Here is a 65,843-nt window from a genome sequence, read left to right as displayed (position 1 = left end):
CAATCTCATGGTCTAAGGAAATGATACTTGACATTAGAAAAGCTTTAGCATACGAACTACACGATCTTTGTGCTAGGCTTAGGATTGGGTCTTGTCCATCACATCATTCTCCTAATGATGTGATCCCGTTATCAACGACATACAATGTCCATGGTTAGGAAACCGTAACCATCTATTGATCAACGAGCTAGTCAACTAGAGGCTCACTAGGGACATGGTGTTGTCTATGTATCCACACATGTATCTGAGTTTCCTATCAATACAATTATAGCATGGATAATAAACGATTATCATGAACAAGGAAATATAATAATAACCAATTTATTATTGCCTCTAGGGCATATTTCCAACAACGACCAACCCGGCAACTACGTTGTTATCTACGCAGTTATGTTCGCACCAAATCATAGTTTGGAAATAGCTTATTCTATGGGTTGCCAAGAAAGCCATAATAAAGGGGGTTTTAACTAAACTACAAACTAGAGCGTAAACTAAACTAAACTAGAATAGAGAATAAAACTATCTGCTGATGCGTAGAAGCCCCCCTCGAGGAGTTCGCATGGACAAGCGAGCTCCAGCTCTGGTGTGTGCAAGCCCCAACGGCTTTTCTTCCCTGCCGCGAGCTTCTCAGGGACGCGTGGTTCTACTCGATGGAGAAGAAAACGTGATAGAGGTGAGGGAGATGGGTCGCTACATGTGGGGCTAGATCGGTTGGAACCCACGACATCTTCATATCCTCCCCATATTTGGGCTGGATATATATGAGGATTTATGGACTGGCTGGACACGTCCGAACAAAGAGAGGATCGTGGTTGGGTGTTTTCTTTTCCTTCTCTCTCCTGTCCGGGCAAGAACCGGGCTGTCCGCATGGATGCTTAAGAAGGATTTGAGGAGTTTGACTGTAGATGCTCTGAGGACATGAATAAGTACAAGATGAATATGATACGGGGGATTTTAATTAAGCACTAAAATATAGTCTAAAAAGTATGGATAAAATCCACTCACGAGGAAACCAACCTTTTCAACCGCCCTCTCAGTTGTGATTTGGAGTTGAATTTAGTCGTTTGAAGCCATGGTCGTTTGCTTCCGGCTGGCTGCTTTTTGGTGGTATCATACCGTGCAGTGCAAGTGGTGTTGGTTCATGGTTGGTGGCAGAGTCGTCCCTACGTTGCTTGCGCTCAGCTGTAGTCCTTCTCTTGGTACTCTGGTTTGGGTCGTTTGTGCCGACTATAGTTCAGGCTCTCACAGTGGATGTTTTCTTGCTATGTTGCCCCGCGTGTCACTCTTTTCATGTTCTAGTTTCTAGGTTGTTTGTGTTGTCTAGGTGGGTCGTGCCTCTGTGGCGATGCATGGGTCATACCTTTGGCGCTCTACGCATTCTTCTTTCTTAATGGAATCACATGCAACCCTCTTAATGGATTTCCAACTCACTTTGATGTATTGTTTGTTTTTTCAAACTGATGTATTGGTTTCCATGGATGTGTCCAAACTGAGGAGATCAAGAGCTTCCTCAAGTGTAGCAAACTTATTTTCTCTTTGTATATTCACGGGTGAACAACAATGAAGCATTAATCATACCGGTATCAATATCACAAAGGAGCGTGTAGTACTTCTGTGAAGGTTTTCAACTTCAATTTCAGGAAAATTTCAGCGGCAACCAAAATTCAGTGAACTTCAGTAAATTCGGTTTGCATTGTGGTCAAAATATTCAATTTGATCTAACCAAAAATTGAAAAACATTTAAAAATATATTTGAATTCCTATGTACCACTGAAATGGCTGAAATATTTTGGCCGAAAGATAAATATTTCAGTGTCCACTGAAATTAATGAAATATAGAAAGTATAATCGAAATCTCACTGAAAGTGGAAACCCCGTGTCGTGCTTTTAAAAATGGAAATTATGAAGGAAATATTGAGAGCTGGACCTATCATTTGTCCAGCACATCTCTTAGAGCAACATTACCGCACATGGAGAGCAGCATCGCCGCTCGAGGAGCAACACTGCCAACCGTAAACATCACAGTGTGCTTCTGTTCATCTCTCCAGTGCCATCCTCCGCCAACTCCTCTCTCCTGTAATGTTTGGGTTGGGTTTTCTTTTGCATTTTTATTTGTGGAGTTGATTGGTTCTTGAGTGCATGAGCAATTGAAAATTGATGATGTGCTCTTCCTGTTTTAGTAATTCAGTATTATCACCGTTCGGAATTATTCCACTAGCTTATATCGCGTCGTAATTCACTATTATTCCACTGTATGTTAATTATGAGATATTCCAATGTGTTGCATGTCGTTCTTAATTAGACGGTTTGTACCAAACATACATGGGAATGTACATTACATAGCCGAAATGAATAGAAGCTGCAGTAAATATCCATTCCTTTGCCATGTCCTGTTTCATATTACATTAACAACCTTGCTATACGTACGATGAATTCCTGTCCAACACTCTGTACGATTAGAGACAACCATAGATGATTCAGTTTCATGTTTCACTATTGGACGGACGTATAGGGGGGATATGATCACATCTCGTTTCATATTTCTTACCATACAACCTCAAGGATTGGCTGCACTATTGGTGTAGGAGTACATGGACATCGCAAACCAGTGTAGTTTTCCGGTTTTTCCCGTCACCACAAAGCGGTAAGTGGCGAGTGAGAGCCAATCACCATCACAAGCAAATTAAAAGCGGGTAAAAGATTGCAGTTGATGAATATTGCCCCAACTTTATTATGCAAAAAATTGTAGTCGCAACGCATGCATGCATGCATGTACGCCCTGCATCTATATATATAAGACCACTTTTGTCTGAAGCCATACATGTTGAACTAAGACAACATGAACTAAGACAACTAAGGGAGTATATATATGTATGCACTCACATCACAATAGTGAGTACATGAATCAAGTAGCCGGGGAGGGGGGGCAGTTCTTGAAGCAGAGGCAGTGATTGATGTATAAGCAGGTGCCTTTTTCCCAGCCCTCGGCTCTGCAGGCCTTGCTGCAAGTGCCACGTATCACGCATATCCCTTTCCACTTCTTGCTCCAGTCATTGAACTCACAGCCTTTCAGTCCCACCTCTTCTGCATCTACAAAACCAAAAACAGCAAACATACCCACGAATTAACAATCAATAAGGAAATTAGTCAGTTTGTGGGTCGATGATGGTCTTAATCCCTACCAGATGACCGGAAAAATAGCGCCAGCAGCCACAGACATATCAATAGCTTGGTGGTTCCCGATACTCCTTTGCTGCCACTGTTCTCCGGGTAACATGCCATATCGATGAGGTAATGGTATATATGTGTGATTTTCTTTCTAAACGGAGACGATGAGTTTATGAGCATCTGGTTGATTCATATTTATAGGAAAAAGTATGTGAACATTGACATGATTATTCTGACATATAATTAATGTCTAGCAGCAACGCTTATCCTAACATATAATTAATTTCACTTCTAATTATATATGGCTTACGCCTCATCCTCAAGTCTAATTTTAGTTCCAATCTATACAATGATTGATGGCCTTCTTTAGCGAAAATAGCTAAAGATAGATTATACTGATATTCATGTTTAGGTATAGATAAATATTTTTTGTCGATATTTTATATATAACAATTGCTTCATGCGGATCCGGTTCAAAACTACTCGGACAATGCCCGGCCTTTCACACCCACCATTGCAAATTTAGGATCAGCGACACGCTCCAGTCACCTCTGTTTTTGAGTCGCCGACTAATCGCCGATTAGTCGCCGACTAATCACCAAGTCGTCGCGGCGTGGCTGGCTCGCGCAGGCGACTTGACTCAGGGAGCAAGTCGCGCGACTCGCGTGGCTCGCCGGTGACTTGGGGCGATTAGTCGCACGACTCGCTGGCTCGCGTGGCTTGCTGCTGCTGTATATGTGATCATGTGGGGACTGAGGAAGGAGGACCGAAGGAAAGAGAGCGTAGGGTGGGCTATATATGTGCTCTGCTTAGATATAGTATATGAAAGAGAGCGCAGGGTGGGCTCTATATGTGCTCTGCTTAGATGTAATATATTTTCTCTGTTGTATATGTGCTCTTCTGCTGCTGTATATCTATGTGCTCTGCTGCTCTATGTACTGTGTTAGAATAAATCCGAAGCGTTCCGTCAATCTACCGAGGATCAAGTAATCACACAAGCACGACACCGAGATTTGTTAACGAGGTTCACCGATATGGCTACATCCCCGGGGCTTGACTATGGGCGCTCCTCCCCATGACACCGCTACAATACCGCACCCGGTCGCTCTGGACACCGACACATGCCGCCGGCTTCCCCTGCGTTTCGGTGCTATTATGTTGGCATAGGTTACATCGTGTGTCTAGCCCCGCTATATATGAGAGGCCTAGGATACAAGTGTCCTACTAGGACACGACTCCATATCCTATCTAAACACAATACAACTACAAGTCCAACTGTAACCTACCTTGTACACAATATTCGACACAACTCTAACAAACTCCACCTTGGCGAATATTCTCCACCACCTTAAGTTCGTCAATGCATCAAACTTCCATGTACATTGGACTTGAGCTTATCTTGTGAGCACCGCTGCTACTCCAAAGACTCCATATGACTCCACCTGCAACTTGTAGTCCCTTCTTTTCTTGACCACAGTCAACACTCGAGCAAAATTAAGTTCCTTGTTACTCTAGTTTGTGCTCCCAACTTTCAGAGTATCAATTCAACGCCATCACACACCGATCACTGACCTGCGTGAAAGTGAATAACTCACATATTGGGTGTCACACATAAGAGTTACCTGAACTCAACATCACCGCTCCTTTCTTGACCGCATGTCTGAAACTTGAAAGAATTTCACCGTTGCTTGTAGTCACCCCGAGTCAAATTCGCAGTTGTCTCATCACATGTATGACCACCAGAGCCCTGGCCCGTCTCCATGTCCCGTGCTAACCGCACGCCTCGCCGCTATTACCGCGTCGAGCCTCCGCTGTCCCGGTCGAGTCTCAAGGGTCGCGAACCCACACCACTCAACCCCCACTGCAGAGTACCACCGATCATCACCGACCGGTGACGAGTTTCACGCTTCTATCAGACCACTGGGCCCCAGTCCAATCCGCGTGTCTCTCGCTATCCCGCTGAAATAGACTTCGACTCTCCGAATTCTTACGCCGTAGCCCTCCATCAGCACAGAGTGTAGTCATCCGTCAGACTCCAGCTCCACCTTCAACATGACTCTATGTAGCTGCGCTATGCTACCCCGCGCTCTGTCGACTTCAAGCTCTCTTATGTGTGCACCATCTTGAATCAACCCCGCGCCATAGTCTGTTAAAGCCGCACAAGCCCTCAGGCCTGCACCACGTGTTTCCACGCCCCAGAAGTCGGCCACCATCAGCATCACGCTCCTATGTCGTCGTCGCTGAAATCACCGCCGTCTTCTGCTTTGACCGACATCCCCGTCGATCCGTCAGACAGTCCAGTCCGACCCAGCCGAATTATCCGACTGCAACCATGCCCCACCCTGCGTCGTGTCCGCCCGCACACCTCCGTGCATTGCTTGACGCCCTGTGTATGCATGTTCCCTGCACGTCTTGACACAGAGCTCCCCAGCCTCGCGCATAGGCCTGGTGCGTCCAGCCCCGCCTGGGCCAGCGTGCCGCAGCCAGCCTGGGCCGCTGCTCTACAGCGCCAACCCACATGGGCGCCTAACCTGCGCCAGAGCCGCCGTCCGTACGCTATGTCACGAGCTTCCATGCGCACACGCCCTCGATCTGATCTCGCCCAAACTTCATACACGCCGCCGCGATCTGAGGCTGTATCTCGCCGAGACTCGAAACATCGAGGATTTCCGCTGTACGCCTTGCTCCACGTGCGCCCGAGGGTTTCTGCACGCCAACACGTGTCTGCCGTCAGCTTCCGAATCGATCTGCCGATCTCGATGCTTGCCTACGTGCCTGTCGTCGCTTGCACGCGCTCTGCTGCACGCACCGCTGCCTTCCGATTGCTTCCTAGCAGAACTCCCGCCGCCCATCGATCTTTTCCGGTCGCAGGTCTCGACCACTGACCAATTCGACGAATTCTACTCCGATCTCTAGATCAACAACCGCAACCTCAAATCAAATCTTGCTCATGATACCACTTGTTAAAATAAATCCGAGGCGCTCCGTCGATCTACCGAGGATCAAGCAATCACACAAGCACGACACCGAGATTTGTTAACGAGGTTCACCGATATGGCTACATCCCCGGGGCCTGACTATGGGCGCTCCTCCCCATGACACCGCTACAATACCGCACCCGGTCGCCCTGGACACCGGCACATGCCGCCGGCTTCCCCTGCGTTTCGGTGCTATTATGTTGGCATAGGTTACATCGTGTGTCTAGCCCCGCTATATATGAGAGGCCTAGGATACAAGTGTCCTACTAGGACACGACTCCATATCCTATCTAAACACAATACAACTACAAGTCCAACTGTAACCTACCTTGTACACAATATTCGACACAACTCTAACATACTGTTGTGCCATGGCGACTTGGGGCGACTAATCAAGCCAAGTCGCTGACTCAAGCCAGCAAGCCACTAGCCGCATCCTCGGCGACTTGGCTTGACTCGGCGACTCAAAAACCTTGCCAGTCACTACTAGACATCTCTCTCCTGTACCACAGGGGTGTCCACCAAAGCAAGAAAGTAAAGAAACCGTACCTAGAGCCGCTTGATGCGTGGAGTTAGTCTCGGCCTCACTTCCTCCTCCAAGTTCACGTCGAGCATGCTGCGGAGCCAAATGACCAACTGTTGATGGGAAAGCAGGACTGTGTGGGAAGATTCTCCACGACATTGTGGTTGAGGTGATGGAGAAATCGATCCTACGCCTTGCCTTATGGCCTAACAACCGACCTAACATAGGGGTATTCCATGTTGCTTACCGGCTTAGGAAACAGGGGCGGAGCTTAGGGGGGACGAGGCGAGGGGGGGCCATGCCCCCCTCCCCCCCTCCCACACACAATTTTTGTACGATCATGACTAATTAGAACTAACTAGCAAATAAGCCCATGTGTTGCCACGGGAGGAAAAAAATAGATTATGCAAATTATGCCAGGATGAGAGATATGGACTTTTAAAATGTCACTTCATAAAGTACGTCAAAATCATGTCATGATGAGATAAGAGACTTTTAAAAAGTCATTTCAAAAACTGAAAATGTGATGGTCTCATGACGACTTTATTTCCTAAGGCGTCATAACGAAATGTTTTTTGGCTGAGGAAACTGTATTGATAGACCCTGCCTAAGGTAGACTGATGAATGATGTGTCTCGCCTTGACCTAGCGTCGTGGTGTTTTTCATGACCAGTGAAACTATAGTACCACAATAAACATAGATATGTATTAAAGCAAATTAGACATTTAGTCATTTCATATAGCTTACAAAAACTAACCCATTGAAAAATGTGTCAATTTTTTTGGGCTCAACATTGTAAAGAACACATAAACCTTTTTTTTTGCCCGATGTGCAATGGACTAAATAAAATAATAAAACAACCTCTCCAGATCCCCTCAAAAAGTTTATGTAAGCGATGGTTTATTTTGTTCATTATTTATGTATATCTTTCAATGGATCTGTTTGAATTTTTGTGATTCTTTTCTAAAATTTCATGGTCATTTTTTTCAATTCCCGAAAGTGTGTTGAATACACAAGCATTTTCTAAGAATCATGAACATTATTTTATTTCGTGAACATATTTTTTGAAATCGAGAATTTTTTAATGATATACCAACATTTTTTTCAAAATTGCGAACATTTTGATTTCCCGACCATTTTCTGAATTCATGAAAATTTTATGATTTCTCAAAAAATTCAAAAATCACAACCTTTTAAATTTTGAAATCCCGAATTAATTTAAAGACGAGAAAAAACAGAAATGAGAAAAAAGGCAAAAATGGAAATAAAACAGGAGTTTTTAAAATCATGAATATTTTATGCTTTCCAGAACATTTTTTGAATTCACAAACGTTTTATTTTTCTTAAAAAAACTCCCAATCTTTTGAATTTTTGAAAATCCCTAATAATTAATTTATAGAAGGAAAAACATAAAACATAAATGAGAAATGAACAAGCAAAATGCAAACTGAAAAAAACAGATGCATGGGCCGGCCCATTAACGTGGGGGGGGGGGGGGGGGGGGGAGGGGGAGGGTTCGCAAAAAAGAGAGAAAATGGGGTGGAACCTAGGATCGAACAGGTCTCCTAGTTGAGAACATAAATGAGACAAAAGCATTAGCCACTGCACTATGCCTTCAGTTTTTTTATATGAGGATTGAGAAAAACCAAACCGTTTTGTTCACTTATGGGTGACCTGGTGGGTAATTTATTCTTCGGGGGTAATTCTAATCACCCCCCCCCCCCCCCCCCCCTCTCAAGCCCAGTAGCAATAAGTCCAGCCCACTAGCCCAACACGGAAGACAAAGAGCCATGTCTCGTACGGGAATAGGGATCGATCGATCCATCTATCTATCGTTTCGCCCCTCAAAAAAAAAAAGGTAAGCTATCAACAAAAAATTGCAATCAATGATCTATCCATCGTTTCGTAGTTTCAGCGCCGATGCACACACACGCATCTCTCCCTCCTGTGACTAGCCAACTAGGGCAGTTCGCAACACCGATCAGCGCCGGCTCCAGCAGCGCAAACGGCCGAACCTGCAGCCAGCGAGCAAGGAAATTCGCCATTCATGCTATGTAATTTATATGCTGCAAACTGATCCATACTACAATATAGGTTGCGGAAACTATTGACTTAGATTAAATGGAAGTAGGAGAATTAGGGGAAATAATATCTTGTTTATCCTCACAAGTCACCAACATGTACTGCAAATTAGGCATGACACACACAGGATTTTTTGTTTGGATTTAATTTGTCTGTTGCCACCGATCTGTATATTTGTGTTTATTTAGTTGTTATGACCGACATATTAGGGGCTTAGCCTAGTTAGTTGTGATCCAATTTATCTTATCATTACTAGAGGCTTAGCCCAATTATCTTATTAGGAGGACTATATAAACTCGTGTAAGGACCCATTTTTGGATTAAGCAAGAAGCAATTGTATTTGCTCGGCTTCCTTAGGAAGCCGGGAGACCTAACCTTAGCCGCCGCCCCTGCTCTCCCTCTCTCTCACGCGCGCACGCAACGACGGCGCCCTAGCGTCGGCGACCACGCCATCCCTCCTTCCACCTCTACAATATGAGACCACGCCCTGGTAGGGATTTGGTTCCTACCAATTTGGTATCAGATAGCTTCGGTGCAATCATGTCCTCGCCGCCGCCCACTCCGACCCTTCCGCGGTGACTGCCCCGATGGCCACCACGGCCAGTGCCCCGCTCTTGCCGGTGCCGGTCACCTCCGTCGCGCCCGTCCCTGTCGTCTTCACCCTGGAGGAGATGACGACTATCGTTCCTCTTCCCTGCCAATTCACTTGCCTTGTCATTCTTCAGACGGCTGACCTCTTGATTAGCCGCGTCGAGAGCGGTTTTCAGTCTGGAGTTCTCCTTTTAAAGAGTACCGATTGAAGCCAGTTTTTCTTCAGCAAGCTTCGTTTTGCTCAAGGCCTCCTTCTGCGCTTCGGCAAGGTCATGGTCCTTCTTCTTCAGAGTCTCCTCCATTTTATCTGTGGAACGACAAAGTGAGATCAACATCGAGAATGGCCAGAAAGAAAGGACAGTCGTCAAAAGCTCACCAGCCATACCTTTTGCTTAATCTCTCGCCTTCTGCAAGTTCTCCTGAGCAAGCTTCAAGTCAAGGTTGAGCTGGATCTGTTTGTTCTCCAACTCGGTGTAGCGAGCCACAAGTTCGCAGGATTTCTGCGAATAATCAGTCGACAGACGTCAAAGATAGGTTGCTTCCGAGTAACCAAGAGACAATGGTGGCGTTTCTAAGACTACAGCCGAATCAAAAACATTCGACAGTAGTCTCGGGGACTACACCCAGTGGGTGCACTCAGCGTGCCCCCACTGGTTCGACCAAAAAAAATCGACTGCCCGCAGTCGACCATGTACAGTGGGTGCTCTCAGCGTGCCCCCACTAGATCCAAGATTCCATTCGACATGGCCTGACCAGACCGAGTGAAGAAGTTCAAATAAAACAACACAATATAAAGACTATAGTCGACTGCCAGCAGTCCACCGTAGTCTCGGGGACTACACCCAGTGGGTGCACTCAGCGTGCCCCCACTAGTCCAAAAATTCAATCGACACACCCAGTGGGTGTACAGATACAAAGATCTTCGGAAAAGAGAGTCTTCAGATAGCATATCCTAACGGAACAAGCAGTGATCGACTGACCTGGACATTGCTCTGAAGAGCTGAACTTGCGTCATAAGCTGCTTGGCTGGCTTCCCGGACCAGCTTCACTTGCTCCATCATGATTCCCCCCTGGCGTATAGCCTCTTTAGCGGCACCCACTTGATCCTCAGGGACGTGGTGTGTGGCGAAAAGCGAAGGCGGATCTGCAGTCGACGTTGAAGGCCGGACACTCGTCAGAGGCACAGCGAAGGTCACAGAAGCCCGAGTGGTATCACCACCCTCCCGAACTACGGCTTCAGGCGCCGGGGTAGTTTGTGGGGTCTTGCCAGCCGGCGCCTTCCTGTTCCTTCTCGCCCTCAGCGGCACTTCGTCGTCATCATCAGGGAGGTCAATGACATGAGGAAGAGCTACAAGAAAAATCCAAAGTTAAAGATGAAAATTCCAATCGACCGGAGCTATAAGAAATCGTCAGTCGACTAAAAGCAGAGCATCAGAAATCATACCGGGGTTGAAGGTAACAATATCTTCCATCTCTTGATCATCGTCCTTGGCAGAGATCTCAGAGGTAGCAGCACTGCAAGTTTCGAAAATCAGTCAGCTTATTCAATGAGTCGACCAAGAGTCCGTCACGTTCAACAAAGGAAAACAAGTTCTACTATTACCCGGAAATGGTGGGGACAGTCATCTTCATCTTAGGCAGAGCTTTGGGCGGCTTGGACGGCGTCGCTCGTGGATGCTTGGGAGCTTTTTCTGTCGGCGCTGGAGAAGAGGTCCGAGGGCGCTTCGACGACTGCCCAACAGGGGCAGTCGCCTTACCACGTTCCTGCACAGGGTCGTGTGTAAGCTTGGATCGCCTTTCCGAGCGGGGAGGTTCGACTTCTTCCTCCTCCTCTTCACTGGAGTCGTCGTCATCCCCCTCTCCTTCGCCGTCAGATTCCCACTCTTCTCTCTCTTCTCCACTTTCGCCTCCGCTCGCCTCCCCCTCCTCGGCCTGCTCCTGTGCTTCATTGGGTGTCAAGTACATCTCAGTAATAGTCTGGAAGACAGCAAACAAGACAAAAGTTAATCGACTGATTCAAAGAGAACAAATAAAGAAAGCAAGATTACAGTCGAAAACGCAAGGTCAGACCTTGTCCACTTCGTATGATTGGTCGAGTGGAGGAATCCTCCTGGCTCCTCGGGGGTTGTCCTTGTTCCCTGTGATACTCGACAGCTACCCTTCCAGCATCTCGTCAGTGACCTCCTCCGGATGAATCCGAGTGGCGTCTTCGAGACCCGAGTACATCCACATCGGGTGGTCACGAGCCTGAAGCGGTTGGATGCGCCTCCGGAGGAAGACCTCCAACAAGTCCATGCCAGTCACGCCCTCGCGGACAAGCTGAACCACTCGACCGAACAGCACCTTGACTTGCGCCCTTTCTTCTAGCGTCACTTTCAGAGAGGCAGGTTTTTCTGCTCGGTTCAGGGAGAAAGAGGGAAGCCTAGTTGCCTGTCCTGGGGTCACCTGGTCTTTACAGTAAAACCAGGTCGACTGCCACCCGCGGACCGGCTCAGGAAAGGTAATGGACGGAAAGGAGCTTTTTCCCCTCATTTGGATCGCCAGGCCCCCGCACAACTGGATCACTTGCGTCCTTTCATCACTCGACTTGGCTTTCTTAACCGACTGAGAACGACAAGTGAAAATGTGCTTGAAGAGCCCCCAATGGGGGCGGCAACCCAAGAAGTTCTCGCACAAGGAAACAAAGGCAGCAAGGTAGACAATGGAATTGGGAGTAAAGTGATGGAGCTGCGCTCCGAAGAAGTTCAGGAAGCTCCGGAAAAAAGGATGAGGAGGAAGAGAAAATCCACGATCAATATGGGTGGTGAGGAGGACGCACTCACCCTCAAGAGGCTGGGGTTCGATTTCTTTCCCTGGGAGACGCGCAGATTCGTGGGGAATGAATCCCCCCTCAACCAGATCATCAAGATCATCTTGTCGAATCGCCGACGGCATCCAATCGCCCTGGATCCAGTCCCTGGGCAGAGCGGACCTCGAAGAAGATTCGCCCCGACCGGACTTCTTCGCCTTCCCCTGCGCCGCCGCCTTCTTCGCGCGCTCCAGAGCCGACGTCTTCTCCTTCACCATCGTAGCCGGCGGAGCTCGAACAGGCCTACTGCACCGAGGCGAGAGCGGAGGTGGCAGAGGATTTCATGAAGGAAGGGTAAAAAGCGAAGGCGCACTGTTCAGAAGCCCTGGGCCGGCAGCTTATAAGGGGTCGCTTCCGAGTGACTGACCGGTAGGCCCAGGCAATCCTGCCGGATCCCGCAACAGGCGCTCGCGCTATACGTGGCGAAAAAGGAACTTTTTTAAGTAAAGAAACTCACTCGACAAGAAACCAGGAATGGATCAAGGCGACTGAAAGAAGTTGATGATGTCATCCATGACAATTGATCCAGAACAAGGCGTTCATATAGTACGAAGAACCGGTCGGAAGGATCCCCAACTCCTTCCCCACTCAAACCTCGATCCATTTGGGGGCTAATGATGAAGCTATGTACCTAGGGTAGGGGCATGGACCTGTCCTAAGTACCCTACCCAAGGACATCCCTAGAAGAAATCACCTTTCAATCGACTTGGAGGTATCCCACTCGACGGATTCAAGACACTCGACCACGAAGCTATCACTCGACCACGAAGCCAACCACTCGACTGCTAGGAGATCTAAAGTCACTCCGCACGCAAACGGTCGGTCATTAAGTAGCTTTTATGGTCATCATAACACTTTATTAGGGGCGTTACCAGTAACGCCCAGCCTTAATGTACTTTAAACCCTGCATTACTGAGGGCTGGAGGGGCCTGACGAACTCTATATAAGCCACCCCCTCCTCGGTGTCAAGGGTTCGCACCCCTGTTACTCATACGCACATAATTCAATCGACCGCCTCCGGGCACCGAGACGTAGGGCTGTTACTTCCTCCGAGAAGGGCCTAAACTCGTAATCCTCGTGTGCTTACAACTCCTCCATAGCTAAGATCTAGCCTCTCCATTCGTACCCCCCTACATTACTGTCAGAGTTAGAACCACGACAGGCGGGAGACCTAACCCTAGCCGCCGCCCATGCTCTCTCTCTCTCTCGTGCGCGCGCACGCGCGCAATGATGGCGCCCCAGCACCGGCGACCACGCCTTCCTCCACACCATCCCTCCTTCCACCCGTTCAACCTGAGACCACGCCCTGATAGGGATCCGGTTCCTACCAGTTGTCATGAAGAGGAAGACAATGCTTTCTTCTTTTGCTCCTTGTGTCTTGCCCAGTCCCCTCCCCCCCCCCCCACACCACCACCACCTCAAATCCTGGCTCCGCCCCTGTTAGAGACGACAATGAGGAGGGGGGGGTGCATGGCTGAGTCGAGGAGGACCAGACAGTAGCCACTTGCTCAGATCTGAGTCGCCGCCCCCGGTGCTAAGAACAGAGGAAGTGCTTCTCCTAGAGCTAGTGGTGACCGAGTAAATGGGGCGATGAGGCTAGATTTCGCGTCTTCCCACCTCGGCTGATTTCCATCTTCCGTCATGTCCACTCGATTTCACCTTGCACCGTTGTGAACGCGCTGCCTCCCTTTTGCGCCACACTCAGCCCGACTCGCTGGAAACCGCTGATTCAAGGTTTCCAGCGAGGCAGGCTCTGGACAGCTTTAAGGTTCGTGCCCATACGAGCCAGGACTCCCCGTTTGCAACCAACCACGTTTTTCTTGACCCAAATGGACCAGATTGGAGGTAATGCCAGGAACCAAACACGCCCATGTGATTCTGATCGAGAATAATAATATATTACAACTTTAGAAAAGGATATATCGATCTTTTAACTCTCACACCGATTCCATAGAAGCTAACTAACACATGCCTTCGTGAATCGTCACAGGTAGGCTAGTGATTGTTTGCGTATTTCATTTGTATAAAGTTTTAGGCCAATAGAAAAGCGTAAGAATCATAGATGAGCACCACATATTTCGGTCTCATTCGGGATCCCTCAAGTTCCGAACCCGGTGGACGAAGCGTGTGGAGCTGCCCTGAACGGAATAACGCCGCAGAGTTGAATTCGTAGATCTGGCTGAGGATATGTGCAAAATTTTGGCATTGTATTGAATATATTGTACAAGGTAGGTTATAGTTGGACTCTAAGTTGTAGTTTGTCTAGATGAGATAAGAGTCATGTCTCATAAGAGACTTTTATCCCATGCATAATGTAAGGTAGATACACGATATAAACTATGCCAACATAATACTAGCACAGACACATTGAAAGAACCGGCGGTGTGTGTCGGTGCCCGGGGTGCGATATTGCAATGGTATAATGAGGAGGAGCGCCTATAGTCGGGCCTAGAAGATATAGCTGATGTTCGACGAACCTCGTTAATAAATCTAGATGTCATGCCTTGTGCGATTGCTTAATCTTCGATGGATCGACTACGTGTCTCGGATTATTCTAACAGATCTTTGCAAGACTTACCATTGACGAATCGGGCAGCTTTCTCTCCCTTTCTTGCTGCGCGCGCTCGAGGTACTTCTCAGTTTGCTTGCCCGCAATTCGTTTGAGTCGTTTCAGTTTGGCACCAAAACAAGTAGATGCAGGCACAAACCAAGAGCTCAACAAACTCACGATAAACCCTGAGACCAGGCCACATCTCCCACCGTTGCTGTGTATACACCAAGGTAAAGCTGATGTGCACACAAAACACATCATCGTGTGTACACATAGGTCGACCAAGTGTGATGAGCTGAAAGAGATGCCAGCCACCAAAATGCACACATAAGACACAAGACGACGTCGAATCGCCGATCACCATGGCGCGGCCGCCAGCTGCAGCATACCACGGCCCCTCCTCTTCCCCGCGATCTCCTCCATCTCCATTTCCATCTCCTCCAGAGCATCCTTCAGGTTCGCCATCTTCAACTCGAGGGCCCTCACCTTCTCCACGGCGCGACCACGCTCCAGCTTCATCTCCTCGTACCGCTCAGACGGGTGATCATCTGATGGCCCGGCGTCGAGGAGGAAAAGGAGCTCGTCGACGCGCTTGCACATGAAGCCCACGTCCATTCCCAGCAGCTCCAAGGACTCTAGGGTCTTCTTCCATGCCGCGAGGTCCTCGAAGGAAGAGGAGGAGGTGGTGGGGTAGGACCTGATGCCCTCGGCGATGCTGGCCGTCTCTGCTATCACCCCTGCGGCTAGCGTCGGGTTTATGTGCTGCGGCAGACGCCTGTGGAGGAACGCCTTCCGGGCGCCACATAGCTTGTAGTACGTCCAAAGCTGGTGATCAGGTACTAGTTTGCGGTCGATGACCATCTTGAAGGCTCTGAATGTTTTCACGGCGTCGAAATCAGGGTCTGGATCTGCTGCTTCTTCACTAAAAAGGTCATTGCTATCGTTGTCGGACGTTTTGTTGCTGAGTCTGGTGAGCTCTAGATCCTTTTTGGACTTTACATCTTCATCCGAAGTTTCTTCTTCTTTTTCTGCGTAACAGAAGACAACACATGTTTAGAAAGATTTTCATAACATTGCAAGATGAAGATGATAATACTTTTACTCACCGGGTATGTTGTTTTCCATGGACGTGTCTAAACTCAGGAGACCGAGCGCTCCAACGGTTGTGGTGAACTTATTCTCTCTCAGTATATACACCTGTCCACAACAATGAATCGTCAAATCATACCATTATCAATATCATGAAGGAGCAACTAGTACCCCTGGCGCGCACTCGGGAAAGGGATATTATAAAAGAATTACAGAGCAGTGGCATAACATTTGTGAGGCACTCACCTTAAATCTTTTCGGTCCGACGAGTTGAAAGATCACGGCATCGCCGACCTTAAGACCATGGCGTATCACAAACCCATGCCACCCACCGCTTAGTCCCTGCTTGCGAGCTAGGTATTTTGTATCATAGCTGTGTCCATCCTCATCTTCTAATGCAATTGTAACATCATCATTTGGAAGATGATTTCTACAAAAGCTGAGCGGGACACCCTAGGAGAGCAACACAAAATTCAAATGCGGTGGAAGAAAAAAGAAGAAGCTAAAAACCTGAATATCACAAATCTAGACACGCTCTAAATTTTACAGCTGCGTCTTCTTGAGATATCAACTGCCTCGTAAATTAATCTTCCAACTAAAAACACAAACTGAGTGTTGTTCATAACAAAAAAAAAATCACGGGATTATTCGGCATTCGGCAAACATCCAAACACCTAATAAACAGATACTACTTACCAGCCAAAAACCCCTTACAACATGTGATTTCTGCATAAGCTTGACGAAGCTTGGACCTTCTGCTGGCAATTTGTTTTCTACCTCTAAAGCTCTGTCCAAAGCACTGCCATAGAAGCCCAAAACACTATAATTCAGATAAACACACTTGACAGCTTTTGAACACTCTACTAACGAGAAAACAACAAAAGTTGAAATACCTTGCATATTTCGTCCGGCCATCATCATCAGGTATCTGTCAAGCCACAAATTGTTCATAGTTAGTCTATTGCCCAAATATGAAATTTTGACTATACCATCCACATTTGAGAATGTAACACACATATTGAGCTGCTTATACTCAGTTACAGCATGTGATATATCAAAAAGTAATTAGTGCGACCTTACCTCTGGCTCAACATCAGCATCTGTGTCTTTCTTGCTCTTATTACTAATGTTGTTGTTGTCAACCAACATTGGCTTCTTCCCTATCTTTCTCTTGCCATATCTCTTGGAGCCCTCTGGCCTCTCTGTCTTCTTCCTCTGAACCAACCAAAACAGAACAATGAATTCAGTATATGTTTATATATGCGAATGGATATAACAAATAATCTGAGTTGTGAAATGTTTGGATGAGCCGAAATAAAGCATTGCGGGTGTATTTTTTCTATCGAATACGGATCAAAATGTGTATATTTTGTATTAGAGGAAAGAACTATTGGTACAGAAAAATCTAGAGCCCAGTTAAAGAAAGCCAAAAGAAGCAAAGAAAAGCTACTCTAACACTGTCCAACCATAGAAAGCATCTTGATTTCATAATATATTTGTTCGCAATGTATTTATTTATTTGTTCATATCACACACACATACAAGGATGGAATAAGGGAGTGTATCTTACTTTGTGAGCTTTAGTGATAGTTCTCTGGGCTTTGTGTTTATATCGAGAGCCGGGATGCTTTCCAGTCTCACTCTTCACATTCTTGGTTCTCATCATCTGCCATAATGAGGTTACAAAATATAATTCATATGATCATATTTTATGAAAATTATGATCGAGATGGAAATGAAAACGAGGAACTATTGCGATAATGTCAGACATTATGCTTTCACTAAAATTGATGCTGTGAATGGGTCCATGTGTGGTGTAATTGGTGCATATGCAAGAGAACTAAAGCAATAAAACACTCACTATCAATGGAACAAAGTCGTCATTGCTGCCATCAACTGCCGTATTCTTCTGAAGAACATCAGCAGCAAACTGCTCATCCTACAATTGCCAAATTTTTATTATCGCGTCACGAGAAGTTCAAAATTAGTAAAGATAAAAAAATGCATACATAATATAGTCTAATAACATGGATGATGCTATGCGGTCACTGTATACTTGTACTAGTCGCTGCAGTACTAATGAGCGCTATACGAAAAAACATAAGCAGTTAATTTTCAGTTTGTCTGACGGTTCAACAAGGTAAGCGTGACCGAAGATTCAGAAAGAAAAGAGAAGGCTAATGAAATGATTGGCAAAAAAAAAAAGACTACTGAACTGGCCTCATAAAAATCTCAGTACTCGATCTTTTCCAATGCTTGATTCATTGACTGACCGACCAACTAACTAACTGGTAAAAGTGGTTTCCTACATTTATTTGAGTTGATATGTGAGAATAATATGCATCTGATACTCTGAATCCTGGAAGAACAGAGGTGCCTGAAATGCAGAAATGTGAAATCAGATGGTTCCATGAAGTTCTTACCATCTGCTCAGAACCACAACCATCATCATCAGCCGCCGCCGCCGCCGTCGCAGCAGCAGCAGCAGCAGCGATGTGTCCACTGATGCTACTGCCATCATCAAGAAAAGAGAGCCTTCGATGCGCCAATGCCATCTTCTGCCCCATCTTGGTCCTGGCAGAATGGGGGGAATCACCCGATGGCGTCTGGAAATTATTCAGGGAACAAAGGCAGAGTAATTGTTATGCAAGTACAGTAACATCAATCAACCAATCAATCATTTTGTTACTTAGTAAACCTCAACTAGTGATCTATCAATTAGTAGAAGACAAAAAAAACACATATATAGAGTCTAGCATCGTAGAAAACACATGCTTTCAGCGTGTATTTGTTTACTCTGAAGCCTGGCAGAACAGAGGTTATTGGAATGCAGCAATGTGTGATCAGATGGTTCTCACCATCGGCTCAAAATCATCGATAACTTTGTCACTAAATGCCATCTAGAGATGTAGCAACAATCGGAGATTCCGACACAACAGAGAAAGGCTGATCAAATGGTTGACCAAAAAAAAAACTACTGAGGTGGCCTCTGAACATGCATTTGATACTCTGAATCCTGGAAGAACAGAGGTGCCTGAAACTGAAATGCAGGAATGTGAGCTCATATGGTTCCAGAGAGGTTCTCACCATCGGCTCAAAATCGTCGTCGTCGTCATCGCCGCCGTCGCCGTGCCTGCTGCTGCGTTCATCAAGCAAAGCGCGCCTTCGATGGACCATCTTCTGGCCCATCTTGGACTTGGCAGAGTCCGCTGGCGTCCCTCTCTTCCTCTGGAAAATAGTCAGGCAGCCGATCAATAAATCTGTTGCCAAATTTCGTCCAGTGATCTAGCAATAATTTCTAGTCGGTTCACCCAAGGCGAAACATAATCTCCCGCGATGAAAAAGCGGATCGAAGGCTGGATATATGCAATCGGAGAAAACGATGGGGGCTTTTTTTTCTTCTTCTTCTCAAGAATCAATCACCTCCCTCTCTGTTTCTATTTGCAAGAACCACATGAATAGGGTCTACCAAATTAACAGAAGGGGATAATCACTGGAAAGACAAAAATAGCATGAAGAAATCCCAAGAAATTTTACCATAAATAAAATAAATAAATGAGTCCAGTGGGGTAAAAAGCCAGATGATGGTGGTAGCTGGAACAGAGGAGGAGGAGTGGGAGGGGGAGAGGCTTACTTTGTTGGGCTCGTCGATCGCCATGGCTGGGCGAATGCACTTGCTTCGGGAGCTCCGACGGGTGGAGTGACTGTGAGTGAGTGTGACCCAGAGGAGGAGGAAGAAGACACTGGTAAATACTAGAGATACACAACGAGCTTACACGTGTACAGCTCCCAATTATCACCACCGTCTTACTGCTCCCTGGTGTACTACTTGTCCAACATGCATTTTTCGATGTATCTTTTTTTTAACTTAAGTCCTGCCATTTTTTTCTCTGTGAAAAAGAAACACCACAAGACATATCCAGATAAGGCATGTTGTTGGTTCATAGGATAGGATTAATTATTATAAGAATAGCAAACTTATACAAATTGAAATAACATGTATCTCAAAATCCTATAAGTATGCATAGAAAAGAGATGTCATTTGGTTCACATCATAGAAATGTTTTCATTGAGTCTAGACTCATGTTTATTTTACTTTGAAATATGAAGGATAGGAATCAATCCTATGTAGGAATAGAAATCCATTCCTATAAACCAAAGTGCTCTAAAGGAAAAATTCCTATAAGAATCAATTCCTATAGAATTCCTATAAAATGTCTCCAAACTAGAGGCCTAAAAGATACGGGCCATCGCGCCATCGTCCCACGACGAATGGCATTCCCATGTCGGCGCCCCTTTCCTCCATCTCCCTGCCCGTCACCAGAGGAGGACGTCGGGAAATCCCGCGCTAACACCTGTGAAGGTGGCAGCAAGGCTCACGTTGCTCCGTTTGTCATGAGGAGAGCATTGGAAGCCGGGACGGCAGCCCGGGATGTTCAGGCAGCAGACATGGCCCATGGGTACTAGGGGCTAGATCCCTCTGTTGCTTGGGTGGTGAGGTCTTGGCGGGCGATGGTCAAGGTGAAGGTCCTTCTTCGGCTCATGTGTCCATATCTAAAGATACACCCCCCTCCATCCTCTCTGGATCACTCATCCTCGTCAACACTAGTGCATAACATACTCGGTCGCATGTCCTCTTGCTGGCTAGGTGATAGTGGGGCAATTCTGGGTTCGGGGAAAATCCCTGGCTGGCTGGTCCGGCCATGGCAGCTGCGATGCCCAAGGGTGGCACTTTCCTCCCTGGAGGAGTTGTCGAAAATCCTTTCTCCCACACCTGGTTACTTTTCCAAGCGAAAGCTCAAAATCAGTTGTGGATTGGTTGATGACGACATTATGAGCGCCATGTTCCCCTTGGAGATGCCGTGTAGGGAAGGTAGGTCTTGGATGAGTTGCGCCGTGGTGTGCAGGTGTCCGGGGCAGTGGCGAGCAATGCTTTTTCTTGCAGGCTAGGCGCTTTCTCTTAGGTGGTGCTCTCTGATACGACATGCTTTGTTATGTCCCATTAGGTCGACATCCTCGTCCATGGGCGGAAGGGGATAGGGTTCTCCTTCCCGATGGTAGTGGCACGACCACAACGCTGAGTGCCTGGTCCCTTTATGTGAAGGCCAACCATATTTTCAGTATGTTCGTTGCCTAGGCTCGGCCTTGGTGTTGTTTTTTCACTTCAGTCTCCGAGGGCGGCATAACTGTACTCCGCGTGGTTTCCTTCATGCTTCAGCAAGTCATTTGTTGGGTTCTCTCTGTGTGGCCGCAAGTTTGGCTCGTTGCCTAGCTCTCGGGGGAGCGCCTCTTCAAGCCAAAAGTGTGGTGTTCTTCGAGCCAAGACGGCAAGCTAGGACCCCTCTTCGACATTTGAGTACACTAGTGCAGAACCTGCTAAGAAGGCACATGTATCACACATCCTTTGACCGAACTATGTGCAATGCAAGCATCGCAAAATGGTAGAAGAATAAAATCATCAGAAAGAAAAGGATACATGTACGATTGCTGATCCATCAGACATGATTCAGAAAACAAGATGTGTGTGCAATATACGACATATAGTTCAATCGACAGACTGTTTGCAATGAGCGAAAATTACATGGATGATTCCTAAGAACAAGCCATGTGCAACAAATGACATACAGTTCAGTCGGTGAAACTATTTGCGATAAACGAAAACAACACATACAATTCCTCAGCACATGCCGTCTGCAATATACGGCCTATAGTTTGGTTAGCAAAACTATTTGAGGTGAATGAAAACAACACAGACGAATCTGCAGCACAAACCATGTGCGTTATGTTCAAAAAGTTGCTAGGAAGAAATTGTCTGCAATTGATGTAATCATCACACATGTGTTTCTTAGCTTGCTCTATCTAAACAATAATATACTCTGTCTACAGAACAAAAACATATACTTATAAAAGATGATCGCATAACCAAATTAAACATCCATTACATAAATAACTAAATAGCATATTTGCACATCTTAATGAATAATTACATAAAAAGGAAATTATCATCAACCATCTACTTCTTGGGAGGCTTGCCACCACTGCTGCTCTTGTTGCTCGATCCCTCACCGGGAAGGGGAAGGAGGCATGTCTCATGTCAACGGTCCATCTGCACATGTTGTAACTTGTGTAGGCGTCCTTGGCCGTGTAGTGGACGCAGTATGTGTAAAGTTTGTCTTCCCAGACCAAGTGCCATATATACAATTTCTCCTACATATGCATGTTGCCTTCGGAGCCAGTGGCATTAGACTAATTGGTGCCTTCGGAGCACGATGACAATTGAAAGTGGTTCATGACCTGGTCGATGGGGCGGTAGCGGGTAATAGTATTCTTCCTTCGGATTTATGACCTGGTCGAGCAAAAATCTCGCTATTTCCTCTTGAAGTGCTTCTACACGCTCCGTTTCTAGGAGCTTGTCCCGCACTTTTGTGAACTGTTAAGGAGATCAATATGCATGTGTATTAGTTGTGTGACTAGATATCGATAATGGTATAAAAATTGTGAATAGTGTTCTGACAAGCGTACCCATTCTTGTCTTTGAGATCTGCTCCTTTCGGACGCCATCATGCGAATGTTCTCGCAAACGCAGAATGCACACAGATCAGTCCCCTGCGCCTGCTTCATGGCCTTTACGAGAATGGAATTTAATTTGATCAGATAATAATTAATCAAGCATGATAATTAAAGAGATGGCAGCTAGCTAAGCTAGCTAGTACTACTTAATTACTTACCTTGGGTCGAAACCATCTCAGCTGTCGTTTTCATTCGCCTTCTGTGACGCTGATGAACCTTGCCCAAGCCCCGCCCGCCGACAAAGAAAATGAATAAAGGGGTTATTAAATAGTTCATATCATGAAATGACGAACTAAATAGGCCGAGATATATAGTTAATAATGATTGAAATTACCTGTTGACTATCCCAAACAAGATGTTATAGTCACTATTTGCTTTGAGTAGTGAGTCCAGTATTTCAATTGTTCCGGCGTCAACTTTAATGATACACAAGATCCAGTGAAATCTGCATGCACACACGTTTGTATGTCTTAATTAAGCGGGCGTATGTAAGCAAAAACATGTAGCTAGCTAGTAGGCAAAAACAGAGAATTTGTAGTACAAGAAAGTGTGACTCACTGAAAGTTGTAAGGAAGTAGTATATCTTCATTGTATTTGAGGCGCTTCAAAAAATCTAGCATGCTGTCCTCTACCTGCTTTTCATGATGCTTGTTTATTTTCCATGTGTATTCATTAACGGTGTTTGGGTCAATGAACCAATGCCATAGCGTCCATCTTTTATCATTTCATACATCTTCATCCTGCATAATACAACAGAAAAGAATATAGTGAGGATAATTACAGGTAATGATTGATCAAAAGGATCACTACAGCTAGCTTGAGACTTAAATTACAGAAAGAAATCACTTACAGACAATAGCAACTGACGATAGATTTGTCGAGTGCGTTTTGATTGTATAACTGAAACAGTTCAGAATACTCAACGGTCACAGGTTTCTGATGGTAGTAATGATCCTTCTTGACTTGCACCATGAGGGACTTTTGATCGGATCTCTTGGTAATGTCCATGTACCATTGATGCAATTCATACATTCTCGTTGGGAGCTTCTTGACATCTTCTGGCTTGACCAAAGGTTGGCCCCGGGCATATTTCCGTTTTATTTCCTTCTCTGTAAGCACAGGCATGTCCTCGATCTCGAGGAGTTGTCCAACAGTGATGTTGAGAGTTTCAGCCTGCATTATATGCTCCTGGGTTATTACCACATCGCCCACCTCGGGAACGTAAACTGTTTGGCCACAATAATATTGGGCGCGCGTACTGTCACATGTTGTTGACGGCACAACAAGCGGGGGGATCGATTGCGCCGCCTGTTCTCCCAGCTGGGCAACGGTTTTCCCGCATTTTTTGACAGCTGCTTGTTGTTTGCTCGAGCTTGAGCTCGCCTCCTTCTGTAGACGTTGTCGATGTAACTTCCTGATGTGGCGCTCATAGTCTGTGTCAACAGGCTTAGGAGCTGGTGGTTGAGCCATACGAATGAAGTGGTCAACTACTTCCACAGGCACTTTCTCCCTTGGCGGCGGTGTCGGTTTCGGTCCAAAATGGGCGTCGACTTCTGCCCGCACTATGGCATTGGTTTGCTCCTCGGTCCTGTCGTAAGCCCTCTTAGGAAGAGGAGTAGTGAGGTTTGGACCATATTTATATCGCTTGCCTCCGCCTGTACTTCCTATACTATGACCTCGACTGGTACCGCTACGCACCATAGCTGCGGGGTGTCTCTTCTGCGATTGCTGAGGCGCGGAGACGGCTGACGGGGCTGAGTTGGACGAGAAGGAGTGGCCTGAAGCTGTGCCAGACTTGGAGGAGTGGCCTGAGGTTGTGCCGGACTTGGAGGAGGAGTGGACGTCTGACGCTGTGTCGGACTTGGAGGAGGAGGAGTGGCCTCATGCGTTGGTGGACTTGGAGGAGCGGGAGTCTGCTGACTCGGTGGCGGACTTCGACGAGGAGTCGGGTGACGCGGTGTCGGTGGCCTTCGAAAGATGATGCAATCCTTTCTCCATAGGATGATATGATGTTTGGCATCTCCGAGTGTGTGCTCCTCGTCACCTCCAGGAATGTCAAGCTCTAGCCCCGAATATTGGTCCACCACCTCATCAACCACGACACGAGCATAGCCTGCTGGAATCGGGTTGCAATGGAAGGTTGCATCGGGAGAATTTGTATAAGCAACGCCGTCCGCCACCTTTAAGGATATGTTCTTAATTTTGAAGTGTAGCTCGCAGTTAGTGTTCTCCACGATGTCATCCACGAGGTATCTATCCAGCATTGCGTCAAACGGGGCGGAACCCACGCTGCTTCTCGGCATGGATGGGGCGGTGGTATCCAATGCTGGATCATCCGCTAGCTGCTGCAGCTGCTGAGACCCCCTTTGTTGGCTAAGTGAGTCGATCTGCTCCTACTGCCGCTGGAATTTGACTGCCAAGTCCGCGTGCGCTGATTCTAGATCATTGGTGATTTGACTGCCAAGTCCGTTCGGTGCTTGATCATTGGTGATTTGAATCACGTCGTGTTCGACTACATCATCCCCGTTCTTTGAACGCTTCCTCTCGCGATCTACAAGGTACGTAGATGCATCTAATCACTCGTTGCTAGATGAACTCCTAGATGGATCTTGGTGAAACCGTAGGAAATTTTTTGTTTTCTGCAACGTTCTCCAACAGTGGCATCATGAGCTAGGTCTATGCGTAGTTCTCTTGCACGAGTAGAACACAAACTAGTTGTGGGCGTTGATTTTGTTCAATATGCTTGCCGTTACTAGTCTTATCTTGATTCGGCGGCATCGTGGGATGAAGCGGCCCGGACCGACCTTACACGTACTCTTACGTGAGACAGGTTCCACCGACTGACATGCACTAGTTGCATAAGGTGGCTAGCGGGTGTCTGTCTCTCCTACTTTAGTCGGATTGGATTCGATGAAAAGGGTCCTTATGAAGGGTAAATAGCAATTGGCATATCAGGTTGTGGTCTTTGCGTAGGTAAGAAACGTTCTTGCTAGAAACCCATAGCAGCCACGTAAAACATGCAAACAACAATTAGAGGACGTCTAACTTGTTTTTGCAGGGTATGCTATGTGATGTGATATGGCCAAAAGGATGTGATGAATGATATATGTGATGTATGAGATTGATCATGTTCTTGTAATAGAAATCACGACTTACATGTCGATGAGTATGACGGTGACAGGATGATCATGGAGCCCCAAGATGGAGATCAAAGGAGCTATGTGATATTGGCCATATCATGTCACTATTATTATTTGATTGCATATGATGTTTATCATGTTTTGCATCTTGTTTACTTAAAACGACGGTAGTAAATAAGATGATCCCTTACAACAATTTCAAGAAGTGTTCTCCCCTAACTGTGCACCGTTGCTACAGTTCGTCGCTTCGAAGCACCACGTGTTAATCGGGTGTGATAGATCCTTTCGTTCACATACAACGGGTGTAAGAAGTTTTACACATGCAAAAACACTTAGGGTTAACTTGACGAGCCTAGCATGTGAAGACATGGCCTCGGAACACAGAGACCGAAAGGTCGAACACGAGTCATATGGAAGATACGATCAACATGAAGATGTTCACCGACGATGACTAGTCCGTCTCACGTGTTAATCGGACACGGCTTAGTTGACTTGGATCGTGTAACACTTAGATGACTAGAGGGATGTCTAATCTGAGTGGGAGTTCATTAATAATTTGATTAGATGAACTTAATTATCATGAACTTAGTCTAAAATCTTTACAATATGTCCTGTAGATCAAATGGCCAACGTTGTATTCAATTTCAACGCGTTCCTAGAGAAAACCAAGCTGAAAGACGATGGCAGCAACTATACGGACTGGGCCCGGAACCTGAGGATCATCCTCATAGCTGCCAAGAAAGATTATGTCCTACAAGCACCGCTAGGTGATCCACCCGTCCCACAAAACCAAGACGCTATGAACGCTTGGCAGACACGTACTGATGACTACTCCCTCGTTCAGTGCGGCATGCTTTACAGCTTAGAACCGGGGCTCCAAAAGCGTTTTGAGAGACATGGAGCATATGAGATGTTCGAAGAGCTAAAAATGGTTTTTCAAGCTCATGCCCGGATCGAGAGATATGAAGTCTCCGATAAGTTCTTCAGCTGTAAGATGGAGGAAAATAGTTCTGTCAGTGAGCACATACTCACTATGTCTGGATTACATAACCGCTTGACTCAGCTGGGAGTTAATCTCCCGGTTGACGCGGTCATTGACAGAATACTCCAGTCGCTTCCACCAAGCTACAAGAGCTTTGTGATGAACTTCAATATGCAGGGGATGGTAAAGACCATTCCTGAAGTATTTGCTATGCTGAAATCAGCAGAGGTAGAAGTCAAGAAGGAACATCAAGTGTTGATGATGAATAAAACCACTAAGTTCAAGAAGGGCAAGGGTAAAAAGAACTTCAAGAAGGACGGCAAGGAAGTTGCTGCGCCCGGCAAGCAAGCTGTCGGGAAGAAGTCAAAGAATGGACCCAAGCCTGAGACATAGTGCTTTTATTGCAAAGGGAAGGGTCACTGGAAGCGGAACTGCCCCAAATACTTAGCGGACAAGAAGGCCGGCAACACCAAAGGTATATTTGATATACATGTAATTGATGTGTACCTTACCAGTACTCGTAGTAACTCCTGGGTATTTGATACCGGTGCCGTTGCTCATATTTGTAACTCACCACAGGAGCTGCAGAATAAACGGAAACTGGAAAAGGACGAGGTGACGATGCGCGTCGGGAATGGTTCCAAGGTCGATGTGATCGCCGTCGGCACGCTACCTCTACATTTACCTACGGGATTAGTTATAAACCTCAATAATTGTTATTTAGTGCCATGTTTGAGCATGAACATTGTATCAGGATCTCGTTTAATACGAGATGGCTACTCATTTAAATCCGAGAATAATGGTTGTTCTATTTATATGAGAGATCTGTTTTATGGTCATGCTCCGATAGTCAATGGTTTATTCTTAATGAATCTCGAGCGTATTACTACACATGTTCATAGTGTGAGTACCAAAAGATGTAAGGTTGATAATGATAGTCCCACATACTTGTGGCACTGCCGCCTTGGTCACATAGGTGTCAAACGCATGAAGAAGCTCCATGCAGATGGACTTTTAGAGTCTCTTGATTTTGAATCATTTGACACGTGCGAACCATGCCTCATGGGAAAAATGACCAAGACTCCGTTCTCAGGAACAATGGAGCGAGCAACCAACTTATTGGAAATCATACATACTGATGTGTGCGGTCCAATGAGTGTTGAGGCTCGCGGTGGCTATCGTTATGTTCTCACCCTCACTGATGACTTAAGTAGATATGGGTATGTCTACTTGATGAAACACAAGTCTGAAACCTTTGAAAAGTTCAAGGAATTTCAGAGTGAAGTTGAGAATCAACGTGACAGGAAAATCAAGTGTCTACGATCAGATCGTGGAGGAGAATACTTGAGTCACGAATTTGGCACACACTTAAGAAAATGTGGAATAGTTTCACAACTCACGCCGCCTGGAACACCTCAGCGTAACGGTGTGTCCGAACGTCGTAATCGCACTCTATTAGATATGGTGCGATCTATGATGTCTCTTGCCGATTTACCGCTATCCTTTTGGGGGTATGCTTTAGAGACTGCCGCATTCACTTTAAATAGGGCTCCGTCGAAATCCGTTGAGACGACACCGTATGAATTATGGTTTGGGAAGAAACCTAAGCTGTCGTTTCTAAAAGTTTGGGGATGCGATGCTTATGTCAAGAAACTTCAACCTGAAAAGCTCGAACCCAAGTCGGAAAAATGCGTCTTCATAGGATACCCTAAAGAAACTTATGGGTATACCTTCTACCTCAGATCCGAAGGCAAGATCTTTGTTGCCAAGAATGGATCCTTTCTAGAGAAAGAGTTTCTCTCGAAAGAAGTAAGTGGGAGGAAAGTAGAACTTGATGAAGTATTGCCTCTTGAACCGGTAAATGGCGCAACTCAAGAAAATGTTCCTGAGGTGCCTGCACCGACTAGAGAGGAAATTATTCATGATGATCAAGATACTTCTGATCAAGCTCCTACTGAAATTCGAAGGTCCACAAGGACACGTTCCGCACCAGAGTGATACGGCAACCCTGTCTTGGAAATCATGTTGTTAGACAACGGTGAACCTTCGAACTATGAAGAAGCGATGGCGGGACCGGATTCCAACAAATGGCTAGAAGCCATGAAATCCGAGATAGGATCCATGTATGAAAACGAAGTATGGACTTTGACTGACTTTCCCGTTGAACGGCGAGCCATAGAAAATAAATGGATCTTTAAGAAGAAGACAGACGCGGATGGTAATGTGACCATCTATAAAGCTCGGCTTGTCGCTAAGGGTTATCGACAAGTTCAAGGGGTTGACTACGATGAGACTTTCTCACCGGTAGCGAAGCTAAAGTCCGTCCGAATCATGTTAGCAATTGCCGCATTCTATGATTATGAAATATGGCAAATGGACGTCAAAACGGCATTCCTTAATGGTTTCCTTAAGGAAGAATTGTATATGATGCAGCCGGAAGGTTTTGTCGATCCTAAGAATGCTAACAAGGTGTGCAAGCTCTAACGCTCGATTTATGGGCTGGTGCAAGCATCTCGGAGTTGGAACATTCGCTTTGATGAGATGATCAAAGCGTTTGGGTTTACGCAGACTTATGGAGAAGCCTGCGTTTACAAGAAAGTGAGTGGGAGCTCTGTAGCATTTCTCGTATTATATGTAGATGACATACTTTTGATGGGAAATGATATAGAACTCTTGGACAGCATCAAGGCCTACTTGAATAAGAGTTTTTCAATGAAGGACCTTGGAGAAGCTGCTTATATATTAGGCATCAAGATCTATAGAGATAGATCGAGACGCCTCATAGGTCTTTCACAAAGCACATACCTTGATAAGATATTGAAGAAGTTCAATATGGATCATTCTAAGAAGGGGTTCTTACCTGTGTTACAAGGTGTGAAATTGAGCTCAGCTCAATATCCGACCACGGCAGAAGATATAGAAGAGATGAGTGTCATCCCCTATGCCTCAGCCATAGGTTCTATTATGTATGCCATGCTGTGTACCAGACCTGATGTAAACCTTGCCGTAAGTTTGGTAGGAAGGTACCAAAGTAATCCCGGCAAGGAACACTGGACAGCGGTCAAAAATATCCTGAAGTACCTGAAAAGGACTAAGGAAATGTTTCTCGTTTATGGAGGTGACGAAGAGCTCGTCGTAAAGGGTTACGTCGACGCTAGCTTCGACACAGATCTGGATGACTCTAAGTCACAGACCGGATACGTGTATATGTTGAATGGTGGAGCAGTGAGCTGGTGCAGCTGCAAACAGAGCGTCGTGGCGGGATCTACATGTGAAGCGGAGTACATGGCAGCCTCGGAGGCAACACATGAAGCTATATGGGTGAAGGAGTTCATCACCGACCTAGGAGTCATACCCAATACGTCGGGGCCAATCAAACTCTTTTGTGACAACACTGGAGCTATTGCACTTGCCAAGGAGCCCAGGTTTCACAAGAAGACAAGGCACATCAAGCGTCGCTTCAACTCCATTCGTGAAAATGTTCAAGATGGAGACATAGAGATTTGTAAAGTACATACGGACCTGAATATAGCAGATCCGTTGACTAAACCTCTCCCTAGGGCAAAACATGATCAACACCAGAATTCCATGGGTGTTCGATTCATCACAATGTAACTAGATTATTGACTCTAGTGCAAGTGGGAGACTGTTGGAAATATGCCCTAGAGGCAATAATAAAAGCATTATTATTATATTTCTTTGTTCATGATAATTGTCTTTATTCATGCTATAACTGTATTATCCGGAAATCGTAAATACACGTGTGAATACATAGACCATAATATGTCCCTAGTAAGCCTCTAGTTGACTAGCTCGTTGATCAACAGATAGTCATGGTTTCCTGGCTATGGACATTGGATGTCATTGATAACGGGATCACATCATTAGGAGAATGATGTGATGGACAAGACCTAATCCTAAGCATAGCACAAGATCGTGTAGTTCGTTTGCTAGAGCTTTTCCAATGTCAAGTATCTTTTCCTTTGACCATGAGATCGTGTAATTTCCGGATACCGTAAGAGTGCTTTGGGTGTATCAAACGTCACAACGTAACTGGGTGACTATAAAGGTACACTACGGGTATCTCCGAAAGTGTCTGTTGGGTTGACATGGATCGAGACTGGGATTTGTCACTCCATATAACGGAGAGGTATCACTGGGCCCACTCGGTAATGCATCATCATTATGAGCTCAAGGTGACCAAGTGGTTGATCACGGGATCATGCATTACGGTACGAGTAAAGTGACTTGCCGGTAACGAGATTGAACAAGGTATTGGGATACCGACGATCGAGTCTCGGGCAAGTAACATACCGATTGACAAAGGGAATTGTATACGGGGTTGATTAATCCTCGACATCGTGGTTCATCCGATGAGATCATCGTGGAGCATGTGGGAGCCATCATGGGTATCCAGATCCCGCTGTTGGTTATTGACCGGAGAGTCGTCTCGGTCATGTCTGCTTGTCTCCCGAACCCGTAGGGTCTACACACTTAAGGTTCGGTGACGCTAGGGTTATGAAGATATGTGTATGCAGTAACCCGAATGTTGTTCGGAGTCCCGGATGAGATCCCGGACGTCACGAGGAGTTCCGGAATGGTCCGGAGGTAAAGAATTATATATAGGAAGTGCTGTTTCGGGCATCGGGACAAGTTTCGGGGTTATCGGTATTGTACCGGGACCACCGGAGGGGTCCCGTGGGCCCGCCGGGTGGGGCCACCTGTCCCGGGGGGCCACATGGGCTGTAGGGGGTGCGCCTTGGCCTACATGGGCCAAGGGCACCAGCCCTACTAGGCCCATGCGCCTAGGGTTTCCACCAAGGAGGAGTCCAAGTGGTGGAAGGCACCCCGAGGTGCCTTGGGGGGGAGGGAAACCTCCCCTTGGCAGCCGCACCTAGGAGATTGGATCTCCTAGGCTGCGCACCACCCCCCCTTGGCCCTCCTATGTATAGTTGAGGAGAGGGAGGACTTCATACCTCAGCCTTTGGTGCTTCCTCTCTCCCCGTTACGTCTCTCTCTCGTAGTATAGGCGAAGCCCTGCTACTGTGACGCCCTGCATCCACCACCACGCCGTCGTGCTGCTGGATCTTCATCAACCTCTCTTCCCCCCTTGCTGGATCAAGAAAGGAGGAGACGTCATCCGTTCCGTACGTGTGTTGAACGCGGAGGCATCGTCCGTTCGGTGCTTGATCATTGGTGATTTGAATCACGTCGTGTTCGACTACATCATCCCCGTTCTTTGAACGCTTCCGCTCGCGATCTACAAGGTACGTAGATGCATCTAATCACTCGTTGCTAGATGAACTCCTAGATGGATCTTGGTGAAACCGTAGGAAATTTTTTGTTTTCTGCAACATTCTCCAACAAAGAAAAAGACACATTTATGACATTTTGGTCCGAATGAAAATATTTTCTATCATATAGGCTTGATCAATAGGTAATTGCATCACTGGAGCAATTGATTAGAGGCTTGATCAATAGGTAATTGCTCGTGCACAGTAGTTTGTAAGCCCCCGATTGATTGATATGCTCCTGTGCCCGGTAGTTGCAGGCCCGGCGCCATTTTGTATGCGCCCGGCTTTCGCATTAGAGAGAATCCGGTCAATCTATGCGAGTGTCTCGCTAGCTAGCCTGCAGTTGTGCATGGTGCAAGAAGCCTACATATGCGCAAGTCGTTGCGGTCGTGCGCGGTAGTGTAAGAGGCGCCGATCGATCGATACGAGTTAGGTACTCGATCTCTCATCGAAATATTGTGTGTGGTGACCCCCATTCTTTGTATCTGATGCCTCTCCCACGCGATACATAGAGAGACAACCGGTTACCCCCCCCCCCCCCTCCCCCACCCCCACGCCCGTTGCGACCAGCCGGCTGTTGCACGCGATACATAGGGTTGACCTAGCCGGTTGTGCAAGAAGGCCTCTCGATGCGTATAGTCCCCCATACCCAACCGGTTCCTCTCGATGTACAGTTCTTATTATTGAAGGAGTGTGCCATTGCTACCATTAGTATGCCCATGTATCTGCCGGCCAAGAATCTATCATTTATAGACAAGACCGGGCAACAATGCTCAGATGCTGCCACACATTGCACATAACTCCAGGAGGCACAGTGGTACACTCCATCGTTATCATCAACCACATGATACATGCACGGGTTCCTATGTTTAATCGCTCCCAACTACCTCGGGAGGCGACTGTATGCTTCTTCGTAATTACCTTACAACATCCTAATAATGTTTGTCTTAGCCTTTCATGTCTTCCCATACTTGACTTCATAAACTTTTTTTTTCACCATTCGCATGAGAAACCTCACTTTGACAGTGGGATCAACAGCTATTTCTTAGACAAATTTGTACCCGAGATACTCAGACATGAGCTGACGATGTGTCTTACGCTCTTGTCTCGATGGCGGTTTGCATCTGTAAGCTAGTGGTTACACAACCTTTTAACACTCATTCTTTGGTTTCTTCAAGCTTTCTTTTATGGACCGTCCATGGGCATCCTTCTTTCTCACACTTCACGGTGTAACATTACGTTTCGTTGGAGTGCCCAACATAATATGGCCTATGGTTTCGAATGGCATAGCCAAACAACCAACCCCCCGCGCGCGAAAAAAACGTAAAACTTCCTTCCTTTCTTCAAATAAGAATTCTTGTCCTCGTTCTTCTCCCTTGGTTCCCCTGGATTAAGGCATGGTGTCGGTTCAATTACCGCCAGTCGCATGCCACCATCAACTATGGATTTATCGGGAATGCTGAGATCTCGAAACAAGTGAGCTCATTTTTCTTGGCCCGAACTCAAAATGGATTTGATTTTCACCTTATTGATGTGGGAGGTTTGAGGGTCGGCCTTGGAGATGCCATACTAGTGGAAAAACATGGAGAACCGTAAGGCACTGAGTAGCTAGCCAGGCCCTCCATTAAGATGAGCTTTCTATACTAGGGCAAGTGTCAAAAAGGTCATGTTCTTAAACACATTTTGTTGGTTTGCTGAGGCAGGCAGCCGGCCATTTTATTAACCGCTGAGATGACTAAATAAGGGCTGTTGATTATGGGAATAGTATAAACTAAGTTTCAGTGTTCAAAATATTTCGGCCATTTAATTCTAAACGTTTTAGGATTGATCTCGGCCGATGGTAGATGGAACACCACTCCGTTCAGATGCATGTCAAGACCAGATTGTTCTCGATCAGCGCTGGATCGTGCGATGGAGCTGCACCGACCCGCGCGTGTCTACCGTGTCCTAGCTTGTTGCTTTCGGCTTTGTACAGTGCAAAAGCCTCTACGGTGTCAGCATTGCAAAGACCGAAGAATGCCATAGCAGCTAAGATCGTGTACCAAAAACACAAACAAGCGTATGAAGGGATCGACAGGCACACGTTTTTGCAGCCATATGGTCACTGACACCGTGTTTCCAAAGGGCGGCAAGAAGGCACAGGAGTTTAGTTTGCACACTCTTTCGTGTCTATCACTATCACTTGTCATGCTCCCGCCCGGAGAAAAGGCTAACTAAATTTTGAGTGCCTGGCTGATATGGTAGGAGTGAGAGAGACCTGGCAGATATAATGGAGCAGTAAAGAGTCTGCACACGCTTCTATCACTATCACGTTTGCACCATGTGGCTGCGGTTGCTGTAGATTAGCGGTTCACTGTCACGTTTGTGCTGGACATTTCTGGACTATCCGGTCAAACATATGGGGGAAAAACGAGCCATTATCTTGGAGATGCTCTGGGTCGGTGTCTTCAGCCTCATGTGCACCTTTGAAAAATTTGATTTTTTTCTTAAACAAACTTCTTAAAATATCATAACTTTACAAATTTTGAAACTTCAGATTTTTTTAAACTTCCAAAAATAGAAATTTGTACTTGAGAGTGTTTAAGAGAGACAAGTCAGAGCGTGTCAATGTCAAATGCATCTTGAGATATTTACTTGAGAGAGAGAGAGAGTGCGTGTGTGTCCGACTGTCAGTGTCACACGCATGAGCCCACCGAGAATGATTCAAAGTCAGGTCACCATGATGAACACATCACAATATTTCTTTTTCAAAAAAAAAAACACATCACAATATGATGAATAGACTTGGTTGAATAGACTTGCATTTGTTCCTAAAAGTTTTTCGACCTTAAATGTTCACCCCAGCAAACTTCAATTTCTGGATTCGCCCGCTGTTTGTAATCTTTTATATGTATAATTTTCCTAATATAACACATGTGTTTTTCCATAATAATTAGTGGTTTGACCGGAACTACTCCCTCATTTTTATTTACTCCGCATATTAGCTTTGACTTAAATCAAACTTCATAAAGTTTGAACAAGTTTATCAAAAACAATCTAAAATTTCACAATAGAGAATATATATGGTATGAAAATATATTGAAAGATGATTGTAGCGGTATTGATTTTGCATAGTGGATGTTAATATATTTTTGTATAAATTTGGTCAAAGTTTAGAAAGTTTGACTCGAAATAAATATAATATCCAAAGTAAAAAGGCAGAGGGAGTACAGTTACACACTCATTCCATCTCACACCTCGTGCAGGCGTCCTACAATCGCGAGCACACAGTCCGCACTGTGAGATGTAGCAAAGCAGGAATATCAATCAGTGTGTGCATTTTAAAACCGAACCGAAAAGCCGTACAGAAAATAAAATGAATCGAACCAATTTTATAGTTTCCGATTTCAGCATGGTATGAACTTTCCATACCGTTTTGAATTTTGGTTTTTATGGTATATACCGAAAAAACGAATGGTTTACCGAATAAACCGAAGTAAAATTATATTTATATTTCTTGCGGAAAAAAACCATACAAGTAGTCATTTTTCTTGTACAAGAGCGAGATTCATTGCTAAGGAGGCCCACTTTTCGTGTGATGTAGTCATGTTTCTCTTAGGAAAAAATGTAAAACACGTCCATAAGCATCAAAGGCATGAATCCATGCATGCATATATGATATATACGTATATATTATTATATATTGTTTTCTACACAAGAAGTATGAGTTTTGACATAAATTTGTAAATCCTTATTATGTCATTTTTCAAATTTCTGTCAACTTGAGTTATTATGGTATATTCGAAACCATACCAGAGTAATTTGATATATACCGAAACCGAACCATACTTTAATTCCATACCATATTTATCGAAATATTAATACTGTACAAACCAAATCATGTAAACCGAATGCACCGAGTAACATATCAGCTAGGTCCAATACAGGTAAACGTGCATGACTTTCACTGGGGAGCAAGTTCATTTATTTATATTTAGCTATAGGTAGACAATAATTAAGCCATAGGAAACAAGGCGCTCCTACGCACATGCCGCGGCTCCGGCCATCATTCTCTCAGCTTAATTATTGTTGCAGACACCAACGCTTTGTTCTTCTCCTCAGCTTGACGAACGGAAGTCCCTGCTGTTTGACAAAAAATAATTAACATTTTATGAGAGCTTGTTTGGGGTCCAACCACAACCGTAATTTCCCTAACATATATGATATCACTGTAACACAAGAAAACATAACATGGCCCGTGTACTTATTCATGCATCCCCCAACATGAACACGGGCCTTTTCCCAAACCATCTCTGTTTTGAAGCCGCACGCCAGCTAATTAATTGTTACCAAAGAAAATATCATGCGAGAGGGATCCCAGTGCTAGACTTTGTGAAATTGTTCCGACTATACTATTTTGATATTTTCGGAAGAATCTCAGTGAACAAACCTTGTTGGATTAGCCCTGGATGAAAGCGAACCCACCGATGCCGATGATGGCGACAAGTGGCAGGATGGCGAGGCACAGAGCAACCGTCCCGAACTTTTCAGCGGCGTTGCGGGAGCGTGATAGGAAGATGGCGGTGAAGAGTTCAACAATCCCGGCGACGAAGATGGCGCCGAGGGTGATGTAGTAGGCGGCCTTGTTGCGGCCGAAGACCACTCCGCTCGCCGGCTTGTAGAGCGCGGTCGCTATGACCAGGCTCGGAGTGAGCAAGGCCATGATCCACAGTGCTAGAATCTTATTGTTGACGTCATCGCCCTGTGCAATTCAATTAAGCACATGAACTAGTGTTTTACTTGGTAGTCTTTATTTCGTGAAACCAGTCAGATTTCGAGCTAACGCGCATATATAGCCGTAGAGAAAATATGCACGCAGCAAGAATGATGTACAAGAATCAGTAATCATGCCTCAACTACAGTAGTACAACTTGAGGGTTTGGTAAATGTAGCGGTAGCCACCTCCTAGACTCTCGAATGTGCACAGCAAAATCAGTTGATAAAATAGATAGATAAAAAGGGCAAGGCACTGACTAGTTGAATTGGATGGTATGCTTGGACCAGTGGAGCCTACAGAGAGACAATCGAGGGGTCAAGTTGTGTACTTGTGTGACGGATCTGATCACCTGCATGCAATTGCATGCGGATCTAGCACGTACGTAGCAGTAATCCTAATATGCAAGCTCAAGCAGGAGACAAGGATAGCCTCGTACTACAGTAGTAGGTTTGATTGATTACTCCAATCAAATGGTGCAAGTCGGTGAGAAAAGTGAATCTAATGCTATTTACCATTCATTGAACTAGCTATAAGTAGTAGCTAGCTAGAGTCATGGGCCAACCATCTACGTACCATATACTGTACTGATTTGTTTTTGCATGCATGGATGGGGACAGTGGACGCCCGGGGCAGCTGGGGCTGGCCGGCCGGTCATGCACAGCATATTCTCCTCCACTCCCCACACGATTATATGATACCGCGGACTGAATATACACCTAGCTTCCAAGGTCAAATAAAGTGCAGTGGTCGTGTTTGTTTATTTGATGTAAGAAGATGTTCCCAGCCACGCCCTAGATCCGCCACCCGCCTTTTTTCGTTTATTATATTATATCTTAATCCAAGCATGGAATAAGGAAAGACCGAAACATAAACCAAATTATGGGAAGGAAAGCACCCAGTTACTATCTTCCACACAACAGTATATACTGCCTTACACTAGACTCAAGACGAGATGGAAACCAAATTAAGGACAAGCAAAGCAAGCACACCAGTTATCGGTTACTAGTTCATCACAAATTTACGTTTTTTTAGAAAAATCAATCTGATACAGGAGCGGTGGCTTAGCTAGGAGAGGAAAACTAGGGAAGCGAAATAGTACTACTACAATAGACGAGGCAGCCAAACTCAAAAAAATGATCGATTCCAACATGGGATGATGGAAGAACAAATATAAAGCCTGGATCCCATCCTTATACGTATAGGACTGGACACACATGAAAATGGTATGGATCGGAACCAGATGAACGATTGGGTGCGAAACAACAGCTGTGCTGGGCTTATTATACTAACTGTTCATGAAATAGTTACGGAGGGAGTAATAAACGTGCCAACCACAACTAGGGCATCATGACTGACAATATAATGTTAGTAAGTCTGGATTCATCAATCCCACCTGAGGCCCAGCATCAAGGCTCTGATTGTTGTTGTTGGGGGGCTGGAAGGCGTTCCCCACCAGATAGGCCACCGTCGAAATAGGCTGCATTCCACACACCACATGACATGATCAAGGACGGATGGAATGCATGCATGTTAGCTTTGGCGTCTGTCTAATCGGGCCATACGTACCTCGCAGATGCCCAAGTCGAAGGGGATGGGGATGCATGCCAAGTTCCTATGGCTACGGGTGGTGTCGTCGGGGGCGGTCGTGCTGATGGAGAAGTCGCCGTTGACCGGCCTGGACGAGCTCCCGCTGGTGGTGGAGATGTAGTCGTTGTCGAGGGCGGTCACACGGATGAAGAAGTCGTCGTTAGCCGGCAAGGCCGAGCTCCCGCTGGTGGTGGAGGTGGTGTCGTCGAGGGCGGTCACGCGGATGAAGAAGTCGCCGTTAGCCGGCGGGGCCGAGCTCCAGCTGCTGGTGGGGAAAGTGGTGTCGCCGGGGGCGATCACGCGGATGAGGAAGTGGCCGTTGGCCGGCGAGGCCGAGCTCCCGCTGGTGGCGGAGGTGGTGTCGTGGGCGGCGTTGACGAGAGTGGAGACGTGGCCGTTGGCCGGCGACGCCGAGCTCCCGCTTGTGGTGAAGGCGGCGTCGTCGGGGGCGGTCATACGGATGGAGACGTGGCTGTTGGCCGGCGAGGCTGAGCTCTCGCTGGTGGCGGAGGTGGCGTGCTCGGGGGCGGTCAAGCGGATGGAGACGCTGCTCTGCCCGTTGCCCATGGGTTGGTGGATGGCTAGCTTGGGAGGGAGGGAGGTTTTCGTTCAGATGGTTGGATCTGATGGCTGTGTGCGTGCCGGCTGAGCGGAGTGGATGGGTATTTATATGGTTGCGTCGGCGTGAGGCAGGCTGGCGTGTGGGAGGGAGGTTTTCGTTCAGATGGTTGGATCTGATGGCTGTGCGCGTGCCGGCTGAGCGGAGTGGATGGGTATTTATATGGTTGTGTCGGCATCGGCGTCGGCGTCGGAGGAGGAGGAACTTACACTATCTCTCTGCACCCGTGGTATGTAACTTACACTACCTCTCTGCACCCGTGGTATGTAACTTACATCTACCTCTCCTACTTCTTCCCTACATCCTGAAGGTATGGAACTTACACTACCTCTCTGCACCCGTGGATGGCCCTGGACCAGCTGTCCCATTGGCCTTGTCGCCTCCCTCCCTCTCGTTTCCTTCCAAGATATAGCCATTTTTGTTGAGAGATAAATGTGCGGCAATGTAAATAGGCTATGCTAGGAGTTCAGTTTCCCAGAGAACGAGAATTTGTCCATGTTACTCTGAATGAACCTATTTCCAGCATCATCACTAATGTTTTCAGATGTCACCTTTATTGATGACGAGTTAATGTTTGATGCAACCCTGCAATCTACAATTTGCCCGTCAGAAGGTTACCTGAAGCTTAAAATAGAGAAAATGGCTATTAACCTCATGATTTTGTGTACTAAGTCACAAGGTATTTTGTCTCAACCAAATAAGAGTTTCATTATTATTTTTGAGCAATTTAGAATTGCTTTTTCATATTTGTTGGAGAATCAGATCGATGTATATTGAGTTTATATCAATTAAGGTATCTTTTACAAACTAATACTATCTAATCTGACACCCTGTTAACCTCATGATTTCGTGTACTACTTATTTCCTCATGATTTTTAAGTTGCACGATTTGGCTTTTGGAGACAATTTCAGATCCGGCTTAGTGACAGGATCATCTTTTTCTTGAGTTATTTTGCTAAAAACATCACAAGATATGGTCCTAATTGTTTGCAGATTTATCTCTGTTCAATCTGCCTTCACTGAACTTCTGAACACTAACACTGAGCTTCCTGGTGTTAATTCTACCCTGCAGAACTAACACTAATTGATTTCCATGAGGCATGCCCTCAATGTGCAACAATATCATTCTTCCTGGGTTGCATTAAATATACCTCCTATTTAGAAAAACATATCCTTTGGATTTGGGAGCAGTATATTAGGTAGACATCGTTTGGTGAACATCTGCAGGGTAGAATTCTTGGTTGACTCTAGAATTTTGTTGTAGATTAGTTGGCAGATTGGAACGTCTTTGGCGAGTTCTTTGTTGGTTAGGTCCAGCTCCCTTGGCACTGGACCTAGCACATGCGTGTGCATGTGCAGATCTCTCATCCATCCACTGCACCACCTGTTGTTGGATGGCAGTGGGGTGTCCAAGCGTGTGGAAGGCCTATCCGCCGTGGCGGCGCAGCTCAGCTCCGAGGAGAACAGTTCCAAGGCCCAACTAACAGTCTACCACAACTCTTAGCCCATTCCTAGACTGTAATTAAATTGCATTATCAATCAATCATAGGCTACAATTAACCAGTGCAATTTGGATGTGCAACACCAGAGACCATTTGATTGAATTGGTGGTATAGTAATGCTATCCTGATACAATTATTAGATCCTTTTGTTCTGACAAGCAGATGGTCTTTGTGCTGTCATGCAGATGGTCTTTCATCCTGTCAAGCAGATGGTTAATTACTGGACAGGTAGAGCATGGCATTTTCCGTGTGCAATCCACACTGATAAGCTTGCAGAGGCTACTTCAAGTCAAGTGTCTTTAGAATTTCTTACTATGTCTACTCATGTAGTATTTAGATTAGAATAGTATCAGATTTGATTGATGCCCTCAGTTCATCACACACACTGACATATTACTTCTTTCTGGCTTTAACTTTGAAGCCCAAATAAGCATCTTTTGCTACTTAATTGCACTTGTAGACATTTTTTATTCTCAGTTCATGAATAATATATGTTCACAAGACATAAATTTAGAACTTTTGGCACATATGTACTTTAATATTCTTGCACACTTTTATTCCTTGATTTTTTTCATTGAACATGTGTGTCAAGTTAGTGTATAATTATTTTCATCTGAGCTTGTAACATGGCATGGTTTGAAGGATACTAATAGCTTCATTCGTTGTGATCCTGGGACCTAGACATATCCTTCATACCAATCTGTTTTTTAGTGATGACACCTGAACGTGTAACTCATACTATTTTTCTAGATGTTTTTTTTTTTTGCTTATACTCATGGTTCTGGGTGTGGTGTATTAACATTGACATGTTGTATGGATTTTTCAGAAGTTGAGCACACATACTCATGAACGTTGTGCTGCTTATTCGTTATCCACCCATACTGCTCAGAAGCCTGCCGCTTTTTTCAATGGTCTTCGCGGATGGTTGTTGAGCCCATCTTAGATGAATAGCTAGATACCAGGATGTAGGGCTATCATTTATCACTAACAAAATTGAAGTTTTTTTCTTTGGTACGACACGATAGTTCTCTAGATTATAATCATTATAACTACTTGCAAGTTCTCAAGAAATATTTGTTGTGCAACAATACAAAATACGATCAGACTGAATTAAGGGTATAGCTTGTAATATGGCGCCAGTTCTTGAATTAGTTGTTTCATGCCATTTGAAATGTTTTACATAACACATTGGAAAGTATACTTAAATGATTGGTCTCATTCGTTACATGTCGTAAAATTTACACCATTTTTCATATGTAGCTTGCTCGGTTCACCTAAGCAAGAAGTTTGTTATTTTTCTCATAGATTAAACATCTTGATTTATTATCAACATGTTGTTTGATGTGTATGAGGATCTTATGTTTGACATGATTAATGTTTAACAACTAGAATATTTATACTTTGTTTCGACGCATGAACAATTATACTACTATACATGGTGACAATAGCATTACTTTCACAATGTCACTAGAGATGAGGGTAACCTTATGGGAATTACACAGGAGCACCTATGCGCTCATGAGTGCTCCACACCCATTATGTTCAAAAAAGTACCGAGATTTTTTTTAAATCTGGGTTTTTGGGATATAAAACCTGGGTATACAATCTACGTTCGCGTGAAATTTTGTGAAAAAAATATCAGAAAACATGTCAGTGGCAAAAAAGACAAAAAAATCCTATGTATAGAAAAAACTATTTGGATGAATTTAGTTCAGACTGTATTTTCTCTGCCACGGATACATTTCTTGGTATTTTTCTATGAAACTTCATATGGTAGTAGGTTAGACACCCAAATTTGAGATCCCAAGATTTTAGATTCTTTCGAAAATTGCTGGTATTTTCTGAATTTAATTTTCATATAGGGGGTGGGGTTATAGGTTTTGCGATTTTTCCCGTTGCAACGCACGGGCATATGTATGATTTAGGCCTTGTTCGGTTAGGCATGGATTGGAGGGGTTTGAAAGGGATTAAATCCCTTGCAAGTCAAAATCTCCCTCAAACCTCCCCAATCCCCTTCAATCCCTGTGGTGAGGGGATTAACCGAACATGGCCTTAGGTGGGCCACGTCAGCAGTTGGGCCGGCAGGCAGCTAGCTGGGCTGGATGGGAAACTGGGGAGAGAGAGGAGGAGAGTTGGGCCGGACTCGCGCTGCTAATTTTTTTTTCTCCTTTTAGAAAAAGAGAAACAGATGGAGAGGAGAGAAAAGAAAATATTTAAGCCATAGGTGCGACGATACGAGAGGACTGTGACAGGTAGGGGAGGAGGAAAAGGAGGCAACAGAGTTAGACGGATGGAAGGAGATCCGCGCGGAGGTCCAATGAGGCTGAGGGATGCCGAAAGCCCTCTTCGCACATGTCCGGAAGAGAGCTAACCACCAAATGTAGTTATGTATTATGAGCTAGATGTATATAAAGATTTATCACCCATAGCAAAGCACGGGCATTTTTGCTAGTACTACACACACGGGCTCTATCGACGGATTTTACAGACTGACGCGTGCCCTTCTCTAATTTGGCCCCCCTGATTTTCAAGGGTGGGCCCGCCTCACTTTATCAAATTTCAACCAATCACTCTTAACCATCCCGTAAACCCCTTATAGTCATCCCGTGTGTCTAGCATCTCTCTTATAGGATAGGATGAAAAAGAAGGAGCCTGTGTCATGGAAAATACACAGGAGCTCCTCGGTGGTCCACACCTCTATACGAAAAATAATAATAAAAAATACCTAAAAAATCAAAAAAAAACTGAAATATGGGGATATCAAACATGGGTTTCCAATCTACTCCCGTGTGAAATTTCGTGAAAAAATTCCCAAAAACGTATCCGTGGCGAAGAAAATACTGTCCGAACAAAAATCTACCCAAACAGTTTTTTTATATACATAGGAATTATTTTTATTTTTTGCCATGAATACGTTTTCTAGTATTTTTTCACGAAACTTCACACGGGAGTAGATCGGAAACCCACGTTTGATATCCCAAAATCCCAGATTTTTTTTTCAAATTTCTCGGTATTTTTTTAAATGAATTGTTTGTATAGGGGTGCGGAGCACCCAAGTGCTCCAAATCCTCGTCCCCTGTGTCATATCATATGTGACGTCGTTGGCCGGCGGCCACTTGCGTAGGTTGGACGCGGCTGGTGTACATTTCTCACGTCTCTCCCACAAATCGGTTTTAAAGAGGGAGATAAATCGGCTGAGAAATGCATTTCTAGTGGCACCGGTTTGTCATCCAACGCTAGCTCAAGGTCACTAAGATTTGTGTTTATCTCGGACGTGGACGTTTGGTTTCTGTTGACGACTGGACGTGGACGTGGATGTGGACGTGCACCAATTGGGTGCTGCCACATGCACCAATGGAGTGGGGCCGCTAGTGAAGTCATTTCACTCACCATCTCACATGCACGACTTGCATGAACAAAAACCGTGCCACGAATTGACCTACTCAACATACGGACAAGCTAGCGATAGGACGGAGAACGTTACCGACTGGTTGGACCCTCCGAATCACGGGAAGAAATAATCGACGCGTTCGGTTCATCCTCAGGTAATGTCTTCGGTTAAGGTATCGGGAAGCTCCGGTTCCCTTTTCTTCTTTACGAATACATGATGTGTTTGGTTTGACCGCCCCACTCCCGCTTTCCTAATTAGCCTCGATCTGGGTGTTTTCGAGTTTGTGAACCTCCGTATCGGAAGACATTGCTACGGAATACGTTATTGGCATACCAAACGCTGGGTGCCGTTTCAGAAAGCGCAGTAATCGGAAACCGTAACCATTCTTTCGAAACAAACGCGTCAACATGTTCATACTACACGGCTGAGACGGCCATTAACCACGGACTATCTATACACAAAACTTGATCATAGCTCCACCCGTCATGGTTGCTCTCGTGCATACAATCCAAAACAATAAGGTGTGTATCAAGGGCTAGCGCTTCCCCGCAAAAAAAAAAGGGCTAGCGCTGGTTGCAGCCACGTGGACACAAATACTGTTTGCGGTAGCCTTTTTTTCTCTGATTCGCGTGGCGTACTGGGGAAGGGAGAGAGGAACAACCAGAAGTGGATCGCCCACCCTAGCCCACGTTCCCCCAATCCCCATCCCCCGATTCCTCTCCCTCTCTCCCTCGTCCGCCGCCGCCACCACTCAACGGCCCGCGCCCTCCCTCATAGCCGCCGCCGCCAGCGCCCTCCCCCACATCCTGCGCCCCACCCCTTCTCTCCTCCCCTCCCCTTATCGTCATCACCGACGACCTCATCGCCTTCCCCTCGCTCCAGATCGAGCAGCAGGTCCGGATCCACGACGAAGGCGGCGCGAGCGCCCCGGTGTGCAGGTTCAAGCCGCGTGAAGAGGGTGCTCGTTGCGGCTCTAACCCTGGTGCCAACGCCATGAAGAAGGTGCCCTCTCCATCACTTCTCTATCTTAGTTTTCGATGTGGAGTTGATGTTGTTCATAAAGCTCCCTCTTTTCTGTGCTGCAGGAGAACATCTCTCCTGTTCGTGAAGCATCCCCAACCCTAGCCCTTCTTTGCCCATGACGACCGAGCAGACAGGAGGTACTAATCCCTCCACTTATCTGATTTTCTTCACCCTTATGTGATGCGTGCCGTCTACTTTTGTGCATGTTTCATGGAGAGGAGAAGCTGCTTCAATCCCATCTGCTCAAGGAGGATGCCCACCATCCAAGGTGCTCAACATCATCACCATTTGTTGCCTGCCAAGGTAACTTCTCTGATCTGTTCTACTATGACCATTATCATATATGATGGAATCGAGAAAGAAATGAGCACCTGATATTGTTGACAATATTAATACATTCATAATCTATCTTTCTAATTTCATCATTGTCGTTTTGTGTATTTAATTTAACCTATACGTGGAGAAAAGCCAGGGTAAGCACAAGTATTTCTGTATCAAAGGTTATCCATCATCCTATCCACTCCAGCTCATTATTCTGCAATCGTTGGATAGTTGTCAGTACTGCTTAGGAGTAACGCACCATGTAGGATCACCCAACTGTTCGGTTTCTTATTTCATGACGTATATGCCACCAGTATAAGAATAAGCTTGACAGCGAAATCTTGGATAGTATGTAATACCCTTTCTGCATATTCAGAATCTGTATGCAAACACACTCAATTTGATCTAACTTTTGTTGATAGGCATAAACCACGTGCAGCCAACTCAATGCGGCCTGAAATAAGACAAATATTTGTGTATTATCAATTGAACACGTGATTAAATAAGATGGCAAACAAAAGTTTAGAGAAAACCTGAAGCTGCAAGTATATCGTTTTTCCTATTTTCTTTCCATGCCTGTAAGCTGCATAGGACATGCAGAAATCAGTAATATTGACACTGGATTATGGGGATTATCATATGCTTTTTCATCATGACTGAGCAGTTGAGATGACTGCAGCATCCGTTGAAGAATCATTCATGACAAGTTTCCTGACGTGCATCCCGTCGTTCCTAGCATATAATGTTGTGTAGTAGTTAGTTCCCTAGGGAATGTTCAGTCTGATGAAACATGTTAAAAAGAAGTATGGAAATCTGCCTGTGTTCATTACTAAGAATGGTAAGTCGCTGAAGATTGTACAGTTGCCTGCCGATAAGATTTTTGCTCTTAAATAAATTGTCAGTGATAATTAACTACTTATATATGGCAGGCTTGATAGGTTGGAAAATGTCTTCAAGATTTGTCAGTCAGTGAGTTTCTTGACTAAATATGCAGTAGAAACAAGACCTGATAGAGCTGAGTTCACTGAATATGAGGTAGATGATAACATGGTCGGCCACCAGGGAGCTAGCTTAGTTGAGCTGCGACGCGCGGAAATAAAAAATGGAAAGAAGCCCCAGGGGCAGTACGGGGGAAGCATCCGTAAGATCACTGAATGCAATGGGACACATGTGAACCAAACTGAATTAAGATCATCAGTGCCAACACATACAGAGAGAAGCAAGTGGCAACCGCCAGCTGAAGGCATTTGGAAATTAAACACTGACACATCCTTCCTGTCCAATACGAGAGATTCTGCGGCAGGTTTTATTGCTAGAACAAATGAGGGTGTGGTTGTTTTGGCAGGTGGCCAACGCTTGCAAGCTTGTGAGGACCCGGAGGAAGCTGAATTTGCTGCTGTTGCACACGGACTTGCAGTGTTAAGCAAGTACTACAGAGGTCCAGTGTTTGTGGAGTCGGACTGTGCATCAATTGTCACATTGCTGAATAACAGAGCGTGCAACCGATCGGCCCGGTTCGCCCGAGTAGCGGACATCTGGCACTTCGAGAATGTGTTCAAAGAAGTGTCCTTCAGAGATGTGAGAAGATCCAGCTACAAAATGGCGCATGAGCTTGTGGCTCAAGCAAGGAGACAGGGAGACTATCTTATAATCGGAGACGTTCCACTTTCTTTAAGAAGGATCCTCATGGAGGATTGTAATAGCTCTCCCAATGTTATCTAAGTGTAGCTGGGTTGGTCCTAAAAAAAAGACGATAAGAGGATACAGTACCACAACGAATACATGTTAGATGCTATAAGGTGATTTAATTTCTCTGTGCATATACTAGAACTGAATCACCAACACTGAGCATCATCAATGTGTGCCACTGTAATCGCTGACCAGATTGGTACTTAAGTGCTCGATATGCAGCCTGAACTACTGCAGGAAATAGGGCTGCAACATCTGCGGGTACTTTGTGTGGTACTGACTATCCATGTTTATATGTAAGTGTCAACACGATCAGTATGGATGTGGAGCCATGGTTCTGCTCACAAGCGACAATGTGTATTCTTGCAGTTAGAATGGAGTTGTTTTAAATACTAGACTACCTACAGGACTGAGCGCTCCAGGTGTGGAGGATGGTTCTTCCGATTAATCGTCGTGTTGAGGCAAGTGCACGACAGACCTTTCTCCGTATACTTCACTGTGTTGTTGACGTAGGTACACACCCTCCCCTACTTTTAGACCATCTCATCTATGTAGTCATGAAATTTCATTTTTCTAAAATTTAATTCAGGTATATGAAAATGAGTTGAGTAGTCTGATTAGAGGATGACGGAGGACGTCGGGATTTTGATCCAGCAGCCTTGCCCCCTTCTCGTTCGGCGTGCCACCTGCAGGAGGTTACGTTCGAGATCTTCAGAATTTTTAGGTACTCACTCTCCCTTGATGCTCTTTGATCGAACCTACTTTGCATGAAAGCGTGCCAGTAGTAAGAAGTTTTAGCAAGTCTGTTACTGAAAGTGTTGTAGGCACTTATGTGATCCGAGGTGACCAACCTGAGCAGCAGTTTAGTGAAGGTATACTCGGACCCGAGGATCCTAGAAAATTATAAATTATAGATGTTTGCATAGCCAGATCATTGATGGGTGCATATTATTGTGCACACAAGCAAACTTAGTTGAGTAGTTCATTGATTAATTTGGACTAACTGAATGTGATCTTCCCAATCTAATATGTGTACTTCTAGCTCTAAGGACTAGCAAGAGTTAAATATTGCAGGTTGTAAATGATGGAACTCATATAACTGAATGTGAATGAAGTACTGATAGTTGCTAATTTCGTATTTTTGTACAACTCAGGTGTTTGATACAGTTCTCCTAAAAAGGGAGAAGTCTCTGAGGTGATTTCTTCTTTTGCATGATATTACAGTGTCCTCCTGTATTTTCTGTTTTTTGTAGGCATGTTAAAATGTTGTTGTTCCTTTTGACCACACTAATGTGTCTGTCCGCTCACCAGTCACCACACCTAACTATTTTTTATTTATTTTGTTATAGGAAATCTACTTGTTCTTTCAAGCTATGAAAATTTTAGATCAGTATATTTTAAGGTTGTAAAGACTGATGTGTCGGCTAAAGACTAAAGATCATAAATTCATTGTTTACCCTACCAAGTTTATTTCTCTTTGAAGATTATTCTAGAAACTATATTATAAGTCCATTGCTACTTTTTATTTGTAACTTATGGTATACTCCCTCCATCCTTCAAAGAGTATACTTCCAACATTGTTGGAGGGTCAAACTATCTCAAAGTTTGACCGATTTTGTGCAAAAATATATCAATGTTTTTGAAACCAAATAAGTATATGATAAAAATATATTTTATTATGAATGTAATTCTACTAATTTGATGGCATAAATGTTGGTGTATTATTGTATAAATACGGTCAAACATATTTTTTTTTGACTTTCCAACAATATTGGAAGTACACTCTTTAAAGGACAGAGGGAGTATCCTCATATATGTCAAGACTATAAAACAAGTATCTTTGTCCTGCTCATACATCTTTTCATTATGATCTGCGTGAACCTCTCCCATTGCCTTGAGGTGCAAAGTGAATATGTTGATATTGATGTCATTTTATTCTTGACTTGATAAGGTCTAACCTTACTCTTGAATTTTCTTGGGGAAGTGTTCCAACCAAATGATGTGTCCACCCAATCATACAATAATGACCAATTGGTTGTAAACTTGTAGCAACCTGGTAAGCTTTGTCCCATCGATTAGCATGATCGGTTTCTCTTAGACATGTAAAGAAAGGTTACATGAGTTGAGATTATGGATCAAACAAGACAGCAAAATGTGTTGAGTCAAGATAGGGCCGCATAGGAACGCCTCCACTGACATTTTTCGTGAAGGCGGAGTTTTAGCCTTTGCAATGATTTTTTTTTGAGAAAACGCAAAGTGATTTTTGCGTTTCATTGCATTGAAAAGGTGGAAGAGATTACATGCCTCCTAGGAGGTTATATTTACAGAGTCCTAGCGCCTGCGATCAGTGGACATCCCAATCTAGCCAATCATGATTTATCTATGTGGGATGGGGTGGGTTCTTTTACTTTTACTTTTTAATGTCCATGCCTAGGAATAAACTGCACACCTTTTGTTTTGCACTTCAAGTTTCTGAATCATCTTCATCAGTGGTCACATTTAGATGTCCATGGATAGGCATCATTTCAACCTTTGTAACAGACTACATGCCATTATTTCTTTATTTACTCCGAAGCTCTTCATCATTGTTTTGAAACATTTTTGCAGATGATTCCTTATTCTAAAGACCTTAGCTTTGTGGACTATACATACAAGAACTTGGAAGCTGTGAAAGGATTGCGTCAGTCTGTAGGTTTGTTTCCTTGTAATCATTAGTCATTTCAGATGATTTGCTAAGTTTACTATAACTGGCTGATACACCTCCCCCCTCCCTAAAGTACACAGTTTATTTTAACCTTTATTTTGCTATTTGTTCCCAGATGTTATGGTGAGGTCCCTGTTTCATTTTTCTTTTTCTTAAAATAATTTACGATCACATATTGGGGGATTTTTTTTCATATACTGGCTAATTCATTGAAAAACAAAAACTCTGCTTTTAGATAGCTGTACTTGGTGTTTATACTTGCCAATCCCCCTTTATATCAATGCTGAAAATGGGTTATCTTTACCAGATTAGCTCAATGGTAGAAATAGAAACTGCTCATTGCTTAGTTTTGCTCTTTTCAGCTCGGTAGTAATTGCTGTTTTTCAGTCCACTTGACCATTTCTTTTGATTTTAATTACCTGTTAGATTATTCTTTTTAGCATAGCTACAATTTCATATTCATCATGTGTTGCCACTGTATATGTTACTAAATGAACTGTCAATCAATTTTAGTTAGATGAATATTGTCCTCCTTGTCTACCTATTTTGGATTATAAGCAATTAACATAGGGTCTTCTCTATAAACTAATATAGGGCCTTCTAGATCACTAAAATAGTGATCTAAAAGCTCTTATATTAGTTTGCAGGGGGAGTACTTGTTTACCAAAAAGTAACTCTTTTGTTTCAAAAGAAAGAAGCATATGCATTATGTGGTATGGCAAGGTGGGGTTGATCTGGAAGGCGAGAGACAGAGGCTTGGATGTCACCAGTGCAGAACCGGGCAATAGCACTGGTTCGTAAGGCCCTTTAGTGCCGGTTCCATAACCGACACTAAAGTGTGGGCACTAAAGGCCCCCCCCCCCTTAGTACCGGTTCAGCACGAACCGGTGCTAAAGGGCAACCACGTGGCACGAGCCAGCTCCGGGGGCCGGGAGCCCTTTAGTACCGGTTGGTAACACCAACCGATACTAAAATGTTTGGGGGGTTTTTGGTTTTATGATTTCTTTTTCATTTAATTTTGTATTTTCCATTTTAATTCTTTTTCATTTGCTGGTATTTTACGATACTACACATTGTACACGTTATGCATATATATATAAATAGAATTTCTAGTAGAACCAATTATATATATATCATCAATGTCTCACAAACCACCATATTAATTCACACATACACACATGTACTATATACAATTTCTCCTACATATGCATGTTGCCTTCGGAGCCAGTGGCATTAGACTAATTGGTGCCTTCGGAGCACGATGACAATTGAAAGTGGTTCATGACCTGGTCGATGGGGCGGTAGCGGGTAATAGTATTCTTCCTTCGGATTTATGACCTGGTCGAGCAAAAATCTCGCTATTTTCTCTTGAAGTGCTTCTACACGCTCCGTTTCTAGGAGCTTGTCCCGCACTTTTGTGAACTGTTAAGGAGATCAATATGCATGTGTATTAGTTGTGTGACTAGATATCGATAATGGTATAAAAATTGTGAATAGTGTTCTGACAAGCGTACCCATTCTTGTCTTTGAGATCTGCTCCTTTCGGACGCCATCATGCGAATGTTCTCGCAAACGCAGAATGCACACAGATCAGTCCCCTGCGCCTGCTTCATGGCCTTTACGAGAATGGAATTTAATTTGATCAGATAATAATTAATCAAGCATGATAATTAAAGAGATGGCAGCTAGCTAAGCTAGCTAGTACTACTTAATTACTTACCTTGGGTCGAAACCATCTCAGCTGTCGTTTTCATTCGCCTTCTGTGACGCTGATGAACCTTGCCCAAGCCCCGCCCGCCGACAAAGAAAATGAATAAAGGGGTTATTAAATAGTTCATATCATGAAATGACGAACTAAATAGGCCGAGATATATAGTTAATAATGATTGAAATTACTTGTTGACTATCCCAAACAAGATGTTATAGTCACTATTTGCTTTGAGTAGTGAGTCCAGTATTTCAATTGTTCCGGCGTCAACTTTAATGATACACAAGATCCAGTGAAATCTGCATGCACACACGTTTGTATGTCTTAATTAAGCGGGCGTATGTAAGCAAAAACATGTAGCTAGCTAGTAGGCAAAAACAGAGAATTTGTAGTACAAGAAAGTGTGACTCACTGAAAGTTGTAAGGAAGTAGTATATCTTCATTGTATTTGAGGCGCTTCAAAAAATCTAGCATGCTGTCCTCTACCTGCTTTTCATGATGCTTGTTTATTTTCCATGTGTATTCATTAACGGTGTTTGGGTCAATGAACCAATGCCATAGCGTCCATCTTTTATCATTTCATACATCTTCATCCTGCATAATACAACAGAAAAGAATATAGTGAGGATAATTACAGGTAATGATTGATCAAAAGGATCACTACAGCTAGCTTGAGACTTAAATTACAGAAAGAAATCACTTACAGACAATAGCAACTGACGATAGATTTGTCGAGTGCGTTTTGATTGTATAACTGAAACAGTTCAGAATACTCAACGGTCACAGGTTTCTGATGGTAGTAATGATCCTTCTTGACTTGCACCATGAGGGACTTTTGATCGGATCTCTTGGTAATGTCCATGTACCATTGATGCAATTCATACATTCTCGTTGGGAGCTTCTTGACATCTTCTGGCTTGACCAAAGGTTGGCCCCGGGCATATTTCCGTTTTATTTCCTTCTCTGTAAGCACAGGCATGTCCTCGATCTCGAGGAGTTGTCCAACAGTGATGTTGAGAGTTTCAGCCTGCATTATATGCTCCTGGGTTATTACCACATCGCCCACCTCGGGAACGTAAACTGTTTGGCCACAATAATATTGGGCGCGCGTACTGTCACATGTTGTTGACGGCACAACAAGCGGGGGGATCGATTGCGCCGCCTGTTCTCCCAGCTGGGCAACGGTTTTCCCGCATTTTTTGACAACTGCTTGTTGTTTGCTCGAGCTTGAGCTCGCCTCCTTTTGTAGACGTTGTCGATGTAACTTCCTGATGTGGCGCTCATAGTCTGTGTCAACAGGCTTAGGAGCTGGTGGTTGAGCCATACAAATGAAGTGGTCAACTACTTCCACAGGCACTTTCTCCCTTGGCGGCGGTGTCGGTTTCGGTCCAAAATGGGCGTCGACTTCTGCCCGCACTATGGCATTGGTTTGCTCCTCGGTCCTGTCGTAAGCCCTCTTAGAAAGAGGAGTAGTGAGGTTTGGACCATATTTATATCGCTTGCCTCCGCCTGTACTTCCTGTACTATGACCTCGACTGGTACCGCTACGCACCATAGCTGCGGGGTGTCTCTTCTGCGATTGCTGAGGCGCGGAGACGGCTGACGGGGCTGAGTTGGACGAGAAGGAGTGGCCTGAAGCTGTGCCGGACTTGGAGGAGTGGCCTGAGGTTGTGCCGGACTTGGAGGAGGAGTGGACGTCTGACGCTGTGTCGGACTTGGAGGAGGAGTGGCCTGAAACTTTGCCGGACTTGGAGGAGGAGGAGTGGCCTCATGCGTTGGTGGACTTGGAGGAGCGGGAGTCTGCTGACTCGGTGGCGGACTTCGACGAGGAGTCGGGTGACGCGGTGTCGGTGGCCTTCGAAAGATGATGCAATCCTTTCTCCATAGGATGATATGATGTTTGGCATCTCCGAGTGTGTGCTCCTCGTCACCTCCAGGAATGTCAAGCTCTAGCCCCGAATATTGGTCCACCACCTCATCAACCACGACACGAGCATAGCCTGCTGGAATCGGGTTGCAATGGAAGGTTGCATCGGGAGAATTTGTATAAGCAACGCCGTCCGCCACCTTTAAGGATATGTTCTTAATTTTGAAGTGTAGCTCGCAGTTAGTGTTCTCCACGATGTCATCCACGGGGTATCTATCCAGCATTGCGTCAAACGGGGCGGAACCCACGCTGCTTCTCGGCATGGATGGGGCAGTGGTATCCAATGCTGGATCATCCGCTAGCTGCTGCAGCTGCTGAGACCCCCTTTGTTGGCTAAGTGAGTCGATCTGCTCCTACTGCCGCTGGAATTTGACTGCCAAGTCCGCGTGCGCTGATTCTAGGCCTTGAAGGCGTTCATAGTCCAGCTTCCTCTTCTCCTCCTCCATCTTCCTCTGCTTCTCCTCCGCAATCTTCCTTCTCGCACGGGTTCTGTAGTCGGCGTTCCAGTCCGAAAACCCCTCATACCACGGAATAGCGCCCTTGCCTCGTGTTCTTCCCGGGTGTTCAGGATTTCCCAGGGCACGCGTAAGCTCGTCGTTCTCTCTGTTGGGCTGGAACACCCCCGTTCGAGCCTCTTCTATTGCAACAAGTATATTATCGTCGGCTCCGTTCAGACATGCCTTTGTCGAAACTTTGCCTGTCTTCGGGTCCAACTCCCCCCCATGCGCATAGAACCAAGTCCTGCACCTGGGGGCCAGCTCTTAGTAACCGGAGTGACACCTGCATCCTCCATCTCTTTCTCAGACTTATCCCACTTAGGCATTGCCACCGCGTAGCCACCTGGCCCCAGCTTATGGAACTTATCTTTTTTTTCGGCATTCTTCTTATTTATTCTCGATCGTTCCTTAGCTAATTCTGAATCCTTGAATTTCACGAAATCGTCCCAATGAGCACTTTGATTCTCTAGTGTTCCCTCGAATACTGGAGTCTTCCTTCCATCCTTGATGTACTTGTCCCATACACGATTCTTGTGGTTATTGAATGCAACCGCCATCTTCCTAAGAGCGGCGTCCTTGACTTTCTCCACATCTGCATCTGTGAAATGATCTGGCAGGGTGAAATATTCCATGAGAGTATCCCAAAGCAGTTTTTTTTGTCTGTCGTCGACAAAAGTAACATTTGGACGTGGCTTTGCTGGCTCTCTCCATTCTTGAAGGGAGATCGGGAGTTGGTCCTTCACAAGAACTCTGCACTGACGAACGAACTTGTCCGCAATCTTCTTAGGCGCTAATGGTTCGCCATTAGGTCTGATTGCCTCGATATTGTACTTTACGCCCTCCTTCAACTTTTTGTTCGGGCCTCGTTTCGTCCTTTTGCCTGAAGATTTGCTCGATGCGGATGGCTGAAAGAAGAAAGATCGATTCGATAATATATCTTCAACTCATTTAAAATATGTGATGATCACCAGAAGCCTGCTTATATAAATATATATACCTCGCCGGTGTTTGTTGTTTCAGGATCAACATGTTCTTCGTCATCGTCATAATCGTAGTTCATGACTTCATCAATTTGGTCGTCGCGATCGAATATCATATCACCCTCTCCGGTGTTGTTTAGAAATTCGGAACCGTCATAATCTTCTTCATTCTGATCATCATCTGGCCCGCGTATCATATCGAACATGGTCTGTTCTCTCTCTCTGTCGGTATTGTCCGCCATAGCTTTTATTTAACTATACCAAAAGAAATATAAAACAATTTAGTATTCAAATTACATCGTCTCGAATAATAGATATAATCTCGAATACATCGTCTCGAACAATAGATATAATCTCGAATACATCGTCTCGAATACATCGTCTCGAATAATAGATATAATCTTGAATACATCGTCTCGAATAATAGATATAATCTCGAATAGATCGTCTCGAATAATATATAATATTGAATAGTACATCACTGGCTAGGTAGCTAATTAAAGATCGAATACTACAGAAGAATCTAGGACACTCGCCGTTCCTGCGGCGCGGGCGGTGGACACCCAAAGAGAAGGAACCCTCACAGGATCATAGCTGAAGTGAGATCCCTGAAGAAACTGCCAGGTATTGGAGAACCTGCCGCCCTCTAATGCAACCATGTAGCGATGGACGTGCTCGTCCTCCTCCCTGACACGGCGACGTACCACCTCCGGCGGGGCCGGCTCCCTCCGCACCGAAACTGGCCCACGCGAACGCCACCAAACGAGATCAGGGTCGACGACGGGACCCGGGGCCGGGTTCCTCATCAAGCGGCGCGCCCCTCCAGGCAGCACCTCCCAGTGCCAGCCCGGCGGAGCCCAGTCCCAGACATGGGTCAGCCGGACGTCGTCGCGGACGGGTCGACGACGAGGATGCGGGTCGGGCATCGTCGAGAACAAATACTAGCTATATGCCCGCAAAAAGTAACATTTTTTTAATGATTGGATTTTGATAACTAAAATTTCTAACATTTCTATATAACTAACATTTCTAACAATGCTATATATAACTAACATTTCTATAACATTTCTAATATTTCTATAACTTAAAAAAAAATTTCTAACTTTTTTTATAACTATTTCTATAACTAAAAAACAGAAAAATTTCTAACAATTCTAACTTTTTTATAACTATTTCTATAACTAAAAACAGAAAAATTTCTAACAATTCTAACATTTCTAACAATTCTAACATTTCTAACTATTCTAACAATTCTAACATTTCTAACTATTTCTAAAAAACAGAAAAATTTCTAACAATTTCTAAAAATAGAATGTGTGTGTGTGTGTGCGCTCACCGGCGAGGCGAGAGGCGACGGGGGGTGGCGACGGGGGGCGCGCAGCGACGGGGACGGCGATGGGCGCGGCGACGACGGGGATGACGACGACGGGGACGGGGACGTACGGGCGGGGCGGCGACGACGACGGGGACGTACGGGGCAGCGACGACGGGGAAGGGACGATGCGGGACGGGCCGGGACGGTGCGGCGGTGACGACGGGGAGGACGGGGATGGGGACGACGGGGCGGCGACGACGGGGACGGGGCGGCGACGAGGGATGGAGTACGGGGGCGGCGGGCGTCGACGGTGCAGAGGAGAAGAATCAGATGAGAAACTGAAATTTTCGTAAGTGTTGTTTATATAGGAGGGGCCTTTAGTACCGGTTGGAGCCACCAACCGGTACTAAAGGCCTGTTTTGGCCAGGCCAAGCGGCAGGAACCGCACCCCCTTTAGTACCGGATGATGGCACCAACCGGTACTAAAGGGGGGCCTTTAGTACCGGTTGGAGCCACCAACCGGTACTAAAGGGGGTGCGCTGGCGCAGGTGCGGTGCGGCAAGTTTAGTCCCACCTCGCTAGCCGAGGGGCGACCGCACTGGTTTATAAACCCCCGTGCGGTAGCTCTCTCGAGCTCCTCTCCAAAGCAGGCCTACTGGGCCTACATGTTCTGTGCTGTCCTGTGGGCCTACTGGGCCTTTGCGGGCCTGCATCCTGGCCCAACAACAGGTTGGGTTTCTAGTCGTATGCAGGCCGCTCTGGCCGGCCTAGTAGGTGGGCTTTTTTTTATTTTTTTTGCTTTATTTATTTTTGAGTTATTTTTTTGTGTATTTAGAGTTTCTTTATGAATATTTTTGCTTTAGGTACAAAAAATTACAAACTTTCTGTTAGTGCCCGTAGTTTTTAAATTTGAATATTTTAAATTTTGAATTATTTGAAATCAGTAAAGGCATAAAAGAATTTGTTTGCACATAAAATTCTTCGCGTTTCGAATGCCAAAACACATAATTAACTACCCTAACTATTACAGAGATTCCCTTCTGGGTGTGAAACACAGAAGAAAGTGATGATAGTGAAGCCGATCACATCCCAGATCTTTGGGTGTGAAACTTTTTCTTCGCGTGTGTCCCTTTGCGCCGTAACCATGGAAAATCTTCATCATTTAACGGGATGCTCGGGTCAATATTCACTGTGAATGGAGCAATTTCATCAAACTTTTCATAATCTTCTGACTTGTCTGTCTTGTCATCCACTCCCACGATGTTTCTCTTCCCAGAAAGAACTATGTGCCGCTTTGGCTCATCGTACGATGCATTCGCTTCCTTATCTTTTCTTTTTCTTGGCTTGGTAGACATGTCCTTCACATAGAAAACCTGTGCCACATCATTGGCTAGGACGAATGGTTCGTCTGCATACGCAAGATTGTTGAGATCCACTGTTGTCATTCCGTACTGCGGGTCTTCCGTTACCCCGCCTCGTGTCATATTGACCTATTTGCACTGAAACAAAGGGACCTTCACACCACGTCGATAGTCAAGTTCCCATATGTCTTGTATATAACCATAATATGTTTCTTGGTTTCTGCATCAAAGCGGACACCACTGTTTTGGTTGGTGCTCTTCTTATCTTGGGCGATCGTGTAAAATGTATTACCATTTATCTCGTACCCTTTGAAAGTCATTATATTCGAAGATGGTAACTGGGACAGCAAGTACAGGTCATCTTCAATAGAGGTGTCATGCATGGTACGTGTCTGCAACCAGCTGGCGAAACTCCTGATTTGTTCACGTGTAATCCAGTCATCAGACCGCTCCGGGTGTTTGGAGCGTAGCAAATTCTTGTGTTTATCCATATACGGAGCCACCAAGGCGGAATTCTGTAGAACTGTGTAGTGTGCTTCAGTGAGAGAATGTCCGTCCATACATATTATTTGTTCCCCTCCTAGCGTGCATTTTCCATCCAGTCTGCCCTTATGCCGCGATTCAGGAACACCAATCGGCTTAAGGTCAGGAATAAAGTCAATACAAAACTCAATGACCTCCTCATTTTGACGGCCCTTGGAGATGCTTCCTTCTGGCCTAGCACGGTTATGAACATATTTCTTTAAGACTCCCATGAATCTCTCAAAGGGGAACATATTGTGTAGAAATACAGGACCCAAAACGTTAATCTCTTCGCATAGGTGAACTAGGACGTGCGTCATGATGTTGAAGAAGGATGGTGGGAACACCAACTCGAAATTGACAAGACATTGCACCAAATCATTTTGTAACCTTGGTATGATTTCTGGATCGATTACCTTCTGAGAGATTGCATTGAGAAATGCACATAGCTTCACAATGGCTAATCGAACGTTTTCCGGTAGAAGCCCCCTCAATGCAACCAGAAGCAGTTGCGTCATAATCACGTGGCAGTCATGAGACTTTAGGTTCTGAAACTTTTTCTCTGCCATGTTTATTATTCCTTTTATATTCGACGAGAAGCCAAACGGTACCTTAATACTGAGCAGGCATTCAAAGAAAATTTCCTTCTCTTCTTTGGTAAGAGCGTAGCTTGCATGACCCTGATGTATGCCGTCTTTTTCCTTGCATACGTTGCTGGTCCTCCTGTGCCTCAGGTGTATCTTTTGTCTTCCCATACACGCCCAAGAAGCCAAGCAGGGTCACACAAAGATTCTTCGTCACGTGCATCACGTCGATTGCGGAGCGGACCTCTAGGTCTTTCCAATAGGGCAGGTCCCAAAATATAGATTTCTTCTTCCACATGGGTGCGCGTCCGTCAGCGTCATTCGGAACAGGTTGTCCACCAGGACCCTTTCGAAAGACCACCTTCAAATCCTTGACCATATCATGTACATCAGCACCAGTACGGTGGCGAGGCTTCGTCCGGTGATCCGCCTCACCTTTGAAATGCTTGCCTTTCTTTCTTACGGGATGCCTGCTCGAAAGAAATCGACGATGTCCCAGGTACACATTCTTCTTACAATTAGCCAAATATATACTGTCGGTATCGTCCAAACAGTGCGTGCATGCGCGGTATCCCTTGTTTGTCTGTCCTGAAAGGTTACTGAGAGCAGGCCAATCATTGATGGTCACGAACAGCAATGCCTTTAGGTCAAATTCTTCCCCCATGTGCTCATCCCACGCACATACACCTGTTCCATTCCACAGTTGTAAGAGTTCTTCAACTAATGGCCTAGGTACACATCAATGTCGTTGCCGGGTTGCTTAGGGCCTTGGATGAGCACTGGCATCATAATGAACTTCCGCTTCATGCACAACCAAGGAGGAAGGTTATACAAACATAGAGTCACAGGCCAGGTGCTATGGTTGCTGCTCTGCTCCCTAAAAGGATTAATGCCATCTGCGCTTAGACCAAACCATACGCTCCTTGCGTCATCTGCAAACTCCTTCCCGTACTTTCTTTCGATTTTTCTCCACTTCGACCCGTCAGCGGGTACTCTCAACTTTCCGTCTTTCTTACGGTCTTCTCTGTGCCATCGCATCGCCTTGGCATGCTCTTTGTTTTGGAACAAACGTTTCAACCGTGGTATTATAGGAGCATACCACATCACCTTGGCAGGAATCTTCTTCCTGGGGCGCTCGCCCTCGACATCACCAGGGTCATCGCGGCTGATCTTATAGCGCAATGCACCACATACCGGGCAAGCGTTCAAATCCTCGTACTCACCGCGGTAGAGGATGCAATCATTAGGGCATGCATGTATCTTCTGCACCTCTAACCCTAGAGGGCAGACAGCCTTCTTTGCTTCGTACGTACTCTTGGGCAATTCGTTGTCCTTTGGAAGCATATCCTTTATCATTATCAGCAACTTTCCAAATCCCTTGTCAGATACACCATTCTCTGTCTTCCATTGCAGCAATTCCAGTGTGGTGCCCAGCTTTTTCTTGTCACCTACGCAATTCGGGTACAACAATTTTTTGTGATCCTCTAACATGCGCTGCAACTTCTTCTCCAAATCACTTGCGCAGTTTCTCTTTGCATCGGCAATGGCCCGACCTAGATCATCAACGGGCTCATCTGATGCCTCTTCTTCAGCTTCTTCCCGCATTGCCGGCTCAGCTTCTTCCCGCATTACCGGCTCAGCTTCTTCCCCCATTGTTGTATCATCGTATTCAGGGAACCCATGGCCAGGATAGCTGTCGTCGTCCTCTTCTTCTTCATTATCTTCCATCATAACCCCTCTTTCTCCGTGCTTGGTCCAAACATTATAGTGGGGCATGAAACCGGACTTAAACAGGTGGACGTGAATGGTTCTTGACGTAGAGTAATTGTGACCATTCTTACAGCCAACACATGGACAAGGCATAAAACCATCCACCCGCTTGTTTGCCTCAGCCGCAAGCAGAAAAGTATGCACGCCCTCAACGAACTGGGGAGAGCATCGGTCATCGTACATCCATTGCCGGCTCATCTTCATTACACAACACCGAATAGACCAAATTAATACAAGTTCATACATAAAGTTCATACAACACTTAAATGCAACAAACAAATAACTCTCTAGCTAAAGCATTTAAATGCAACAACAAATGCGATCAAGATCGCAACTAAGGTAACAATGGAGCCAACAGCATAATGATACCAAGCCTCACTATCGATGGCATATTTTCTAATCTTTCTAATCTTCAAGCGCATTTTCTCCATCTTGATCTTGTGATCATCGACGACATCGGCAACATGCAACTCCAATTCCATCTTCTCCCCCTCAATTCTTTTCAATTTTTCTTTCAAGTACTCGTTTTCTCTTTCAACTAAATTTAACCTCTCGACAATAGGGTCGGTTGGAATTTCCGGTTCACATACCTCCTAGAAAAAATTTCTATATCAACTTGATGGGCATAATTTGTCATAAACACGAAATGCAACTAGTTTTAAAAGAGAATATATATACCACATCCGAATCATAACAAGGACGAGGGCCGACAGGGACGGATATCAAAACCATGGCACTATATGTATAACAAACAACGTACGGGTAAGATAATTATACGAGTAACTATATATCCAAATCACACAAACATCAATTTTTATATAAAATTTCATGAACAAAGAGGCTCACCACAAGGTGGTGCTGGCGACGGGACAGTGCGGGCGATCGACGGTGGTTACGACGGAGATTTAGAAGGCACTAAGTAAACCACACCTACATATGCAAACTAAGTGTTATTTTTGACCTCAAATTGCATATAAATCAAATACTAGCACATATATATATTTCCTCCCAAATTACTAAACTCACAAATTAATCACTATATAAAGCATTGCAAGAGCTAATCTAGCAATGAGAGATGAAAGGACAAAGTTGCTAACCTTTGTGATCATTTGAATGGATGGGGACCTTCAAATCTTGACAAATTTTGGGCAAAATGTGTGATGAGCTCGAGAGGAAGAGGGGAAGAACAGAGAGGAGAGGGGAAAGGGGAAGAACAGAGCGAGCTCGGGTGGACGAAGGGTTTATGTAGGACGACCTTTAGTACCGGTTCGTGCCAAGAACCGATACTAAAGGGGCTGGAGGGGCCCCAGTCTGACAACATCCTGCCACCACTCTCATTAGTACCGGTTCGTGGCACGAACCGGTACTAAAGGTTCGCCACGAACCGGTACTAATGAAAGCGGCCCGGCTAGCCGTTGGAACCGGCACTAATGTATACATTAGTGCCGGCTCAAATACAAACCGGCACTAATGTGCTTCACGTTTGACCCTTTTTCTACTAGTGTGTGAACCAAACTTGTTTCTTTTGGAGTGGATATGAACCAACTGATTAGCATATTACCAACTGGTTTTGATGGGCTCCTAAGCGTAAAATAATTTCCTTGACCTACTGCTTTTTTTTGTCATATGGTTGTCGGTACCTCGGCATCCACACTAGGAATATTTTAGTTCAAAACTGCAATTACGTTCTTCCCTTTTTCACACAGATTTGATGTGTTACAAATTCACAATCATTTGCACCGCCCTGTATATATCAGGACTCTTTCTTGACTGGGAATTTAATGCTTGATTTTGTTTCAGGTTATTCAGAAATACTATGAAGTTCGCTACAGAGAATGTGAATGTCCTTCAAACGTGAGTTTTGAAGAGAAATGTTCAGTCTTCCAGATGATCCTGTTAACAGTTGGAGTTTCAACTCGGATGGCGAAACCTCAACTTCCGAGTAAACTTAAATCACTTTTTCCATGATAGATAATAATTCACTTGCGGATTTATATGTTTTAATTTTTTAACTGCTCTTGCAGTTTGAAATATATCTAATACTTCTATTGAGTTTTTATAATCAAATATTGTAGCATATCTTTGTGTGGACAAGTTTATTTTGGGAACCTAAAAAATGCAAAATATAGGAATGTGTTAAACTTCATTGTCAGCTATCTCGTTTATAAAAAATACTACTAATTGGAAACAATTCTACTTTGAAAGTAAGCTTTCTCATAGAAATTACAACACCATGCGTGGATACAGAAATTTCTTCATACTATCTGGATGTCTGATGGTTGTTGAGATTGTGAGTTAATAGTTATTCTATTTATAGGGTTGACTCTGTTAGAGATGATAATGTCCTCTTTGACTAAATTGAGAAATGTAATCTCAGATATACAAAAGGACTTGGTTGTCAATAATTCTCATTTGCAAAAATAGATGCTCTGGTAATTTCAATTTCTACATTCTGTTTATGATGATATATTTAAATGGATGGAATGCATCAAAGTATAGTATGGACATAATCATTTAAACTTAGTAAGACTTTCTGATTGGGCAACATTAACAAATATAATTAGATAAATTAATGACATAAGCCTTGTATGCTTCTTTGCGAGGAGCATACTGATAACTCTTTTTTTGTTACTTGCAGTTCCAATAATTTCATGGTTTCTAGCTTTATACACATTAACTGATCTTCTTATGTGGGCATCTCTAAAAGAGGAGAATGAGTCGCTTATAAAGCCAAAGTATCTAAGCTGCAAACCAATCTAAGAAAGTTAAGACAAGCTTATCCCTAGCAGAGGGAAATTGTATGCTGCACCTGCTCTCACATGGGCACACACACATATTAGGAGTGTATACTCAAGCCTAAAGCATCCTGTCACTCTGTGCTATCTTTGGGTAATAATTTATATAGATTGTCCCTGGGTGCATTGTTGTACTATCGGCTATTGTAGGGCTGTCGCTCCTCTCTGGTCAGTGAGATGGCCCATGATTTCTATTTACACTAGATCGGCAAGGCGCGAGGGTGCCGGTCCTAACCTTTTGTCAAGCAGGTAATGCTAAATCAGTAAGAAGCACGCCCTGAAGTATGTAATCAATGCACGGTTCAACATCAAAAGCAATGCAAATCTTTAACCTCGTGAATTTTCCAATCAAAGTACATATCATAGAGTACAATTGAGGCACATCAAGCTCGGCACAAAGGAATAGGCCAAGTAATGTTTAATAGATCAGGCTTGAGTAGCACATAGGCAGCAAGACAGTACAAATATTGAAAGCGAAGCATTTAGACAGGAGGCTAGTGACAATCAGATAGCAGTCCTTCACCAAGGATGGTTGAAATTCCTCGTCGCTCAAAGAAAAGTTGAGTAGCATTGGCCTGAAAGTGAAGAAAAAAACCATATTCCTTGAGAAGATATCTCAACATTTTTACAACAATAGACATCTACAGTGACCAAGGAACTATCAAGAAGGCAAGATTAGTAAACTAACATCAAGCAACATATTCCTGGAAACGTTTAGCACGATTAGTAAACTGACATTCTGTAGACCAAGGAAACATACATGTCTTTGACCAACCTAATTTAAAGGAGAATTTCTTTCAATCTTTGACCAACCTGTAGTTATTGTCACTCTTCCATCCACACCTTATAAAAATGAATAGAGGAGTAAAATAACAAAACACGGTGCTTTAGTTAATGCAACAAAATATGAACCCTAACAAACATGAAGGCATAGGATGATGGTTAAGAAAGTCAATAGCAAATAAGTAGTGAGAAAGTAGGTCACCTCACTTAATCTACCTTCTGCAATATACAATACGATCAACACTTCTTTGTTTCATGTAAAGACCAGTACCAACTCTGGGTGTTAGTGAAACAGTTAATGGAAAGACCAATGTTGGGGTTTGTAATGTTTCAAATAGATACTCTACATAGTAGGTGACAGATGCAAATCCAAAACTTTGTCATGAGACACTCTTGATTGTTGATTGGATGTTTTCCCTTTATTAGTACATTGTACAATTTTTTGGCTGGTGAGAATATGCAACCAATACTAACCCTATCATACAACAGTTCAGGTCCACAATGTTGTTAAAATCAATTCCATAGATCCATCAAAATAAAATGTTGTTCACAAACCATTCTCTTATGGAAGACCAAATTTTAGCAGTACCAAAATGATCCACGGTGCTACTGGTTTTACTAACGTGACGAAACAAAATCCACACTCTAAAAATGAATTACTAAACACCTGATTAGGCAGTGGACACATTTTCTATGGCTTAGGCAGACCAAATTAAGGAGAACTGAGAACATCTTTGTTAACGTCACAGGGTGTACAATGTACAATGTTCTCAATTCTACTGACTATGAAACATATGTTCTCTACGGTCTTACAACATTATAAAAATTATCTTATCAATGACTGCATTAAGAAAAAGAACAAAGAAGTCCTAGCAAAATAGCGGATGGGAGCACATTTTAGTATACACATGAATGAGGTACACATGATGCCGGTCCTTGTACCACCTAACTATCATTTTAACTACAAGCTTTGGATCTTCAGTTGGATAAATCACAAGGCTTTGGTTTCAGTTAGATTTAAAAACTTTGGGCCTTCAGACAACAAATGTACCAGCAATCAAATGTACCTTCTGCTGACCTGGGCGTCAAGGTTGGGGGTGACGGTGACCTCGCCGTCGGGGTTGACGCTGCCAGCAACCTTGGGGTCGGGGTAGGGGCTCGCGACGATCTGGCCATCACGTCATAGTGTAGTAAAGAGTAACATGGTTTCAATATTATAACAAGCACCAACTAAAGAAGTGCACCTATATGTAGAACAAGCACATTTGTTGCTAGCTCTCGTCTCACATCACATCTTAATCGATTCATGTACAAAGACTAACAATCAATCATGGCAAGAATCTGAACCATTTGGCTAACAAGTTGAACAAAATAGAGAAATAATGGATGGAGGAGAAGAGGACATTGGAGGGGAGTTCATACCTGCAGAGGCGGATCTCAGGTTGGTGTGGGTGGCACGAATCGGACCGGCGAGCTGCGTGCTGCTCTGGGGCTGCGCATGATCCGGCGAGCCGCGTGGGCTCAGGGGCGGCCGGAAGAGCAGTGTGCCGCCGGTGCTGCCATAGTCGTGAGACATACACACGGATACGCCAAATGGTATTTCCCTGACGAAGCAGGGACACAAGATTGAACTCCATCTGTAGAAATAGGAATCATCAAATATTAGATAGCCTCCGGAGAAAAGATTAGAAGACAGAATACTCATCAGAAACAAGAGATAAATAATGCAGAATGGGAAACCCAAGGTGTTACATGGAATAACCTTTTTTCAGAAATAATTCAACTCTATCGTGAAGCAAGCTATGAACAAAACCTATGTTTTTAAAGCGTCCCTAAGGCGACGCCTAGGCGACGCCTAGGCGTCGAAGCGCTCCCCCTCCGCTTTGGAAAATCGACCGCTTTGGGCGCCTAGGCGTCCAAAGCGCCCGCCTAGGCGCCAAAGCGCCCCCCTCCCTAAGGCGGTAAGGCGTCGCCTTAAAAACATAGAACAAAACAAGACCAGACCATTCATAGTATATACAGTTATTGAAGAGCAAGTAGTATATAAAATTTAGAGCTAAGTATCATTAAGGGCTCCTTTAACACAAGCAGAGATAGCATGATCATAATATACATATAAACACGCTGGCAGTAGGAAGCCTCGTTATCCATGCACCCCAGAAGAAGGACATCATCCACACAGATAGGCATCGT

At 44.8% G+C, this 65,843-nt stretch overlaps 1 protein-coding gene and 1 long non-coding RNA gene across 13 annotated transcripts; one reads left to right on the top strand and one right to left on the bottom strand.

The window, feature by feature from the left end:
- Window positions 1–14,885: 14,885 nt before the first annotated feature.
- On the bottom strand, window positions 14,886–19,571 carry LOC147982728 (B3 domain-containing protein Os01g0234100-like). Of its 2 annotated transcripts, none has more exons than XM_087539332.1 (11): window positions 19,465–19,571; window positions 18,918–19,058; window positions 18,254–18,436; window positions 17,692–17,769; window positions 17,401–17,496; window positions 16,911–17,045; window positions 16,724–16,758; window positions 16,527–16,650; window positions 16,077–16,283; window positions 15,848–15,938; window positions 14,886–15,769 (listed from the first exon to the last, which is right to left on the bottom strand). In XM_087539332.1, the coding sequence occupies exons 1-11, from the start codon at window positions 19,486–19,488 to the stop codon at window positions 15,099–15,101; spliced, it is 1,785 nt and encodes a 594-aa protein (XP_087395458.1). In that variant the 5' UTR covers window positions 19,489–19,571; the 3' UTR covers window positions 14,886–15,098. The 2 variants fall into 2 exon arrangements, with proteins under 2 accessions (XP_087395458.1, XP_087395459.1); XM_087539333.1 differs by having other exon boundaries at window positions 16,527–16,629.
- A 24,754-nt stretch (window positions 19,572–44,325) lies between these two features.
- On the top strand, window positions 44,326–62,093 carry LOC125516221 (uncharacterized). Of its 11 annotated transcripts, none has more exons than XR_015615500.1 (8): window positions 44,326–44,673; window positions 44,757–44,997; window positions 45,945–46,965; window positions 47,074–47,217; window positions 47,294–47,428; window positions 47,859–47,899; window positions 49,312–49,396; window positions 50,003–50,712. It is a non-coding gene; the product is annotated as an uncharacterized LOC125516221 (long non-coding RNA). The 11 variants fall into 11 exon arrangements; XR_015615497.1 differs by having other exon boundaries at window positions 45,945–47,000; window positions 50,003–50,711; XR_015615503.1 differs by having other exon boundaries at window positions 44,327–44,673; window positions 45,945–47,000; window positions 47,112–47,217; window positions 50,003–50,711.
- The last annotated feature ends 3,750 nt before the right edge of the window (window positions 62,094–65,843 follow it).

The sequence above is a fragment of the Triticum urartu genome, chromosome 2A (genome assembly GCF_056163025.1).
Source record: "Triticum urartu cultivar PI428250 chromosome 2A, HENAU_Tu73, whole genome shotgun sequence".
NCBI classification, from domain to species: domain Eukaryota; kingdom Viridiplantae; phylum Streptophyta; class Magnoliopsida; order Poales; family Poaceae; genus Triticum; species Triticum urartu.
The sequence above is the reverse complement of the archived record's forward strand: the minus strand, read 5'-3'. Positions and strand labels throughout refer to the sequence as shown.

Bases quoted from the DNA above. Each gene is read 5' to 3' on its own strand.
- LOC147982728 (XM_087539332.1), bottom strand. From the start codon at position 19,488: ATGGCGATCGACGAGCCCAACAAA. The intron at 19,059-19,464 runs GTAAGCCTCTCC...ACTATTTTCCAG, and splicing joins CGATCGACGAGCCCAACAAA to AGGAAGAGAGGGACGCCAGC. The intron at 17,770-18,253 runs GTAAGAACTTCA...TGGCAATTGTAG, and splicing joins GTTGTGGTTCTGAGCAGATG to GATGAGCAGTTTGCTGCTGA.